The sequence below is a fragment of the Podarcis melisellensis genome (assembly GCF_964234715.1).
Source record: "Podarcis melisellensis genome assembly, chromosome: 7".
NCBI lineage: Eukaryota > Metazoa > Chordata > Lepidosauria > Squamata > Lacertidae > Podarcis > Podarcis melisellensis.
Window position 1 is genome coordinate 39,963,047 of NC_138539.1, and position 72,089 is coordinate 40,035,135.

The 72,089-nt window shown below is 42.1% G+C and overlaps 1 long non-coding RNA gene across 1 annotated transcript; it reads right to left on the bottom strand.

Annotated features, from left to right (window-relative positions):
• Positions 1-1,452: 1,452 nt before the first annotated feature.
• On the bottom strand, positions 1,453-58,879 carry LOC309373464. Its single transcript, XR_014170057.1, has 3 exons — positions 58,756-58,879; positions 10,780-10,933; positions 1,453-1,600 (listed from the first exon to the last, which is right to left on the bottom strand). It is a non-coding gene; the product is annotated as an uncharacterized lncRNA (long non-coding RNA).
• Positions 58,880-72,089: the final 13,210 nt, after the last annotated feature.

Here is a 72,089-nt window from a genome sequence, read left to right on the forward strand (position 1 = left end):
AATTCCTGGGTCCTTTAGAAGGACAGGCAAAACTGATAGCGTCTTGGAACCTCTTTCCAGCTTTTTTGTTCCTTCCTCCCTGAGGATTATTCTCAGAGGAAGGGACACTTTTCCTGTAAAGTGGCTTGGCATCTTAATGTTAAACATCAGAAAGAGTCTCTAGAAAAGCAATTGTTATGACCCAAGATGTTAGTTCACGGGGGAAAATAGGTATAAAAAGGAGAATTTCTGAATGCCAAGATTCAAGTTTGGGGCAAGTAGTCTTTGGTGAGAGAACTCCAGCAGAGACTTAAAATCACAAAATATGCAGCAAAGTGTGGAAACAAATTATTATTATTTATTTAATCTGTGCTCTTTCAAGTTCCTTCCAAAGTTCCTTTGGTATATTTAAAAAAATGATTTACTTACAAACTCTCCAAAGGTCAGATTCATGTGCTTCTGAAAACGTTGCACAGGCAACTTGGCCTAGTTATAAAGTTCTTTATAACTTTATAAAATTATTTAACTATTGGTATAGGAAATCAAGAGAGGCTTGTTAGATCCATGTGGGTGGGGGAATTATCTCAGGATTTAAAATTTCAAATCACTTTATAGGAAAAATTCCGCTATCTAATGCTATCCTTCTTAGCTGCTGCCTGCCCAGCATTCAAAAGCTCTTCCCTTGTTTCATCTCTTCTGGCAGGTTCCATTCTGCCTTGATAATAATATATGATTCCCACAAATTCAAGCAGTTTACTACAATGAGCCTAGAACTGCTTGAATGTCCAAGAACTCTCTGCTAACTTAGACTCATGTTACCCGATACATTGCACAATGTGATATAATGTAGGATTGCATTGCATAATTACAAACAAGAATGCATTCGTTACAATAAGCTGTCACAGGTGTTCCTTTTTGCAGGAAAAGTGTCCCTTCCTCTGAGAATAATCCTCAGGGAGGAAGGAACAAAAAAGCTGAAGGCAGCCCTGTTTAGGGAAGCTTTTAATATTTGATTAATTATTGTCTTTAAAAAATTTGTTGGAAGCTGCCCAGAGTGGCTGGGGAAAAATTAATAAAAAATTGATGTTGTTGTTGTTGTTATTATTAAATATTTTGCCAGAAGGAAGATATGTGCTATTGAACTTCTTCTAATTCTCAATAGGGGGGGGAATGTTTGCACAATTGCATCAAAAATTCCTTCTCAATCAAAGACCACCAATAGTTCAAAACATCCCTTGCAAGTATATTGCTTTGTAGCAGTTATTTTCTTGATCTGTTTCAGCATTTCTTGTTTTATGTTGCATTTCTGGTATGGGTGAATAGTTGAATCTGTTTCCAGACAAAATTCTGCATTTAAACAAACATTCCTAAACATATTTTCTCTTGAAATACACATTTTAAAATATTTTATGAGCTGAGAACTGTGCCAGAACATTATTGAAGTGTGAAATGCAGTGTACAATTTAATTCTGATCCACACACTTGTCTGGGAGTCCCTTCATGTTGGAAATCACAAATATCACGCCTACATAACTTCAAGTATTCTTTTGGAATCTCTGAAAGCCAGGCCAATATTTTTAATGCGCAGAAGTTTCAGTTTTCTTCTTATGTAGAATGGGCTCTGAAAGAATAATGCATGGAAGTTTAGAAGCTCCAAACATCACCATTTCATTAGTTTGCCTGGACATTTTCTAGATCCCCCCCCCCAAAAAAAATGCATTATTTCCTTGGCAAATCTCTAATTTCAGTGATGGATTTTAGTTGCCAGTTTTTAAAAGTGGAGACACAATTATCTATCAAAAAACGTGATGAAAGGAACAATAAGGGTCAATTCACATGACTCTTTTTGCACATGGACAACTTTGATTTCACTAATCAGTGTGCAAAGCGAATACAAAGAATTAAGCTGTGATCCCACACTGAGTTGTTAATGCATAACTTCAGCAGAAGGAAGTGAACATATTGCTGGAAGAGAGCATTTGGGGAACTTCTGGAGTAGTTTAACATTAGCATATATGCATGGCCAAAGGCAGCCATTGTACCGTCTCCCCAGTTTGGTTCAGTGGGTAGAAAATTAAACCTGGATCTGGGAAAACTGGATTCCAAAGTTCCATGTGTGCCTTGTGTAGCCTTTGGGCTAGTAAGCAAATTGGCTTTAATTTTTCTTTTTTTTATATCATAATTTTTAATGATTTTCAGAACATACAACATACAACAAACAAAACAAAACACATATATCTCAAAAAACAAATACATACAAATAAAATTTGACTTCCCCATACCTCCCTTTCACCGCATCCTTGTTTTACCATTTTTTAGCAACCCTTAAATCAATTTTTCTAATTAACTCTCTTTTAGATTTTCTTAAGATTAACATTTACAGCTGTAATTCTCTGTTTCTTACCCCTTAACATCTTATCAGTCCACAATTTTGCAGCAATTTTTAAGATATACTTTAAATTTTCCCCAGTCCTCCTCCACTGTCTCTTTCCTCTGGTCGCGGATTCTGCCGGTCATCTCTGCCAGTCCCATATATTCCGTCACCTTCGTCTGCCATTCTTCCAGAGTAGGTAGTTCTTGCATCTTCCAATACTTTGCCAACAGGATTCTTGCTGCTGTAGTTGCATACATAAAGAATGTCCTATCCTTCTTTGGTACCAGTTGGCCAACCATGCCCAGGAGAAAAGCCTCCGGTTTCTTTACAAATGTCCACTTAAGGACTTTCTTAATTTCATTATAGATCATTTCCCAGTAGGCCTTAATCTTTGGGCAGGTCCACCAAAGGTGGTAAAAAGTTCCTTCAGATTCCTTACATTTCCAGCAGTTATTATTGGGCAGATGATAGATCTTTGCAAGCTTGACTGGGGTCATGTACCACCTGTAGATCATTTTCATTATATTCTCTTTCAAGGCACTACATGCCGTAAACTTAATACCGGTGGTCCATAACTGTTCCCAGTCAGCAAACATAATATCATGACCAATGTCCTGTGCCCATTTAATCATGACTGATTTCACCGTTTCATCCTGTGTGTTCCATTTCAGCAGCAAATTATACATTCTAGATAGATTCTTAGTATTGGGTTCTAACAATTCTGTTTCTAACTTTGACCTCTCCTTCTGAAAACCAAGTTTCCTGTCTTGTTTAAATGTCTCATTTATCTGATGATAATGTAACCAATCTCGAACTTTATGCTTTAGCTTCTCATAACTTTGAAGCTTCAACTTTTCACCATCTTGTTCTAAGATTTCACAATATTTTGGCCAATTAGAGTCCATGTTAAGTTTTTTCACTGCCTTAGCTTCCATTGGTGACAACCACCTGGGGGTTTTACTTTCCAACAAATCTTTGTATCGGTTCCAAACATTGTACAATGCTTTCCTAACAATATGGTTTTTAAAACTTTTGTACACCTTTGCCTTGTCGTACCATAGATATGCATGCCAGCCAAAGTTATTGTCATACCCTTCCAGATCCAAAATGTCTGTATCCTCAAGAAGTAGCCATTGCTTCAACCAGCAGAATGCTGCTGATTCGTAATAAAGTCTTAAGTCTGGCAGGGCAAAGCCCCCTCTATCTTTTGCATCAGTTAAAATCTTGAATTTTATTCTGGGCTTTTTGCCCTGCCAGACAAATTTAGATATATCTTTCTGCCACTTCTTGAAACAGTCCATCTTGTCCAGGATCTGCAGCGTCTGGAACAAGAACAGCATTCTCGGCAATACATTCATCTTGATAACAGCAATTCGGCCTAACAAGGAAAGTCTCAACCTAGACCATATATCTAGATCCTTCTTTACTTCTGACCAACATTTTTCATAGTTGTCTTTAAATAAATTCACATTCTTAGATGTTAAATTCACCCCCAGGTATTTGACCTTTTTTGTTATTTCCAAACCAGTTTCACTCTGAAACCTATCTTTTCCTTCAATTGTTAAATTTTTTTCCAACACCTTTGTTTTCTGTTTGTTTAATTTAAATCCTGCTACCTGACCAAATATCTCAATTAGTTCTAAAACTCTTTTGGTACTAGCTTCTGGCTGTTGCAAAGTTAACACTAAGTCATCTGCAAATGCCCTTAATTTGTATTGTTTAGCTCCGACCTGTATTCCTTTAACCAGCTGGTCCTTTCTAATCATATTTAACAAAACCTCCAGGACAGATATAAATAGTAAGGGGGATATTGGGCATCCCTGTCGTGTACCTTTTTCTATTGGTATTTCATCCATCACCACACTGTTCACAATTAGTTTAGCTCTTTGTTCAGAATATACTGCACCTATACCGTTTTCAAAACCTTGGCCTACCCCCATTCCTTGGAGATTCTTCTTCATAAAATTCCAAGAAATGTTGTCAAAGGCTTTCTCCGCGTCCACAAAAATCAAAACTGCCTTTTTGTTAATATCCACCTCCAACAGCTTCAAAATATCTATAATGTTCCTCACATTGTCTGACATGTGTCTCCCTGGGAGAAAGCCTGTTTGGTCCTTGTGAATCTCCTCTACCAATACTCTCTTAAATCTCTTTGCTAAAATGTCTGCAAATATTTTGTAATCCACATTTAGTAGTGATATTGGGCGGTAGTTCTTCACTTGATTTTTCCCAACCTCTGTTTTCGGTATAAGTGAGATAAATGCTTCTTTCCACGATTCGGGAGCCTTTTTCCCCTCCAAAATTTGATTGCATACTTCCTTCAATGGTTGTATTAACCATTCCTTCAGTGCTTTGTAGTATCTCGCAGTCAAACCGTCTAGTCCTGGTGATTTCCCTAATTGCATATTCTGAATGGCACCCTCTATTTCTTGTTCTGTAATTTTCTCATTCAAAATCCTTTTATTTTGTTCTGAGATCTTTGATAGTCCATATTTTTTGACGAATTCCTCTATTTCTTGTTCATTTGTTGGCCCTTGTGCATACAGTTTCTTGAAAAAACTTTGAAAACAATTACTTATCTCATTTGGTTTATTAATAAGTTTCCCATCTATTTCCAAGGATGTCACAGTATTCAACTTTTGTCTCTTTTTCAGTTGCCATGACAGCAGTTTCCCACATTTATCTGCCGATTCAAATGTCTTTTGTCTCATTTGCTTTATCTTCCATTCTATTTCTTGGTTCATCAGTTCCATATATTGCGTCTGATAATACTTTATTTCTCTTAGAATCTCTTGAGACTTTGGTTTAGATCTCAATTTCTTCTCTCCCTCTTTCATCTGTTTCAAGATTTTTTCCTTCCTTTCATTTTGTTTTTTCCTCTTTATAGAATTCTGCTGGATTAGGAAACCGCGCATCACGGCCTTGCCTGCGTCCCATATTATTCTTTTCTCCACTTCTGTTCTCATATTTATCTCAAAATAATCTTTCTGTTTTTTGGGCCTTTTTGTAAATTTCTTCATCTCTAAATAGGGTGTCATTCATTCTCCATCTAAAGGTTCCAGCTGTTGTTAGTTTCATCTCCATCTTTACTGCATTATGGTCGGAGCAGGTTTTTGGGCAGATTTCTCTTTTTTTAACTTTTGGTGCCAGGTTGCTAGAAATCCAAATTTGATCAATTCTGGTCCATGTCATTTTTGCTTCAGAGAAGAAGGTTCCCTCTTTTTCCAGAGGGTTCCTCGTTCTCCAAATGTCAATCAAGTCCATGGTGTCAGTCATCTCAAAAAAAGTCTTTGGTAGTCTCCCTTCCTTAGAAATTACAAGCCTCTGTGCCTTATCCATATTTGTGGAGACGACTCCATTCATGTCTCCCATCATTACAATTTTATAGTCCATAAAGTCCATTAAAGTCTCATGCAACTTCTTGAAGAATTCAGCCTTCCCTTCATTGGGTGCATAAACTCCTACTATCAAATTTTTTTCTCCTTGAATTTGAATTTCCACTTCCAGGTATCTTCCTTGTTCATCTTTGAATATCATTTTTGGTGCCAGTTTTTCTTTTGCATAAATCACCACCCCTCTTTTCTTAACCTTATCTGATGAAATAAATTCCAGTCCCAATCTCTTGTTTATCAAAAGCTTCCTGTGTGTCCTGGCAATATGGGTTTCTTGCAAACATATTAGATCTAATTGTTCTTTCCTTAATATGTGAAAAACTTGGTTTCTTTTTCTGAGAAGGTTAAGGCCATTACAATTCCAACTCAGAAGTTTCAGAGACATTTTTGTTACTGGGTGTCTTTTCCGCCGACTGCTCCAAGTTCTTGTTCCTCGTCAGTCGGTGCTGGGTTTAATCCAAATGATAGGTTTGCAATTTCAGTTGGTTCTCTCCCGCTCACAGTTCCTTTTTGTAAATCCTCAAAATATCTCTCCAAAAAGTGTTCTTTATCCTGAATTGTTTTTATTTTAATCTTCTCCCCCTTAAAGTTAAAGGACAGTCCTTGTGGGAATTCCCACCTGAATGGGATGTTGTTTTCTTTCAGCAGGTCCACTAGATTTTTGAAGTAGGTTCTTACCTCCAAAATATATCTAGGAATATCTTTAAAGATCTGTATCTGAGAGTTTTTAATAACCAGTGCCTTCTGAAAATGTAGGTTCAATATTTTATCTCTCTCTTCCTTGGATCTCAAAGTGATTAAACAATCCCTTGGTTTTTTCCCTTGTCTCCTGCCGGTTTTTTCCCTTGTCTCCTTGGCTTTAATTTTTCAGCACGAACAAAATTAAACAACGCTATATATGTGATGAAGGGATGTGGGTGGCGCTCCACAGAGCCTAGGACTTGCCAATCAGAAGGTCGGCGGTTCGAATCCCTGAGATGGAGTGAGCTCCCGTTGCTCGGTCCCTGCTCCTGCCAACCTAGCAGTTCGAAAGCACGTCAAAGTGCAAGTAGATAAATAGGTACCACTCCAGCGGGAAGGTAAACGGCGTTTCCATGCACTGCTCTGGCTCGCCAGAAGCGGCTTAGTCATGCTGGCCACATGACCTGGAAGCTATATGCCAGCTCCCCTGGCCAATAAAGCGAGATGAGTGCCGCAACCGCAGAGTCGGTCACGACTGGACCTAATGGTGAGGGGCCCCTTTACCTTTACCTTTATATATGTGATAAAGAATCAAAGTTGGTGTATTTTACATTCCTGTAAGCAATTTTGCTGTAATTCTTGCTTTTCCTTCTTCAACTATTAATAAGCGGAAGCATACATTGTTCTCTGCAGTTGAATGTAGTGCAAAAGAGAAGGAAGAGCTTTCCAAGGCTTAGGGCAAAATTAGACATGGCATTGCTCATGCCCTTGGTGCTTTTTTTCTTTAAAAAAATGTTTAGGGGCACTGTCATTTTGACTCAAGAAAATCACAATTTTATAGTTCAAATCAGGAAAAATAAATACAGTAAATGAACAAAAATCCAAAGATTCACAAAATGTTTAGGGATATGCGTACCCCTGAGTACCCCCCAGAAAAAAAACACAGCCCTTAGTCCTTGCATGGCTGATTTTACTTTCACTAAGTAGCCAATGTTGGGAGGCACAACTTCAATCAGGACCATGGTGTACAGAGAGGAGGAATTTTAACCATTTGCACCCAACAGAGTTCTGATCCATATCAGTACACACTATTTGCAGTGGGAGGGAAATGTCATTTGGAAAGCCAATGGGCAATTCTTCCATGTCTTCCCCCTAAAATTGCTATACCAAGTCTGCCCCACTACAAGTTGCTCTGATGCAATAGAAGGCCAAAAATTAGCCTGGAGGATTCAGTAACAAATATCAGATAATCAGTTGTTTGTTGAAACATCATCAGTAATGAAGCGCATCATGCTTTCCGGGTGCGGTCATCTACTAGCCTGAATACCATTTGCTAAGAACAAACCTCTATTATTCAGTTTTGCATCCCGTGGTTCTCATAAATAGCCATTTTGGGCAGGGTTTCTAACTGCCAAACCTACACAGAGTCAGATTGTTTAATTAAAGTAGTTGGTCCAAAAAGCTTCCTTTTTGATAGAAAAGTGTCATTGCAACTCATAAAGCAATGATGTGATGGCCTTCTGTCTAAATACCAGAGATTATCTAGATTTCTTTATCTTCATTCTGTTTCTATGAGCTGGTTAACAGATCACCTGCCTGTCTCAGAGTGTAAACTTGAACAAGTAAATGCAACATGTGACTTGCAGCACTTTCTGTGGTCTTGGAGATTGGGGAAAGTATATTCAAGACTACAGAAGTTGCTACTAAAACTAACCAATAATTATGGCCTCCCAACTTACAATGCAGTTCTTGCCTTGACAGAATGAGTGACTTTGTTAGATTCTGCCCACAAGCAGTAATAGTGGTGCTGGCAATAATAGTAGTAAATATATAATAATTTCATTTGTGTATCACTTCCCATGAGGAAACTGTTTATGAGTACTCATTTGGGACATCCAGGGCTACTCACATTAGCAAGGTATTGCATAAACATCACTGGGTCCAGTTGCAGGTCAGCCCACAAGACGCAAAGTCAGTGCAGTGCTGTCAAGAAAACAGCATACAGTTCAACAACAATTCCTGGCAGGTCTTGCCTTTATAGAGCAGTTGCCAGGACTGAGTCTCCCTTCCTTCTACCTCCACTATGGTAGATGTCTCCCAAGCAGTCTCAAGCTGCATCTGGGCACCTGTGCTCAAGCAGCCTCAAACTGCATCTGGGCACCTGTTCTTCACATCAGCCTGCATGTCCTTGGAGACAAGTGGGGAGGAAAGCGTGTTGCAGTAGGAGAAGCAAACTCCTGAGATTCTTCTGCAGCCTCTTGCCCCTTCCTCCTCTTCTTCAGTATCTGAGTATAAACTGCTCCATTTCACAGGCTCTCCTTGCTCACTAAATTCTGTTGCCTCTTCAGCATCAAACAACTCCCCCTACTCTTCTTCCTCTGACCTCTCCTCACTGTCCCACCACCAATCTCCAGCCTCTGAGCCTTTCTCCTTTGGGGTTTGCTTGGCTGGTGGCTCCCACCACTCCTGGTCATCCAGCCAGTCCCTTACACTTGGGGCAAAGACTATGTTCAAGTGATGACCATTTAAGACAGCCTCGTGGTTTTCATAGAAGCCATGAAGTTGGCCCAATAGCAGCCACCACATGAACATTAAAGCGACACAGGACTACTGTTCTGGGGTTCCAACACCCAGGAAGGCACTGGGCACCAGGGTGGTCAGTGCACCAGCTCCATCCCCATTCTGGCCCAACACCAGATACAAATCCTCTAAGCCTGTCTCAAGATCAAGAAGCTTTCCAGTAGATGCAACTCCTATGGACAATGGTGACACTCCATCTGACCTCCTGGTGTGGGCTGGTGTTTCACCAAGTACCTGGGTGGGCCAAGTACCTAAGTTAGGTCAGGTCTCAGCAGCGCATGCCAGGCTTGTCCCTACATCAGTGTTCAAGTTGTTGATTAAAGGTCCATTAGGACCATTAGGTCCAGTTGTGGCACTCATCTCGCTTTGCTGGCCGAGGGAGCCGGCGTACAGCTTCCGGGTCATGTGGCCAGCATGACTAAGCCACTTCTGGCGAACCATAGCAGCGCACGGAAATGCCGTTTACCTTCCCGCTGGAGCGGTACCTATTTATCTACTTGCACTTTGACATGCTTTCGAACTGCTAGGTTGGCAGGAGCAGGGACTGAGCAACGGTAGCTCACCCAGTCGCAGGGATTCAAACTGCCGACCTTCTGATTGGCAAATCCTAGGCTCTGTGGTTTAACCCACAGCGCCACCCACTTCCCAGTTGTTGATTAGCATGGTGTTATTGCAGACCAATCTGGCATTAGCACTGCCAAACCAGAGGGCTCAGCTGATAAACAACCAGATACTTCTGGAGGAGTGGATTAAGATGGTGGCTGTTTCACTGGTGTCATGTCTATCTCTCACCCACCAAACAGAACTAGTGTGTAAGATCATTCAGTAAACCGTTTTAGCCACCGTTAACACAACACTCTAAAGAGAGCAGGAAACCTCCTCAATACTCTGTGGAACCTGGTCCTCCTTACAGTGACTGACTTAGCTGCCAAGGTTTTGCATGGGAAACTAATTACAGCCTCCTATCATAGGAGGAAGCAGCTGAGTATAATAAGTGAAGTTTTTTCCCCCTTCTATCTAAAGAAAAGTGATTGTCTAGTTTAACAGCCTTTTTCAGGCTGGGTCAAACATTTAAATTCTTCTTTCACTAGCAAATGTTTTGTGATACATTTAAGACTTCCTCCTCTACAGAAGCTTGCTCCTTGGCTGCCAATCAATTATGCAGATAAGGTGGTACATCCACTCTTGCAGTGAAAGCCTGAATGTTCAAGATGTGGGGTGGAGTCTGAAACAGGTGGAGGGTACCAGTTTGGGGCAAAATTGTATAAAATATGTGAGTCGCAATCCAACAGAGAGGTAAGCTTCCCAAGGCCACTGAAATCAAGGCTCTTGCACATGTGAGGACCAACTAAGGAGAAATGGCTTCAAAAGTTAATGGACTATGTGAAAATGGTGAAACTGAGAGCAAAAAAAAAAAGAGAGAGAAACTGTTTATGGAAGAGTGGAGACCCTTTTTTGAACTATTTGAAGAACTGTTATAGTCAAATGAGAACGCAGCAGGGATCAAATTATGAGCAGCAGAATGAAAACAATGATAAGTGAAACAGAATATAAGTGTATTAGATTAAAGTATGTCATATAAAGCCTGAGGTATAAGGTGGGAATATAAAGATCATGGAAGTAAGGGTGGGAAGTCAATTTTTTAAGAAAAACGTTTATTGAAATATAAGTAAAACTTGTGAAAATCCATAAATTATGTCTAAAAAAAGACTCTTACACATGTGAATGTATTGTGTTAGATTTTGCCCATGCAGGAGCAATCCATGCACTTACCCCAGCTGCAGTCAACATGCATATTAGAAGCCAGTGCAACACAGCCCCCAAATTAAGTGGAGATTTTCTTTCTAAATGGGTGGCTCTTTGGAGAGGCTGATTCCAGGAAGTCATCTCTGTTGATCCTACTCTTCTAAGGTGGCTTTTCCTCTATCTGGGTTATAAAAAGAAAAAGGTAGATGAGATAGAGCCTTTCCATATGGGCCAATAAATGCCAGCTAAGGTGAGCTAGCAGCAGGCTAAGACTCCCGTTTGGATTTTGCAACTCAGCAGAGCATTTTTATATCTCCCTTGGCGTTTTGATTCATTTCTAATTTACTCATTCATGCCCTTCTGTTGAAAATTATATGAATTAAAACTACTACGGAGGATATTAAAAAAACAGCTTGGCAAGGCTTCCACTCTGCAAACCCCATGGCAGCAGTGCATCATCATTACAAATGTTCCTGCAAAACTTGCCACAAGATACATGCCTAGCAGTTGAATTCAGGCTCTTTCATGTTGTGACTTAACAGTTTAATTACACTGAAGAGTTCCATACATGAAAGAAAATGCCACGTGAAGTGTACCAGGTAGGGAATATTCACTGGCTTTGCAATGTATCTGACAGACTGAGAGAACTGAGGAGTGGAAGTAACTCTCAAGGATTGTTCCACATTCAAGTAACAACAACAAAAAGAAAATCTTGCTGTAATTTATCTCTCCAGAATTAGAGGTTGAATTCGCATATAGCTTCTTCTTCCTCCTCTTTTATTTTATATCTGTAAGATTTATGAAATCCACAGTGATTTCACCTCCGTACAGAATTCAGCACAGGGCCTGAATAATTTATGATGGATCACGGAGGAAGAATTGTGGCCCTGACCTATGATGAGCCACCAACCAGAACCAAAACAAGTGACAAGACGCCAGTGCTTGCTCTTCAGACGATAATGCATATTATTGTGTATCAAAATCTGCCAAATCAGTCATGCTGCATTTGGGAGCCCTCCTGCTCATTCTGTTGAGTGGGGTCTTAGACTTCAGCCCTCAGAGTCATCCTCACCCAATGGCTCAGAAGAAAGAGAAATCTGCACTGTTTCTATGCAATTGCTGGAACTGAACACTATTCTCAACAATGGTGCAAGAGTCAACAATTAAAACAGTGTTTCCCCAATCACATTGCAGGAGCTAATTCTGCTTAGTGTAAGACACAGGGTGCATGGTTTAAAAAAGGCAGGACCATCACTGACATTTTGTGCAGAGATGAGCAACATTCCTATACCTATACACACACAGAGAGAGAGAGAGCTCAATTCATGTTATAAATTTGCTCAGTTATTTCTGATCCTAATGGTGAACATGTTTAGATTCCACTGTGGTCCGGTGATGATGCCAACAAGTATGTAATGGGGTCTGCATCCTTTGCTCAAACACACCTGCATCCCTCCTTCAATCTACCTGCAAGTACCCATCTCTTTCCCCAATCCCCTCAAATATAGACTATTGTTATAGAGTGACCCATGTGCAACCCTGGTATGTGCAACTTTCTCAAGCTGCCTAATGTGCACATCAAAGGAGGGAGCAGCCAGGTAAATGGAAAGTGGGAGTAAAGTGGCTGGCTGGCTGAGTGAGTCAGGGCAGAAGAGAGTTAAGAATCCTTGCCTGAGTTAGCTCACTGTAATAGCCACCTTCATACTGAAGGTGAGCATTATGGGATACATACTCCTAACTATGAACTTTGGTGACATTGATAATTGTGTGGGAACCTTATGTCAATCCAAGTGGTTCAGCATCTCCAGTGTGGTTGTTAAAGATGTACCCAGGATTATTAGCCACAGTTCACCTCTAACTGTAACTAGTCGCTTACCACTAGTCACTATGGCTAGTAATGTGTAAATCCATAAAGATCAAAGAATTGTAGAGTTAGAAGGGACCTCCAAGTGTCATCTAGTGCAGGAGCCATGGCTAAAGAATCCCTGACAGGTGGCTACCTAACCTCTCCAACGAAGGAGAGTCTGCCACCTTCTGAGATCATCCATTCTGCTGTCAAAAGGCTCTTTCCCCTTCGAAAATGTTTCTTCCTAATGTTCAGTTCAAATCTCTTTTCAAGAAAGCTTCCAATATATTGAGTCAGTCCATTTTTTGCAGCCTAGATGAGCTCCTGTTTGCACAGGAGTTGACTTCTGGGCACAAATCTGCTTCACTGAATTGGGGCAACAGCCACTAAACAAAAGTCAACACTCTTAAACAGAAACTGGAGCAGGAATAGACTGCTGGTTGGGGACCAACCAATTCTTCTACTACAAAAGGACACATTATATAAACACTAGAAAAGTCTTCAGTGCTACCCATGTGCACATATAAAACAAATTTACCTCTCTCTTTAACACATCACAATCACGCCTAGAACCTCTACCCATTGCTTTGGACTGGACAGTTCAAGAAGAATGGGCTTAGGTTGTTTTGCTGTTTTTAAATCATTCATTGTACATTGCTTCTCAAAATACAATGCAGCGCAGTATTTTAGAAGTTATGATCCATGTGCAGCCCTTGATCTGGAAGAAGAACTGCTCTTGATCTCAGTGAGAAATATGAGCACCAGCAGGAAACTGACTAGAGGGCTGAACAGGCCTTTTCCATCTCTAATTTCCATGATTAAAGTGTAGGATCAAAGGCACTATAAGGCTCTAAGTATAACCACATTCATAGAATGAACCAGGTTCAAGGACTAACACATTTTAGGAAGTGAGAGGGAAATGCCATTATAAATTTATTCAGATACTAGATTTTTTCAGTCTTTTTGTTCTTCTGACCAGGTCGCCTATGAGCTGCTGAGCTGGCAAAACAGTTTATAGGATCTGGTGAAAATACTTCTGTGATTGTGATTCATAATTCTGTAGCACAGGGAATGTGAGCTGACCAAGGCCAAAGTACCAGAACAGAAATGTGTGTTGATTCTGCATTACACCATTTCCAGATAAAGTGTAGGAGACCAATTTCAGGTTTGAAAGTGAGAGAAAGGTTCATATACACACATGCTTTTAGAGGTGTTAAAAATTAGACACGGCTTTCTGAAATATTTCTTTAAAAAAATGATTTAACTACTTCATGCTGTTGAAGATAGAAGTAACAAAATGCAGGTTTGAAAAGTATCTTGTGGTCATGATCACAAAGAATGGCCTTCTGGAAACACATTGTAAATGCTATCAAAGATATACCAGAAGAAACAATATATTTCAAAACTGAAGCTTTGTTGCTGGGACTGTTTGAACAACCTATTAAAAACGGAAAACCAACTTTGGTTATTACAGCAGGGATAATTGCAAAAATAAAATAAAGATGGAAGAAACAGAACTTACTAAAAACAGGCTTTGAAATGCTTGACAGACTTTGGTAATGATAAAAAAAATCCTCACTTCAAGAGCATTGGTCCACACTAATGGGGCAGTTGGAAGCTTCTTTTGCCATATTGGAATAGAACTCTAATTTATGAAGGACAACATCAGGAAATATTGAATGTTGGCATGTCAAGACAGAAGTATATTGTGGGATTGGTGCTCCGACTCATGCACACTTTTCACAGCATCCACATAACATCATGAACAATAGAAATGCCAACCCATCTCCCCCCCCCCAATTTAATCCAGATTTACCCGTTCTATAGAAAATCTGATTAAAAAACTGCTCCGAATGACCCGTTTGTGATAGCTGAGTGACATGTTTGTGGTATTAAGACCCCATCTGGAAGCACCCCAACTATTTTTATTCATATAAAATGTAACATATTTTCTGGCAAAAGTAACCACAGATGTCCTTCCTTTTTGTTTATTATTTGTTCTGTTATTTGTTGTATTTTACCAAACTAAAAATTGTTAAGGGAAAATAACTGAAATAAGTAGAGTGTTTCTAGCACACTTGTTGAATAATTTTGAGGAATAATCATGTGTGGCTCCCCTGAAGAACATTGTGAGGTTCAAGCCTATTATGTAGCACTGAAGTGGGGGGAAGGGAGCATAGGCCTTACACCAAATCAGATCATTAGTTCATGTAGTTCACTGCACTACTGGCAGCCCTACCTGGAGACGGCAGAAATTGAACCTGGGACCTTCTGCAAGCAAAGCCGTTGCCCTTCCCCAAGATGGCAACAGACAGCAGAAAAGGGAAGCTATACTTAGCTCCTTTTGTGCGTGCCACTGCTATCCTACATACCTCTTCCCATTTCTGACCCCTGACACATCAAGCAGTTGCTTTCTCCTATTTTATCCTCACAATAATCATGTGAGGTAGGTTAGGTGGGAGGCGGGGGGAGAGAGATTTATGGCTGCATTGAAATTTGAAGCCAGATTTCTCCCGTCAGTCAATCACTGAAGGCACACTGGTTCTGATAACTGCAATTTCCCCTCTGCTTTCTATACTCCCTTAGGCTATGTACACACCACACATTTAAAGCACAAGGCATCCCCTAAATAAACCTGGGAACTGTAGTTCGTTAAGGCTTCTGGGAACTGCACCTCTGAGCAGGGTAAACTATAGTTCCCCTGATTCTTTGGGGAAGATATGTGCTTTACTTGTGCTTCAAACATATGGTGTGTATTCAGCCTTAGTATAAATGCAAGAGAATATGAAGTGGCATCCAGTCACATTAGCTGAAAAGGTTTCTGCTCTCTCATATAGCTGTTGTGCAGAAGGAAGAATTGCAGCAGGTGCAGCCTTCCTTGTCTCTTTCACAAGCTGCTCTTGCCCTGCAAATCTGTGCCACCTTTGCATCCGGGTTCCTCTGCTGTCCAACTCCATGTTAAATAGTGGACCTGTGTACAGTGCAACAATCATAGTACTTCATTGCTGGAGATAACGCAGTTGCAAACTACTGCTGCAGGCAATAAGAATGCACATCTACATATAGGCGTAATTATCTACAGCCTTCTGGATATGAAATGCTATAATTAGTCTCCCTATTAGTCTGAGCTGCTGTAATGCTGTGATTAAATCTATGAGCTAGAAATCTACAGCTCAAACCTCGCCCTTTCTTCAGTTCACTTGTAGCTTTAGAAAGCCCCTATGATTCAACCTCATAAGAATGTTAGATGAGCCCTGCAGGATCAGGCCAATGACCCACCTTGTCCTGCATCCTGTTGTGACAGTGGCCAGCCAGAAGCCTATGGGAAGCCTATATAGCAAGACATGATTGCAACAGGACCCTCCTCACTTGGGTTTTCCAATGTTTGGTATTCTGAGGCATCCCACCTCTGGTACTGCATGCAGTATATACAGGCATCATTGTCAGTAGCCATTTGTACTCTTATGGGCACAATAATATTGGTCTGTGTTGTACAGGTGTTGAAAGAATTGCTAAAATAATATTGGAGAGACACTGTGGGATAGTGTATAAGACTTCTGCTCTACATCTGGAATGAAGACCCAAGACAGGGATCATGGTAAGAGGTTATAGTCATTAAATGCTTACACCAAACCAAACCACACCAAATAGAAATGTGGGCAGGCATAGCCTGTGCTAGCAGAAAGTCTCAACCCTACCACTAAGGGCCAAACCACCCTAGAACAACTTCCTCACCCCAGCTGTCATGAAGGGAGGCAAAAACAATATTCCCTTAAAGATAAGCCATAGGTGTGTGGCCCGGCAGGTCCCAGGTGTCTCTCACTGCTCAGCATTCAGCAGGTGGCACATGCCAGGCCCTGAGAGCCCCAAGCTGGTTGTCAATAGGAGGTGGTTCATGGCATGCCCTCCACCCAGCTATCAAAGGCAAACTCCCCCCACTCTATCCTGTTGTTCCAAATAGACCACATGCAGAAGAGTGGTTTCAAACCCTTGTTTATCACTGAAGCTCATTGGGTGATCCAAGAGAAGCCATATTTTCTCAGCTTGACCAACCTCATTGAGTTGCTGTGAAGATAAAATGGGCAAACTGTGGTTACCTTGGATGAATGGCAGGGTATTCATTTGATACATAAACCAGATAGTGAGAAGTGTTGAGAACTTTTTAGATGGACTATACCAATGCTAACTTTTTTATGACACTCTCGGTGCCAAAATACAAGCAAATATATGCATAAACCTTATGTATTTAGATGCTCATTAACTTCCCACAAAACTTGTCCACAAGCTGTACTGCATACACTCTTGGAGTTTTAGATACAAGGTGCTGATTCATATTATATTTGCATTGGATCAAAGTGCTAATTTAAGGTTTCTGTGAAATACTGTCTTGTTTTAGTGATACATTCCCTGGACTTTTGGGGTAAACCCTAGGCACACTGGCATAAACAAAATGTAAAAAGATAAATTAAATTATGAAAAAGGCAACTAAACTTCAGCTGCAACCACACCATAAAGCATATAAACAGAGAACCTGAACTCTTTTTTTCTCTTTTTTTGCTTTCTTCAGCAATGCATATTAATTTGACTTGCAATCTTCCATAATTTTTCATTACTTTCAATTAAAGTATTGCTTGAGAGACAAGACATTATTGAGACTTTCTGCCACTTGACGAATTGCAGATGAATACAGATGCTAAAAAGTCAGATAACTAATTTTAAAACATAGAATCTTGAAACCAAATAGATCAGCCTGACAGAATATATGGGGGAGCTTTGACACTAAATATCAGCAGAATCAGGAAAAAAAATATGGGAGCTTTAGTAGGCTTTTGAATAAAGCCTACTAAAAATTATACATGAGAGTTTGCGCAGCTTTTAAAAACCATTAGAAAACAATTCTTGGGGCTAATGGAGAAAACACTGGGTGTTCATTGCTATTTACAATCTCTGAGGTTTTCTACAATCAAATGGTATTAAACTTTTAGGAAATAAAAATAAATTAGACCTGCCAGCTTTTTCACTATATTCATTATGTAGATATTCACTCATCCCTTCTTCTCTGGCAGGGAGGGTGGGGGGATTGCCATTTTGCGGTTTGCCTCAGGTGTCAAAATGTATTGGGCTGGCCCTGCTCATTGTCCTAGTATTTTTCCAATCTCTTCCCCCCACCCCTCACCCCCAGCCTCCACAAGTATTTTATTTCCCTTGCACTACTATGTAAATTGCCTGGACCCTCTGCTTAAGGCAATGGAAATACACTGCTCTAAAAATGTAAAGGGGAAGAGAAGAATCAACCCCTTAGTCTGTTTAACTAGGTCAATGAAACCATTTGTAAATACCGAGATCTGCAGTCCATGCCAGGACTTGTGCAGCCAAAAAAACACAACCAGTCAGTGATACCACAAAGCAGCATGGAACCACTCCGGAAAAGAAACAATAAGGAATCAACTAGACCCACATGGAGGAAATAAACATTTAGATCTCAGGACATGACTCACAACAATTTTTTGGCCATTAGGATACTATACTATACTATACTATACTATACTATACTATACTATACTATACTATACTCCTCACTCTCTTAAATTTCCATTACCCTATGTTCCCTGCAAGTTGCAAAAGAAAACAGAAACCCAACATCTTGGCACATCAGGTGAAGAAACAGAGAGTATTCAGCCCAGAGGGGCTGAAATTTTGGATTTTGGTTTCCTTCTGTAGCACTAGTGTACAAGAAAAATAAAATAATGGTAATCTAACTCCATTGAGTGAATAAATGAGTTTGGAAAGCATAATCTAATTTGCTTTTGGAGTGCCTAAAGTTATGAATGGTTATTAACTAGTTTTTGAAAAGGAATGAGATGAGAATCCCTAGGGCAGCCTGACTCAAACAGATTTATCAGTGAAAAAACAAACTAAGTATAAATAGTAGCAAACTTTAAGTGCTGTTGTTAATTCAAGAAAGACAGGACTTATTCTGCAAATCCTCAGTCCTATAAATAATGGCTACTCTAGATTCTTTCACAAAGAAGAGAAAGGCAGGTAGTCAGACTCCAGCAGACTCAGAACAAGAATCAGTTAAGCTTGATGAATCATGGATAGTTGAAAAGAGGACAGCAAAGGATTGCAGCAGATCACTGCCTAAGAACTACACAGGCATGCACAGAGAGCACTTTGGAGAAATGGGCTTGTGTAGGGTCTGAGCACAGTTTGCAATGCATGCAACAATTACTATGGTATAAAATATAGCAAATCCATTGGCCAACTTTGCCACCTAAGATTTTAGTACAGGTCAGACCAGGGTCTGGATTCACCATACAAGTTCAGAACCTGAAACATAAATGTTTGAAATATGAAAAATGAGCAACAAAAGAATTAGGTAATACAGTATTGATGTGTTGATATAAGAAATAGAAATTATTGTGGAGGGAGGAAATTAAAACACCATGGAAAATGGGGCAGGAAGGCAGGAAAAGACAAATTTATCATGTGTTGAAGTATATATGTAAAACTTTTGAAAATTCAATAAAATTTTATTCTAAAACAAACAAACAATGCACTGAAATGAAAACATGGAGGGGGAGGACAGGAATGCGGAGACCTCACACAGACCAAAGATCTCCAGAAATTCACAAGGGCCCTGAAAAAGAGGGAGAGAAAAAATGGAAGCCTGTTTTGCAGAAGAAGAAAATGCTCATTGTACTAGGGGACAGATTTTGGCACAGTACTGGAATAAATGGCCAATGAGAGGACCTTTATTGTCATGAAAGAAGCGACCAGTGACCTTTCACAGGCTAAATATGATTGATGGGTCTGCCTGAATAATATTGTAAGAGCCACTGATTTAAATCATAGAAGTGGCCATATAATTTCCATAAGACTTTTCCAACCTCTACTCACTTTTTACTGGATAGCAGCCCATGAAGAGAAGAGAATCAAAAGATTTCCAGTGACTCTTGATGTCTTCAGGACTATCCGACCTGGCAGGTTAAGACACTCACATTTTCCTAAAGGGTGGATTCATGATCTGTTCTATTGTTTTAAGATTATATCATGGAAAATGCTTTGCCTTCACATTTGCAATAAAACTCTGCAATAAAACAAATTTAAGAATAAAGGCTTTTTGACACACAGATGGACAAATAAAAATATATTTCTTTCTGGGCTGACATCATAATGTATATAATAATAGAATATGGTAGGGCAAAATTTGGAAGGAAATAAACTAGCTGCAGAGATAGGAGTCGTGTGTGTGTGTGTGTGTGTGTGTGTGTAATTTGAATATAATAATATACTGATGGTTGGATGGTCATCTGTCATGGTTGCATTAACTGAGATTTCTGCATTGCAGGGGGTTGGACTAGATCAGGGGTCTGCAACCCGTGGCTCCAGAGCCGCATGTGGCTCTTTTACACCTTTGCCGTGGCTCCGGGGCGGATACTAGCGAGGGGGGGAGGCGCATTGTGTGCCCCGACACTCCCCACTGTGGCGGGCGCTGTACTGGCTGTGACGTCGCATGGGGGCAATGCGTGCGTTAGTCACGCACCGTCCCGACGTCACCTTCCCACCCACCTGCCCGCCCACTACATTGTAAGGGGCATGAACGCTGGTCACTGTTTTGAAGGGGAGTAAAGAACACACACCAAAAAAAAGGTAACTTGTTAATTTAACGTTTATTTCTATGAGGAGGAGTAATTCTGAGGGGTCAAACAAAGAAATAATAAAAAAGTGACAAAAAAGTTATTTTTATAATGACGAGTTTTGCGGCTCCCAGTTGTTTTTTCTTCGGAAACGGGTCCAAGTGGCTCTTTTTGTCTTAAAGGTTGCAGACCCCTGGACTAGATGATCCTTGGGATCCCTTCCAACTCGACAGTTCTATGATTCTGTGAAACCTTCATGACTATATGAAGGTATATGTATAACCTAGCTTTTCCTAGCCTGTTGTTCTCTCAGATGTTTTGGACTACAATGTCTATCATCCCTGACCACTGACCTGGCAGGCTGAGGGCACCTCATTGGGGAGGCAGACTAAACCTCGGTCATACATGTCTTACATTGCAATCCTATATAGGTCTACTCAGAAAAGAGCCCCACTGAGTTCAAAGAAACTTACTGCCATATAGATAGATGATATAGATATAGATATAGATATAGATATAGATATAGATATAGATACCTGGGGTGATGGAACTGAAGCCCTCCAGATGTTACTGGACTACAACTCCCATCATCCTCCACCATTGTCCATGCTAGCTGGGGGGTTAGAGTCCAATAATGTCTGAGGGTACACAGGTTCACCATTCCTGATGTATGAGTTTGCAGCCTGCATCACTTCCACATTAGATTACAGAAATTTGCTCTGTGTGTGGTTGCCTTGGAAGATATTGTGAAAGCTTCAGTTGGTTCAAAAGCCAGCTGCCAATATTTTACCTGCAATTAGCAAATTATATCACATCAGTACATTTCCGAGCACAATTCAAAGTGTTGGTGCTGACCTTTAAAGCTCTAAACAGCCTTGGCCCAGTATACCTGAAGCGCTCCACCCCCATTGTTCAGCCTGGACACTGAGATCCAGCACCGAGGGCCTTCTGGTGGTTCCCTCTCTGCGAGAAGTGAGATTACAGGGAACCAGGCAGAGGGCCTTCTTGGTAGTGGCGCCCACCCTGTGGAATGCCCTCCCATCAGATGTCAAGGAAATAAACAATTACCTGACTTCTGACATCTGAAGGCAGCCCTGTTTAGGGAAATTTTTAATGTTTGATGTATTTATTGAGTTTTTAATATTCTACTGGGAGCCTCCCAGAGTGGTTGGGGAATCCCAGCCAGATGGGCAGGGTATAAATAATAAACTATTATATTATTATAATATTATTATTATTATTCCATTCTCTATGCTGGCTGCCAATTCATTCCTGGGTTCAATTCAAAGTGCTGATTTTTACCTTTTCAGCACAATCCTATACATGTCTAAGCAAGTCTTCACAGTGGTGTTTACTGTACAGGAAGTGAGTAAAACCTTACTGGCCAGAGTGTCTCAAGAATTCCCTCCTGATTCCACCTCTAAGGAGCTTTAGCCCCCTGCCATCAAACACTTAGTAGTTAGTTCCAACAGAGAGGTTTCAGGTGGAGTAACCAGAGCTATACGCAGCATTCCAAGTCTGGTTGCATCATATATGGCGTTATCATATTGGGAGTTTTATGTTCAATTTCCTAATGATCTCAAGCATGGACTTTGCATTTTTCACAGTTGATGCACACTGACCCCATACGTTCATGTCTCCATTTAATAGTAGCCCTAACACACATCTTTCCAGTTTGGCAAAAGCCACCCTCCTTGCCTTATGAAATAAGAGCTTGTCCTCTGTCTCTTTTTTAGGTTCTTCCCTTTTAGTCACTTCATATGGTCCACCCAATCATCCCCCAATAGCACAAACCTGAATTGATATCCATTTTGATAAATATGGTCTTACTGTCAAGCAATACCTATCTAGGGACATTATGGAGATACAGTTGCATATATCTTCAGATGCCAACATTGAATTATATCTGATATATTATACAACTTCATTTCTTGAATAAAGTCACAAGCATATACTCTCTGCATTCTAAAAAGCAAATGTCTGGCAGCCAAAGCTTATTCTTTATATTTCTGGATGCAACAGAGCAAACATAAATTTCATGTCCCATGACTCTTGTTTTGCTCCAGAAACATGATGAGTCCTCTTAGCTAAAGATGAAGCATAATCTGGCAAAATCCCAGTTTCAGAGCTAGCAGACAGCAAGGATGTATCCTCCTCCCGTTGCTATTAAATTCTGGCTCCTAGGGAGTAGTAAGTGATGTGGACTTTCCTAGGGAGTACAAAATCAGAATGCTTTTCCTTTTTTAAAAAAAGTCTTACTTAAGGATACTAAAAAAAAACATGTTTGGTCCACATTTGAATTGTCCTGATCTGCACTTCCTGAACTAATATGCAGATCAGAATACATTTATCCTTTGGTTCTTGTACTTCTTTAAATTGAGTGAAACAATTCTCAACTAAGCATATAAAATAGGCATTTTAGGTTACAAAGTGTTCAAAAATTGCATATTTTAAAGGAAAATGTTAACCAGAACTGTGAATGTTCATGTTTCTTTTTTAAATCACAGAATGATGCAGAAATGGAATGGAGGGGGTTCTATGAATAAACCAAGGTTAAGCAAACATTGACCACCCCTACACCCAATAGGAATGTCTATGCCAACCTGGACTGATAACACGCAAGTGAACAGAATTCTATGAAGACTGAGCTAACCAGGGCTTACATTTAGACAATTATGGCTAGGAATGGGCTGCAAAACTGCTAATGATTTCAATTAAAACAGATTTATAGCCACAGTATCCAAGAAAGTCTGTAGTTCCTGGCACTGGAAAGAACAAAAGACAACCCTCCATTTTGACAATTAACAAAATATGCTAGCATTCCTATCCTCTGTCTTCTGCTGGAAAAGGAAAAACAATGTGAAGGATTTATTCCTTAGTTATCACTTTCCATGAGAAGGATAATTCAAACAAGCAGAGCTACTCAACCAAGTGACCTCAGCATTGCCATAAGTTATTAAAAACCCCTGGCTTCAGGTTTGGATCACTTGGTTAAATGTAACTGTTGCGAGCGAATTTGGTTGTGTGGAACAGTTACTGTTTCCTTTCACGCAAATATAGTATGTCTTAATAGGAAGCACATTTTTCATCTGATGACTCTATCACTATAAAACTATGATCCCAGCTGGTCAAGGATGTGCTAGAATCAAATTTTCTGCTCATTAAGGTTTTTTTTCATTAAAACGAACTGGCTGTGCAATCAACACAATCAGGTCTCCTGCAGAAATCTATTCCTTTCCATAGAGAACCCTATTTTAATAAGTGTAGGCAAAACACAAAGACTGCTTGGTGCGTTTGTGCCTAGTATAAATAAATAAAAAGTTAAGAGGTCAAACCTTAGCAAATTTACTCTGATCAAGTTTCTCCAAAGTAAATGTGCATGGAATTTTAGAGTTGGAAGGGACCCCAGGGGTCATCAAGTTCTACCCCCTACAATACAGGGATATTTTTTGCAACATGGGGCTTGAACCCATGGCCCTGACATTAAGAGCTGCATGCTCAACTGACTGAGCTATTCTAAGACTGCAGCCATACAGCACAGCTGTATGCATCTTAACTCAGAGTTAAGCCCATTCCCAGGCAAATGAGTTTAGGATTGCAGCCTTAGGTACTGTCACTTTTTAAAAACAGTGGGTATGAAGAACATGCCCAATGATCATCTAATACCAGTGGACCCTAAAGCATCATTATGGCTAGGTTAAAACTGTGATACCTTAAAGAAAGCAATTTAAAAATGTCAAGATGCTCTCACTGAGGGTGGGGGAGGATCAAAAGTCAAACTAAAGTAACAAAGCTAAAATGCTGAAATTGCTAAGATCTGTCGTCTATCTGGGATTTAACCTAGAGATGTAATGGGTTTGCATTAACACCTTCCATGTGAGCATTGGAAGATTCAAGATTTAAAAGCCTGCAATCCTCTCTAGATAAGAATGGACTGCAGTTCACAATGTATAATGTTTCAAGAGCACTAAAACCAGAAGAATTTGAAATAAAGAAGAGTTTTTTCTGTGATTTAATGATAATGTGTGGCTGTGACACCTTTTTAAAAATATATAGATAGATTTATAGAAAGCTTCTGAGAACTTTCCCAGGACTCTGACCTTTATTTTCTTGTGTCACTTCTCTTGATGCTTTTCCTGGCAAGCTGTGACATGACATCATGGGACCTGATCATCTGAGACCTTGCTGTGATGGGTTCAGTCCTTTTGTCTGAGAAATGCCTGTGTGAACCTATACAGTTCTCACAGCAAAAGACATCTGAACTGGGCCACTGAACAAGCCAAATTACAATGAATCTGAGTTCTGTGGATTTTTCAGTCTATCTCTACAATAATGGAGAAATGTCATTGTGTAGGCATGTATGTGTGGTGCCCACAAGCTTAAAAAGGTTGGTGACCCCTGGTGCAGTGGCTAGAGTAATGGATTTAGGGCAGAATTCCTGGCTTAAAATTTCCAATCGGCTACAAGGCTCACCCCACCTTGGCAGTTAAAGGTGCAAAAGGGGTTCCATTCACATACAATGTTATGCATGTAAGCTCTTTCCCACCATTCCATTTGGGGTCCCTGGTTGTGTGCGCCAGGCCTATGTACATAACATACATTTAATGCACAGAGCCCCTTTTGCATCTTCCTCTGCAACCGTTGAGGTCCAGGTCTGGGGATGTGGTCCTACTTCCCAAGTGTACATGGAGAGAAGCTGAAAACAAGACTTGGATGACCATGGGCCAATCATTACCTTCCCCCCCCCTCCGCCTTCCTCCATCTCTTTGCAAAGATAATGTTGTGGGTCGAGGGAGAATCCTCCTGAGCACCTTAGAGGGAGGCTGGGATAAATGAAAAAATAAAATAAAGTCCACAAGATCCATATTAAGGCTTCAATCTAAGAAGCTCAGGGGCACCCAAGGGCTTTGGACATTTGGTACGTGGGGGTGTGGGGAGGCAAGCATTCAAGAAAAAAATAACCTCAAAGGGCTCCATGGGTGCAGAGTGCTACCCGCATAGTTCTTTCAATCAGTCCCATCCAAGAATAATCAACGCCAGTTTTGCCACTGCCCATCAGATGCAGACAGCAGGGTTGCGACACCTTCCACAGGCACTTAGGCAGACAGAGCACTGCTTTTCGTAAAAGGCATCCTGCATCTATATCCACATTGAATCAGCATCTGCTGCTATCATACGATACAGGCACAGACCCCCTCAGAAAAAGACTGATCTCCATCACATCATCTGGCCTCACATTTGTCTGCCATGCTGTGGCAGGGAATGTGATACTGAGCTGACGAAAAGCAGCCCACATTATGCCTGCAGAGACCTTTTGTTCTTCTGCATCTCCCCCGCTGGTTTTCAAATTCCAAATGGATTCCTCCTTTTCTCTGAGTCTCTCTCTCTGTCACTCATTCATACAGACATATTCTCTCTCTCTCTCTCTCTCTCTCTCTCTCTCTCTCTCTCTCTCTCTCTCTCTCTCTCTCTCTCTGCCTTTCAAGCCAAATGGCCTGGTCAGATCACAAGCCAGCAGGTGCTCTTCTGCTCCACATTTGCATCTCCCAATCCAAACACACACACCTCTCTCTCTCAGCCTTAAAAATAAATCAAGGGAGACTTATCAGTTTGTTTAAGGCTTTGAAGTTTGGCTGGGCTCTGTTTATATATTAGCCTGTTTCTGGAAGGATATACTTGACATGTTCAGGTTGGTAGTAATTAGAGGCAAGAAGAAATTGCTTGAATAAGGTGCAAAAAAGGAGAAGTGGAAAGTGGATGGCATGTGCCTGGGAAAGCCAAGTTTTTTGCTCATTGCAGTATTGTTGCTTGGGTGGAAAAGATAACCGCAAAGAGGAATTGCAATAGCTTTAAAGCCAAAAGTACATATTGTGGGGGGTGCAATTTACTCCTAGACTTTTGGATGCACCTTTTTGCAATTATGTGAACTTATTTTTCCACAGAGAATTCAGCTCTGCAACGTTTCAGCAATCCCTGCAAGGTGGCCAGTTTCCTCATCAGTCAAATGCTCGATAGCATATAAAAACACATCTATAACCTGGAGACACATTAGGCCTGGCCCAGCAGTAAGGGCAAATATCCAATATGGTGATTTCAATAGGACTGGGGATGCGTTAGAGAATCACACATAGGACTGAGTCCAAAGAGCATAATAACAAGATGAAGTAATGCTTTGCCGAATTGACTGCGAAAGCTTCATTGTCCATTCATTCCTCTCTTGACTATCATTGACCTTGCATCTCCAAAATACCTACTAAAGATCTTCCACCTACCTGAGAGTTTGACACATTTAAAAACATCATATTTGAGGAAACTCTGTTTCTGACAAATGTTGTATCCCTGACTCCCGTCTAATGTATTCAGTCTACACTTCCTTTTTCTGTAGGGCAGGAGAGCAGAACCCCCATTAGCACCAGGCAGCACACCCAGATGGTCAGGGGTGATGGGAGCTGAAGTCCAACAACATCTGGAGGGCTGCACAGATTCCCCATCGCTGATGTAGGATGCCAAGTCGTTAAGCTAGGCCTGCCTACTTTTTCAGGCCTTGCTTCTGTGCCTGTAACAGCAGCATGAAATGCAGAAATGAACTTTCCTCACTTTATTTCCCTGCTGGGAAAAACTTCTTCTGCAAAATGTCAGTGCATTGCTATTGTTAAAAACACAGGAGCAAGGGCAGAGAAAAATGATAGTTAATTCTAAACAATTAATATATCTCTATTTCTCATATGTAAACCTATATACTTCTATTTAGAAGATAGCTGAAGGAGACATTGACCAGTGAACTAAGGCAGTTCTTTAGCTATCGAGACCAGCGCTATTTAGAGCTTTAAAGAGATTACAAAAACAGCACACTAGTTAGTCAGTGAAGCTCCTTGAGTACTGGTGCGATGTGCTCTTTGTTCAACCCCTGTTAATAATTTGGCCACCACGTTCTGAACCAGTTGAAGTTCTGAATATAATGCAATAAAGTAATCTAGCCTTTGCCCTAAGGAAAAATAGAATTACCACCACCACGCTAACATTTTCATGTGCTTCCATACATTACAGCTGCATGAGAAAGAGGTACAGATGATACAAGAACCCTCCACCTTCCAGAAGCATCTTCTGAGTTCATCTTCACATTCCTTAAAGCACAGAGAAAGTTTGCCAAAAAGGATTTGTATCCTGTTGTTCTAAACTTCCTTACACGTTAAACACCAAGTCACTTAAGAAGTAACTGAGCTCCAAGACTATATAATGAGCTCTGTGCCTACATACTACCTCTCCCACAACCTACACATACAGTTGGAATCCTCCCCTTCCTTCCTCTTTAGTAACAACCCAGTTTGACCGCAAATCTGGATTACAACCTGCTTCAACACTGGGTTGCAATCTTGGTCTGTGGACAAGCTAACCCCCAAAATTATTCATATAGCAGCTAGCATTGACATTACATTGGAACCAACGTACTGCACACTTCACACTTTCACACTTTGGCTATAAAGATCTCTGGATTCTAGCTCAGGAGTAGCCAAGGTGCCCTCCAGAGGTTGTTGAACTCCAACTTCTGTCAGACCCACCCAGCAAGGTCAATGATGAGGAATGATGGAACATCTAGAGGGCATCCCATTGGTTGCCATTGTTCTACCTGATAGCAATAGGTCTCTGGATTATTGTAATTCTTCAAAACATGCCATCATTTTTCATGTCCCTTTTTTAAGGATGGCAAGTTGCTGTGCTGGTTCAACTTAAAGAGAAACACAGGATATGTTTTTAAAAATATCACTTCATTAGAATACAGTAAGCCCACAACCAATGCACATTTAACTTCTGCGCGTTCAGCTGTAGACACTTGACAAAATTGTTTAATTTGTTATTTTTAAGGGGGTGGGAAGGGGCCGGACATCTGGGGGAAAAGACCTTTGCAATGCCACCTGCCATTGAACCCTGTGTATTTTGACTATACAAAATTTTGGTTTTAGGCACAATCTCTGGAACATAATCCCCACATAAGTTGCAGCCTATTTTCAGCAACTATTGTTGGCCCATTAAGCCTGCAATCCTGTGCGAAGTTCCTAGGAAGGAAGATGCATTGAACTCAGTAGGACCTACTTCCATGTAAACATACACAGGGTGGAGCCAAGTAGGATATCTTCCTTACCTTTTTTCTTCTTCTAACTTTAATTATTCAATACCTATGTAGCAAAAGGATTAAAGCTCTGAAACAGGATGTTGTGAGTCACCCAGTTGGGGAAATGAATCAAGGTGGAAATTGCCTGATTTCTGATGACATTGTTTAGTAGTACCTGTTGTGACCATGTCTGCTTGTCATACCATACTCTGCCTTTTCTTGGAAATTAGACAAGTAAACATGCCAGGCACACTTCAGCTATAAACCACTACAAAGGGACTTAGCACTGTTTGTTCTTTTGCTCTGCCTTTCACTGCTGACAGCTCCCAAACTAGACGTGTGGTGCCAACTATGCCAAGATACTTGAAATAAATTGATTGAGAAGAATTCTGCAGGAGAAAAAATATGAAGACAGGAAAAAAAAACACAATTGCCTGGAATGATTGATCTCTTCTCCAGATATTTATTCCTTTACGCATTCATGAGTCATCTACTACAAATGAAGTTTGCTTTCTTTGACAGAAGGATGTGCCTATTGGGGCACCCAGACCTGTTGTAACTCTAACCTCAATCAGGAAAAGGAGTGGGCCTGTAGGAATTCATGCAACCCTGATTCTCATTCCAGATGTGCCGCTTCCTTCCTGTGTGTCCTTGTGCCAGTTTCCTTCGTTCTCTGCCTCAATATCCTCTCATGGGGATTCTGCTAATAGCATCACTGAGACTTTGTAGAATAAACGAGCTTCACTAAAACTACTTAAACCTTTTACACCAACAGCAGTGGTGCTAAAAAAAAACCTCCTCCCCTTTTCAACAATTTTTGGCAATCATGGGGGGATGGACTGTCTATTTCTTCATCTACATTGCCTCCATACTACTTTACCAGCAATTGCATCAGTGATGTCACAAGTGTCGGAATCTGATTGGCTGTGTAGCACTGTGGCATCATCCCATTCACTCCTTGATTCGGAGGAATCGGGTATATGACTATTTTGGGAAAGAAAAAGCAATATGGGGGAGGGGGATAATGGTGCCAAAACAGCAACAACTAAGGAATGTCTCGTTGCCAATCAGGCAGTAGTGGATGGTGTGGTGGGGAAGAGGTGTTTACCTGACCTCCCAGCAAGTAAGTCCCTGCTGCTTACCAGGAGGGGAGATGAAGGGGTGAGGCCTGCATAGTGCAAATGTACCAGCAGAGCCAATCCAGTGCTCTTGCAGGTGTGTTTTCTACTGTGACATCTCCTGCCACTTCACCCCTCCACCTCTCCTTCCTGTTAAGCAGGATGGGGGCTCAGCTAAGTGCCTCCCCACTGCCTGCTATTGCAAACAGGACTGAGGAAAACCAATAGTTGTACCATCTATGTGTTTTTTGATAGGGGATTTCTATCATCTTCAAATGCCACATTTCTACCCTGCCCCCAAATCAAAATGGTAGAATATTTGGGGAAGCTCTAGAGCATGTGTGTTTAAAGATGTTTAACGTAACTTTAATGCCCATTTGCTTCAATAACCAGCTTGTTCATTTGATGTAGCTAATGCTGAAAAGTTGACTTGCATGGCAAGGTCCAGAACCCTCCTCCATTGTAGAATAATGATACCTGACACCAGAATTAAGGTTAATGGGCTGAAAAAAGGCCACAACTTTATTGATTACAGAATGTGAGTGGTACAGTGGTACCTCGGGTTACATATGCTTCAGGTTACATACGCTTCAGGTTACAGACTCTGCTAACCCAGAAATAGTGCTTCAGGCTAAGAATTTTGCTTCAGGATGAGAAGAGAAATCGTGCTCCGGCGGCGCGGCGGCAGCAGGAGGCCCCATTAGCTAAAGTGGTGCTTCAGGTTAAGAACAGTTTCAGGTTAAGAACGGACCTCTGGAATGAATTAAGTACTTAACCCAAGGTACCACTGTATCGGCTTAGACATTAGAACCAATGACTATATCTGATTCCTGCCAGCCTGCTGGGAGTCTAATAAGGGTTAACCACCGATAGGGGGAGCCCTGTTGATGCACATCAACTAGGAATTCCCCCAGGATCACCGATAGGGGTAGTGCTATGGCCCTGGCCCCCGTCTGGGCTTTGGACAGAAGACACGCCCCCCCTCCCCCGGATTCCTTTAACAGAATACTCTTGAAATAGGAGGGGTGGGTGCTGGCTGCCACCTCCCCTCCCCTCCAACTGATTACTCCAGTGCCTAACTGCCACCTGAGCCAAACAAGTGGGGCTGCAACTTGTATTTCTTATTCTTTTATAGGGGGGGAATCAAAGCTTGCCCACTACCACAAACAGTGATGGAGCTGCTATTGGTGACTCGGTAAACCACCACACACACACACACACACACACACACACACACCATGGTTGGCATGGAGTGAGACAACATCTCAGCATAGTATCATTTCAGAAGAAAAGACGGTGGGAAAACAGAGGTGGAAGTCGATCCAACTGGCCCCCAACAGCGGGCAGGGACCTTACGGTAAGCACTAGATGCTAAGCTCAGTCCACAGCAATGGGGTAACATCAAGCTCTAAGTGACAATAGTTTAGTGAAGGATGCAGTCTTCAGCATACTAGGGCTGCATGCCCAATTTGAATTTAGTAGTGCTTTTGAGTAAACATACATTGATTTGTGCTGTGGAAGTTTCACTGAGCTCTGTGGGAGTTTCTAGCAAGTGCCTGGGCACAGGATCCAGATTCAAATGCTGAAAACAGGAAAATGTCTTCATGATGTTTGATATAGAGGTGGTGCTTTGTTACATTTTTGGACATGTAGTCCCAGTTAGAACTGGAACAAACTGTTTAAAAACTGGCTGTCCACTCAAAAGAAAGCATCAGAAACCAACAGAAACCAGAAATGTGACCCGTTGCTAACACATTTCTTGCCTAGAGAGAGTCTGCCACTCCAAGGGCCCGTGTGATGCTATGCATGCCTTACGAGACGTTTACAAAATCTTTGAAGAAATATGCCTTGTCAACAGAAGAGAAGATCATCATGAGCATGAAAATCTTGCCAATCCCATGATTTGGAGTTCTTTACACAGTGTTTGCTGCATTCCAACATTTAAAGGGCTGATGTAACGTGACATTTGGCCTCCTCATGGGATTTCAGTTCTCAAATGGTAAAAATACCACAAGAGGACCAGATGAGATTTTATTTGACGTTATAAAGTGTTCCTTGGGGCTTTAAAGGAACCAGTAACAAAAGTCATAATGCAAAGTACTAAAATTCTGCACATCATTCTACTCTCCCTCTCTTTCCCTCTCTCATAACTTTGATCTAATTCTATTGGACTTCTTCTCATGACCTTTATTAATTCCTGTTTCATTTCAATGATGCTGGATTTCCCCTTCTGCCATACACAACCAAATGGGTACCATCCATTAGTTCTATTAATGGTCCAGTTTTTGCTAAATGTAAACAAACACCTTTACATCTGGTAATTCTCAGATGATCCCATCAGCTCTCTTTGGGTTTATGAGTGTGCTGTGTCTGCCAGCAAGTCAACGGGCACAATCAAATATCACTTATACTGTTATATTACTCTGGGTCCTTAGGGAATACATTTATCATCATCATGAAGTTAACCAACTATATTAATCCTAGAATGCAGTTATGTCAGGACTTCATTCTGCACGCATATTCCCATAGTGCAGCCTCAAATCCATGAACACAACCTCTTGGGGGGTAAAATCAGATTACCAGTTGCTGTGTGGTTACTAAGGATGAGGGAGGAAATTTATTTGCATTTAAAGGCAAACCTATCTAATTCACACTTTCTGAAACAATATGCAAACTGAATCACCGTTATTCTGTGAAATTTGCACTTCTCCAACTCTTACAATGCCGTTCTCCAACCAGTGATGTGTACAATAGGGCATATACTATTGTGCATGAAAAACACAAAAATTACATACAGAAATGTGTTATGTTATGGGAAATCACTTTGCAAAAATCTGTGTATTAATATGATGCATATGAAAAGTGCAAAATGCACTTACTAGGAGAAACTAACATGCAGGTGAATTCTCATGGAGTTAAGCATAGCGAAATGGTTATGGTACAATGTATCCCAAACAAAAGTTAGTTAGTAGAAGTTTGTTTCACATAGTTACAATCTAGGGGCCTTAGATAATAACCTCCCCCTGCAGTTACAGATGCCATGTGGCAAGACTGTAACGTAGCTGCTGATCATCTGCTGCTGCTGTGAGTGTGGAGGAAAGACCATGCCCTGCCGCAAGGCCTTTCTCCATCTGACCTAGGAAGCAGGGTCCACACGTTCCTAAACAGCCAAAAGGCTCCAGGAGGCCATCGGGACACTGCTGCTGCTGCTGCTGTGGGTGTGGAGGGAGGACCGCTCCCTGCTCCAAGGCCCAGCCCCTGAGAGGCAGCATCAATCTAAAATGTTTTAAAATGTTTTAACATAGTCTTAAATGTTAATTGTTGTTTTTTGTTGTTGTTTTTTGTTTGGCTTGCTTTTGTTTTTTGCTATGTTGAGGGTGGGCTAAATGTTTAGTTGGGGCTAGAAATTAGTCTCATTTTAGGGGGTTTTGGTTATTTGTTTAGTTTCTACTGTTTTATTGGTGTAGTACATAATTTATATTTTGTTCTTAAGGGGAGAGGGTCAGGGCTGCCTGGGAGTGGGACCGAAACTGCCTTGGTCGCACTGGTTGATGATCTCCGGCGAGCTAGGGACAAAGGTGAGAGTTGTTTCCTAGTTCTGCTGGATCTCTCAGCGGCCTTTGATACAATCGACCATAACATCCTTCTGGACCGTCTAGAGGGGCTGGGAGCTGGGGGCACTGTTATACAGTGGTTTCGCTCCTTCCTCCTGGGCCGTGTTCAGAAAGTGGTGGTGGGGGATGAGTGTTCAGACCCTTGGGCCCTCACTTGTGGGGTACCTCAGGGTTCCGTCCTCTCCCCCATGCTTTTTAACATCTATATGAAGCCGCTGGGAGAGATCATCAGGGGGTTTGGACTGGGTGTCCATCAATATGCAGATGATACCCAGCTCTACCTCTCTTTCAAATCAGAACCAGTGAAGGCGGTGAAGGTCCTGTGTGAGTGCCTGGAGGCGGTTGGAGGATGGATGGCGGCTAATGGATTGAGGCTGAATCCTGACAAGACAGAAGTACTGTTTTTGGGGGACAGGGGGCGGGCTGGTGTGGAGGACTCCCTGGTCCTGAATAGGGTAACTGTGCCCCTGAAGGACCAGGTGCGTAGCCTGGGAGTCATTTTGGACTCACAGCTGTCCATGGAGGCACAGGTCAATTCTGTATCCAGGGCAGCTGTCTACCAACTCCACCTGGTACGCAGGCTGAGACCCTACCTGCCCGCAGACTGTCTCGCCAGAGTAGTGCAGGCTCTAGTTATCTCCCGCTTGGACTACTGCAATGCGCTCTACGTGGGGCTACCTTTGAAGGTGACTCGGAAACTACAGCTAATCCAGAATGCGGCAGCTAGACTGGTGACTGGGGGCGGCCGCCGAGACCACATAACACCGGTCTTGAAAGACCTACATTGGCTCCCAGTACGTTTCCGAGCACAATTCAAAGTGTTGGTGTTGACCTTTAAAGCCCTAAACGGCCTCGGCCCAGTATACCTGAAGGAGCGTCTCCACCCCCATCGTTCTGCCCGGACGCTGAGGTCCAGTGCCGAGGGCCTTCTGGCGGTTCCCTCATTGCGAGAAGCAAAGCTACAGGGAACCAGGCAGAGGGCCTTTTCGGTAGTGGCGCCCGCCCTGTGGAACGCCCTCCCAGCAGATGTCAAAACGATAAACAACTACTTGACATTCAGAAAACATCTTAAGGCAGCCCTGTTCAGGGAAGTTTTTAATGTATGATATTTTAGTGTTTCCTGGTTTCTATGGAAGCCGCCCAGAGTGGCTGGGGGGGCCCAGCCAGATGGGCGGGGTATAAATAATAAATTATTATTATTATTATTATTATTATTATTATTAACAACAGAATGGCTGGGGCAGGTTCCACGGGGGGCGGGGTGCAATGAGATGCCCGATCTCAGTGATCACGGGTAGGAGGAGGAGTTAGGCTAAGGTCAGACCATGTCATTACTGAGGAGGCAGGTTTAGTCATTGTTTGAAGACCATCTCTGCCTCCAGGTCTGGTCTTGACCGGAGGGATACCAGAATCAGCAAGGGAGACCCATAGGGCCTTAAGGTGCTGCTGTGCAATGCCAGGTCAATGATTAATAAGACCACTGCCATCCATGACTTGATCGTAGATGGAGGACTCGACCTGGCATGTGTGACAGAGACTTGGTTGGATGAAGCAGATGGGCCTGTTCTTGCTGCTGCTTGTCCACCAGGTTTCTCTTACACACAGCAACCCAGGTCATACGGGTGGGGAAGGGGGCTTGCAGTGATTTTTAGGAAGTCATTAGTTTACACCAGGTGTACTATTGGGAAGACCCAGTTCTCTGAATGCATGTTCTGGAAGTTGGGCAATAGGGTAGTACAGGATTCCTTTTGGTGTACCGACCTCCCTGCTGCACCAAGGATTTCCTGGCTGAGCTGCTTCAGGTCTTGGCGGATGTGCTCCTGGAGACACCTACTTTGGTTGTCCTAGGGGATATTAACATCCATGCTGACACAACCTTACAAGGAGGCGCTCGGGACTTCATGGAAAGCATGGCCCTCATGGGGCTGTCCCTGAATAAGTTTGGTCCAACTCAGTCGTGGACATGCCTTAGACCTGGTGTTTACCTCTATGGATGTGGGTGATCTGACACTAAGTAAAAGCGAAACAAACCCCTGGGCTCTCAATTGTGGGGTGCCGCAGAGTTCCATCCTCTTCCCCCATGCTTTTTAACTTCTATATGAAGCCGCTGGGAGAGATCATCAGGGGATTTGGGCTGGGTGTTCATCAGTATGCGGACACCCAGCTCTATCTCTGTTTCAAATCAGCACCAGTGAAAGCAGTGAAGGTACTGTGTGGGTGCCTGAAAGTGGTTGGAGGATAGATGGTGGCTAACAGATTGACGCTGAATCCTGACAAGACAGAAGTACTGTTTCTGGGGGACAAGGGCAAACAGGTGGGTGGAACTCCCTGGTCTTGAATGGGGTAACTGTGCCCCTGAAAGTCCAGGTGTGCAGCCCGGGAGTCATTTTGGACTCACAGCTGTCCATGGAGGTGCAGGTCAATTCTGTGTCCAGGGCAGCTGTCTACCAGCTCCTTCTGGTACGCAGGCTGAGACCCTACCTGTCCACAGACTGTCTCGCCAGAGTGGTGCATGCTCTAGTTATCCCCCGCTTGGATTCCTGCAATGAGCTCTACGTGGGGCTACCTTTGAAGGTGACCCGGAAACTACAACTAATCCAGAATGTGACAGCCAGAATGTGGCACAATGTGGTGACTGGGAGTAGCCACTGAGACCATATAACACTGGTCTTGAAAGATCTACATTGGCTACCAGTACATTTCCGAGCACAATTCAAAGTGTTGGTCTGACCTTTAAAGCCCTAAATGGCCTCGGCCCAGTATACCTGAAGGAGCATCTCCACCTCCATTGTTCAGCCCAGACACTGAGGTCCAGCACCAAGAGCCTTCTGGCAGTTCCCTCCCTGTGAGAAGTGAGGTTACAGGAAACCAGGCAGAGGGCCTTCTCAATAGTGGCACCCTCCCTGTGGAATGCCCTACCATCAGGAAATAAACAAGGAAAAAACAATTACCTGACTTTTAGAAGACATCTGAAAGCAGCCCTGTTTTAGCTAAGGCTTAATTTTGGCCATTTCTTTTGCTGATGACTCATTGTGCTGCTTAACCATGAAAATGTCAGCCAGGTCCAGGCTGCAGTTTTATGTGTTGGCCTGTGTTTTGGGCAAATCAAGAACAGTGCCTTAATAATAAATCTTTGAGATTCTGAATATTTTCCCCCCTCTGAAGCAACACAAACCTGGAAGGGGGCCTTTTGCTTCCTAAGCAGATTTTCTCTGGCCCTCAAGCAAAATCCCAGGACAAGAAGTGTTTTGTGGATACATTGTTTTCTGCATACATATCCAAGGGCTAAGCAAAAACTGGTTTTCAGCAACTGCCCTTTGTCCATCCCACCCCCCACCAGGCTACACACACCTCCAAAGTGAGGATATTATGCACTCACCTGTTTTGGATATATGGCTGTAATCATACAAAATATGAAGCAAGGATTGGTTGGAGATCAGACCAAATTCTAAGCCAAGTGTTATTCCATACCAGCATGCAGGCAAAATATTCCTGAAACTGTACACTGTAATTGTGATGCAATCTTCTTCATGCCATGCCACAGTAAATTAATAGCAAGGAAGAAATGTACTTAACACAGCATAATGCGTTCTAGAAAGGAGTTCTTGGTTTAACCTCAGGGTTTCCTAGGACTGAGTGAAACAGTCTTGTAGCCTTGTTTATGGAAATGAGAAAGTGAATGCTGAAAAGCCTGAGGAGACCATAGGATATGCTGATTACATTATGGAGGAACAAGGTTTCTTTGTCTGTTAATGTGTCACATGTTGAATACAGAGTCCTTTAAGCAAAACATCTTCTTGTGTATGCTTGATTTATACTCCTCCATCCTAATCTTGAGCATAGTAGGGGGGATTTCAATGCTTTCATTGGAACCAATTTCCAAATAATTTTCCAAATAATTGTCCTTAGGAGTTTAAACTTAAATGTTCACTTTGCAACCTTCATATGGGTTTACACTCTGTGTGTGTGAGAGAGAGAGAGGGAGAGAGAGAGAATGAGAGAGAGAGAGATTTTATGTCAACAAACAATTAATTTGGCATCTCTGGACAAATGATGATAAAACAGGCACAAAACTGCATTCATAATAAAATCTGCACACCCACACTCATAAAGCAACAGGAAACTAAAATATTAAGTAGAGCAATCCAATAGTCCCACTTCACTGGCAAGCAACATACACTGGTGTAATTTCAGCTTCGCTTTCTTGGGATGCTAAGACTTTCCAGTAAATGTAAAAAGAGTGTAGGATTGAGCTCTTGTACTAACTAATTGCATAATATCACAGAAGATATATTATTGTATTTTGTTCCAGCACTTGGTTCTGTCTTCAGTCAAGTACCCAGCTCACAACCATTCTTGATATTCCACCTACTTTTAACATATAGCTTCCTGTAAGCTGCTCATTTTATCAGTTCAGTTGTTTCCCTTACTTTTAACAGTTCTTTCGGATTCTGTTTGATCTTTCTAGTATCTGGCATATGTTATTCTAGCCACTATTAATAGATTTAATACCAACCAAAGCTCATGGCTTGGTGATCCAGGTTTCCTTTTTTAGAGGATGGGGAATTTAAAAGATACACCAGCCTATCACAACGTAAGTGTTCATTTGTCATTTCTTTAATTACTTCCAGAAATCTTTCCCAGTATTTTTGGGCCTCAGCAGTGGCTGTTGCCAATTAGAGCTCGTAGGACAGAAAACAAGGAGGTCATCAGTAGGCAATGCCAGAGCCAGTGACAAGAATAGCCACAGCCAATGACAGGAAGAGCCAACTAATTATTGTTTGTCCCCATCCTCCTCTCTGCTGAGCAGGGGTGCCAACTTGAATAAAATATTGTGGGTGCCCAGATACACTCCACCCCACATGACATAGTGCACACACACACACCATTTGAATGGGAATGCCAACAAATATTTTATTGCGGGGCTGAAGCCCCCACAGCCCCCAGGAGTTGGCTCCTACAAGGGCAATGCTGAAACGAAGCAGAGAGGTACTGCCACCCCCTGGACTGGTCCTAAGGAAAAGGGCAGGTGAGCTTGGAGGAATTAAGACTGGGGTGGGTGGGCAGTGCCCCATTTCCCATTGGTTTAATTTGTTGACCAATATTTTCAAGAATACTTTCAAGATCTAACTTCTGTCATCCTCCTAAAAGCTTTGGCTGCACTTTGTTCCCAAAGAATGCCTTCAGACTATTTGGAGGAAAGCATAAAGGGGTTCCCTGTGCCCAGCAGACATGTGTTTGTGGTACTGCCGAGGTGAAAGATAATAGTGCATTACTTTTTGCTTTGTCCCTTTGCCAACATATCACAGGCAATATCAGTCCTGGTCCGGCCACCTCTTGCTGTCAGAAGGTCTCTCAAAACACAAGCTCTGAAATCTCTGTACAAGGGACAATGCACTTTATCTTCCACCTCCCCATCGCTTCTATGATCGACTTAGCTTGCTTAACAAAAAGTTTGGTATGGTTCACAGACTTGAGACAGGGGGTATATTGTATATTCACAAAGTGAAGAGAAATCCTTCTGGACAGAATATAAAACCTGCTAAAAGATAAACCTAGAAGTTCCAACAGAAATTCACATCAGACAGAAATAAAAAAATGAATTCCCTGCCAACCGTAGAGCAGCTGTGTGCTGCATTTGTTATTACCCTTGATAATGTAAGTATCCAATAATACTTGCTTAGTCTGAAGGAATAAAAATCACTTGAACCTGATGTCATTACCAAAGGATCCTGAAGGAGTTAGCTAGGCCACCTGTTAGCATATCAGAGAAATAGTGGGAAACCTGTGTGGGCCCAGGCAAGTGGAAAATACCTAATATAGACTCATTAGTTTGACTTATGGACATGGAAATAAACTAGAGCAAGATGAGTAAATTTCAAGCTTTTAGAAGAAAGCAGAGTGATTGCTAGCTGTCAACATAATTCCATAATGAGATTATGTCAGACCCACCAAGTCCCACTCTGATAAAGATACATTTATAGCGGCCAATTTTTTATGATGACAACTGCTGTTTAGCTTACTTTTTTAAATGTATGTCCTGCCTTTCTTCCAAAAGGAAATTAAGAGTTAGCAAATAAAACCACCAAATAGGACCTGGAATTTGTTTTGTTTTGTTTTGTTTTACAATGTGAGTACTCCGAAGTTCTAGCTAGTCCACCATGCTCTCTCCCAGGATACTCTGTTCCTGTCAAAAATGGGATATATTGGCTGTTACTCAGCTAAAGTGTAGTCAGAGTAGAGCCAATGAAATGGAGGAGCATGAATTTCAGTAGGTCTACCTTGAGTAAAGCTTAGTTGAACACCACCCTATGTATTCATGACTATTTTATTTTATTTTTTACATCATGAAAGTGTTGCTGTGCAGGTGAAAACTACTCATTGCCGATGACAAAAATGGCTGATAATTTTACCAGGCTCAAAGGCTTTATTTTTTAAAAAAGGCCATCATGTTTATTTCCATCCAGAAGGAAGTGACAACCACTTCTGGCCCACAGACTTTTATCTACTGATTGTCAACTGGTTCTAACTGTTCAAATATTTGCAGGGATGTTTTCAATTAATTTAGCTATCATTTCCCCCCACATATTTTCACATTTGCATCCAATGAATTTGTCACTGAAAAATTAATTATATGGCAGCTAGTTTATTCAACTATACATTGCAGAACTAGTTCACTATGTCCTATTTAAAATTTGTAGTCAGAATCTAATTTTTGACACTATAGCAATGTCTCTGAGTACCACACTGATCCCTGAGGAGATAACTATGAAACTCCAAAAGTGTTTTCAAGATAGCCACACAAACTCCCTCTCACAGCCATAAGTATCATCAAGAATTCAAGACACTTTCCATTAAGGCAAGTATGTTTGTGAAACAAACATTTTCTCGTCCCAGTATTTGGCAAAAGGGAATAAAAGGGTCTGTGGGTACCAGGTAAGCAAATTGTGGTGTTTATTTGAGCAAATGTTTATGAACATATTTTTCTCCCCGTGTTTGCTCAGCTCTAGATGAAAACGAGCAGTGGAGATAGTGGGTCATATAAGACATTTGGCCAGAGAATTTAGGATGACTTCCAGAAGGCAGACGAGGGATAGAAAAGGTGGGTACAGCCAACTCTAATCACCCTAGCCAAAACATCACCCAATACTCTCAATTGTACCCCAAGATAGTCAGCCTCTCATTATTATATGCATTTTAACAGGAAAACCCAGTCAGATGGGTGGGGTATAAATATAGTATTATTATTATTATTATTATTATTATTATTATTATTATTATTATTAACTGTAGTTATTGTTGTTGTTGTTTAGTCATTTAGTTGTGTCTAACTCTTCTTGACCCCATGGACTATAGCATGCCAGGCACTTCTGTCTTCCACTGCCTCCCGCAGTTTGGTCAAATTCATGTTGGAAGCTTCGAGAACACTGCCCAACCATCTCATCCTCTGTCGTCCCCTTCTCCTTGCACCCTCCATCTTTCGCAACATCAGGGTCTTTTCTAGGGAGTCTTCCCATGAGGTGGCCAAAGTATTGGTGCCTCAGCTTCAGGATCTGTCCTTCCAGTGAGCACTCAGGGCTGATTTCCTTTAAAATGGATAGGTTTGATCTTCTTGCAGTCCATGGGACTCTCAAGAGTCTATAACTGTAGTTATAGGAGAAAGCAACTTTGGAAGATGGTAAATTTGGGCAGGTGCTGAGTACCTCAAACAGCAAAAGGCCCACTGCCCTGACTTCATCACAATGTCCACATTGTACTGAATTTTCAGGGCTTGGGTGACGAGGCCCATTGAGAGTACCTTGCCAGTCTGCACATACACACACACACACACACACATACATGCAAAAAGAAATCCAGATATCCAGATTGTGAGCAACACAGACTAATCTTGAATTCTGTTAAGCCTGGGGGAAAGACATTGAAAATACAGAAGGGATTATTTTTATTTAACTGGAAGGGGGAGTATTCTGTCTGAATACTTGTGTTGAATATTTGTGTCTACAGTTTTCTAGTCAACCCACAAAGAGTTCATTTAGCTATGTACCTTCCAGCCAGAATATTAGTTATTCTGTACAAAATGTATAAAGATAATTAATTAACCAAAATAGTAAAAGGCCTGTACATATCTCTCAGTTTGGGATGGAGGGGGAAGAGAAGAGTGAGCTGAACTGGAAGTGGGGTGGGGGTTGGGACACAAAAACTCTAACCTGTCACCTTAGGTCTTTCAGTGAGAGCCTACCCCATCCATCAAAGCTTCAATAATAATGCTAGTCAAGGAGCCTACAAATAATATACATATCATGGAGATTACACCATTTATTTGGAAATGTTTTCTTATGGTAAAGTAAACTTCAGAAAACTACACTGGAGCCTTCTTATAAATTAGCTCTAATGCTGAAAATCCCATGAGCTATGAAATGTTATATAAAAAAAAGTTAAACACATCAGTTGCTGAGCAACATGACTTCAACTCAAACAACATCTCCTTATATAAAGGCTTTTCAGAAAAAGGCTACTGTGGAGCTAGTGTGAGTCCTCAGCTTATGGGTAGTGCTATTTCATTACAATCCTTTGAGAAATAATTTACATATATAAAGTTGCCAGCATTTGATCTTTGGGAGCTTACAGAATCATGACACTGCTGATTTCTTTTCATAGGGTAACGTCAACTCCACTCCCAGAACCATTCCGCATATGCTTAACGTCTAAATCTCTCTTTTGACCTTGTGTTCCCCACATTTGTTGTTGTTTAGTTGTTTAGTCATGTCCGACTCTTTGTGACCCCATGGACCAGAGCACGCCAAGCACTCCTGTCTTCCACTGCCTCCCACAGTTTGGTCCAACTCATGCTGGTAGCTTCGAGAACACTATCCAACCATCTCGTCCTCTGTCGTCCCCTTCTCCTTGTGCCCTCCATCTTTCCCAACATCAGGGTCTTTTCCAGGGAGTCTTCTCTTCTCATGAGGTGGCCAAAGTATTGGAGCCTCAGCTTCAAAATCTGTCCTTCCAGTGAGCACTCACTGTTCCCCACATAGGGCTTACCATATGGAGCAGGTTGGTGCTTATTGACCTGTCCCTTAACATCACACACAACATCCACCCCCACCATGTGGGCATTGGTGCATTGAAGTGTATACTTGGAGAAGCCTACATATGCATAGACTTCCACACAACTGGATGCCTGAAAGGTTATAGGCATGCACATGCTTAAGCTTTCCCTCTGCAGACATCATGCTCAATGTGTCATGTTCTAAGGAGTGCAGCCAAGGGGATTTTCAGCATTGGGCATAGCCAGCTCCTTCGGCCAATAAAGCGAGATGAGCGCCGCAACCCCAGAGTCGGCCACAACTGGACCTAATGGTCAGGGGTCCCTTTACCTTTTAAGGAGGCACAGCTTCCTTCCACACGATTAGCCAACATGTGGTAGGCAGCTTCTGAGGAAGGCTTAACTTTCTTGTTATCTGGAAAATGCTCACATACAACACAGTTGTAATATAAAATTATTATAAATGTGTACATAAAAGGGCCATAGCTCAGTGACAGAGTATCTGCTTTGCATGCGGAAGGTCTCAGGTGTGGACCCTTAGGTGCTGAAAATGCATTTAGATTTGTAGCATACCCAATCCCACAATTGAAAGTAGACACCAAAAGTAACAAAATATTTTGAAACAATATGCAAAAGGAATTCAAAATAAACTTAATAAAACCTAACAAATATTAAACATAAAGATGTTCCTTATTCGGTTTTCCAAGCCCCAGGCAACAGATTCCCACAGTGTCAAAACCAAACTGTAGCTGATTCTCACACAACGATTTCAATCAAGAATGCACTGCATCATGGGGATTGTGGTCTTAAAGATGCACAAAGTTCCAGAATCTTCTTCCTCTACAAATATGCCACCAAATATGCATGCAATCAGCTGATAATGCATGCAAATATGCATGCAATCAGCTGATAATGCCTCCAACTTGCTGCAGTGGCAAGTTATACATTAGAATCATAGAACTGTAGAGTTGGGAGGGACCCTGAGGGTTCATTTGTATCCTTACTCTTGACTACAACAAGGAAAGCTGGTGAATCACAAACACAACAATAAGGTTCTGACTTATGCAAAATCACCATTGCGTGGACAGGCGGAGTCCCCAGATCCCGCATGGTCCCCCCTTCATGTGGAATAACGACTCAAGGCAACGTGCTATGGGATTAAATTGGCCACAACTTTATTAAATTTCAAATGTGGGTAGACCTTGGCTCAGGCATTGGGCGTTCTTCCTCCCCAGTCCCCAGCCGGGGAACTAGGGAGCTTCAGGGTTATCCAGTGTGGGGGGGGGATGGGCCGGCTCTGGAGAACATATGTTCAAGCAGAGATAGCCGCCCCCGTAACGCCACCGCCGCAAGGGAGAGCAATGATGACCTTTCGGCGTACGGTCAAAGCCTCCCTTCAGAAAACCCCTTTAACGGGGAACACTGGTATCGCCGCCGCAAAGAGGAAGATGGACAAAAGAATTCCGCCCAAGGTCTGATACCGCCAAAGTTGTGACGTTTTGCTACGGGAAAGGCGAAACCTGCCAATGCAGGGAAATTCCTTTCCGGCCCTTTAACAGCAACCTTAACGTAGCAGCGCCCGCATACCTGTGAAGAAAAGTTAACCTGCAAAACCTGTGAGGAAAAGTTAACCTGCAAAATAAGACATTAACTGAGGGTGGGTAGGGTGGGAGAAGCTCTGGAGCCAAGTGAGGATTCCCAGGTAAGATCCTCCCTCTATTGTGTGGGCAGGTAATCCCTCCCCTACCTGGCCTGGTCTCCTTGGCAACGCTTCCCCCAGGTGGGATTGGACAACTGACTGAGGTAGGCGGAGACCTCCAGGTATCCCACCTGAGGGAAGGCAAAGCCAAGCCTATGCTGTTGGAGCCGCTCCAGATCTAGGGGCTGCACGCATCCACGCAAAGGGCGCCCCCCGTTTTAAGCGGGGAGCGGTCATTGTTACCACCACCATGTGAAGAGGTCTTATGTATGAAGGGGACCAATATAGACACCTAGGGCTCTTCACTATGTGAGTGAATCCTGGAAAGAATTCAACACACACCCCTTTGAACATGTAACTGAAGGTCATGTGAACCACCTCACAGTTGACACCTTTTCTACAGCGACAGGCTCTGTGGTTAAGACAACCCCTCCAGATTAAGGCTGGATGGTTACTGTGCCCTGACTTATTCATTCCTGCACTCGGTAGATAATGCTGTGTGAAGAAGGGAGAGGCATGGTAATTTCCTATTATAAAATTACAACCCTTTCTGGAACAATGAAAAGATAGGTGAGGAAATGTGACTCTCTAGAGGTGTGCCTCTGACTCACCGTGACTCCTGACTCAACTCATACTAGTGGGCTGCATTCATTTGTAGACATCACTGAGCATCACTGATCCCTTGAAACCACATTTCAGATCTTAAGTCCCTATGTTTAGGTTCAACAATGATAGTTTCTAAAGAAAAGAAAAAAGCTTGGTGAAGCAGAATACCTGTTCTGGGCAATGTGTCTGGTGCACTTCGTGGAATGGTTATGAACATCAATAGGATGACTAAGCTTAGGATATAAGCTACTTTTTGAGGATCAAGGCCAAACAGAGAAGTCTTGGCAAAATGAAATACTGACAAAGCAACAGGCATTAGAGGTTGTCTTGACCTCAAAGTCAGGTGATGCAGGGGTCAACTCCTCCAAAATATTCTGGAGCATTCAGAAGACTCAATGCTTGCAGAAGGCAATGCACATAATCTAGAAAACTGGTTAAGATCCAAGTTCTTCTAAGGAGATGGATGAGTCAAGAATGCAAATGGGACCAGCAAGCAGCTTAGACATAGCACAGAGAATAGTAACAGGATGTGAGGACTTAGGTGCAGTTCCAGATTGTAGCAGAAGCTTTATAGATGCAATTTATTGCAGTGTCTACACTAGCAATCCCAAACACGATATTCTGAATTTTCATGAAGAAATATTTTTATTAGATGTTAGAGAGACTGAGGAACCACCATAATTACAATTAGAAGGAGCAATGATTAAAACTGTCTAATACAATATGGCACTTTACTATGCTAAAGAGTGGGAAAGAGATGAAGAGAATGTCTGGCAGCTACGCTAGCATAGTTCTGGTTTAGCCCTGCAGGCAGGGCCAGCCCTACCATTAGGCCAGAGCAAGATGATTGTCTCAGGGAGCAGACGCTAGGGGTAGGTAAGACAGCTCCCTGGCCGTTCCTCCTGAACCTCCAGCCATTCCCTTATAGTGAAGGACAGATTTGTGTATGCCACATACTCTGGCACCCCAAACAAGCATTGGAGGACACTATCCTCTTGCCCGTCAAATTGAACTGCCAGTCCAGTTGGCTTCTACAGTGGTACCTCCGGTTAAGAACTTAATTCGTTCTGGAGGTCCGTTCTTAACCTGAAACTTCTTAACCTGAGGTACCACTTTAGCTAATGGGGCCTCCCGCTGTCTCTGCCTCTGCACGATTTCTGTTCTCCTCCTGAAGCAAAGTTCTTAACCCGAGGTACCACTGTATATATGGAATGGTAAGAGGTGCCATCTTGTCCTTCACTTCTGACAGCAAGCTATATTGGGACAGCCCTGCTGATCCATGCATGGAAGCATGGACCCCAGCAGAAGTTACCTGTCATATAACCAGTTAAAAGGATCTTAGGGAGATGATTTTGGAAGAATCTAAGACTCCTCCCAGGAGCTACAATAAGGCAGAGTAGATTGATCAATGGTCCAACTCAGTGGAAGGCAGCTTCATACTGTATGTCATCTGATATCACTCATAGAAGTAGAGGGGCTATCTCATAGAATCATAGAGTTGGAAGGGACCCCAAGGATCATCTAGTCCAACCTCCTGCAGTGCAGGAATATGCAGCTGTCCTTTAAGGGAATTGAGCCTGCAACATTGGCGTTGTCAGCAGCATGCTCCTGTTTAGCACATGCCTTGCCAATTAAGAGTTCTCTGCCTTCAGTTGGACATACAGCCAGTCATTAATGCTTTAGGTCTGGGTCTTTGCAGTATTGTTCTGAGTGGGCCAAACAACTTTCTGAGCTTCTGCAACAGACCAATCAAATTAAATCCTTCTCTGGTTGCTCATATTGCACCAAATATGCAGCTCTTCTTCCAGTGAGATCAATAGCAAAGCCCCCTTTGATTTTAACAGGGGCAGATTGCAATCCACAACCCCTTCCCCACCAAAACACCCCCCCCTAATTTCTTCACTCTAATTCCTCACTCACTACTCCTACTTGCAGCTTTTGCAGATTGTGTTATCAGGAAGAAGCATATAGCATGAGTACTTGGGTGCACACAGATACATTACTACGTGCAGGGTGCTAAAGAGCCAAGTACAGGAAATTACCACCCTGAATATGCATTCACACAGAATGACGCATGTGTGCACACACACAAACATGCAGAGCCAAGGCCTTCGGCAACCCATCTGATTACAATCAGCATTTTGTGGAGTGATAGCTCATCAGACAGCCGGCTTCATGTTCTGTTATAGCATAAGATATTCCTAACTAGCAACATTAGCAAAACAAACACAAAAGGACAGAGCAATTCCTCCTGCTGCAAAAGGGCTAGAATGTTTCTGGCACCTTAAGCTGATGATGAGGAGCGAGAATCAAAAGGGCCTGATTTATAAATATGAAATAATTCAGTTCCGCCACTACTCTTCCAGGTTAGCAAATCTTGGAAGCACAGTTGCAGTACTGGACCTGTCTGCTGTTTGGATGTTCCAGCTCAGAAACAGAGGAGATTGCTCAGAACAAGAACGTTATGGGAGAAAAGTAAAAACACTTTCAACCTGCTGCAGTGGAATAGGGCAGAGGTTCACATCAAATCTTCAAGAGCAGTAAGACCTGGCCCTACAATTAGACAAAGTGAAGAGACTGCCTCAGACAGCAGATACTGGGAGGCAGGGGCAAAAGCGGCAGCCTTTGGTCATTCTGCTCTGGTGGAAAGATATGTGTGCCATTATCTTACTTTACATGTAAAGTAAGTCACCACCAATGAGATTAAATACAATAAGCCAATTTCACACTTTGTGTGTGTCTTTCGGCATTCTTTATAAAGCAAAAGGTTCAAAAAATGTTGAAGGCTTATTTGACTTTCTACCAGCCAAGCTTGAACATAGTGTGTCATTGAAATGCAGGGACTAACAACAACTGTACACAACTCTCAAATTATTTACAGCCTTATGGTCAGGCAGAAAGGTTTAGATGGGGACATGTGAGACCGAGGTTCATGTCCTTGGTCAGCCATGCTGCTCGCTGGGTGGCCTTGGACAAGTTAAAATCCCTCAAAGGAGAACTGCACATTACACAAGGCAAATGTGGACAGAGAACAGAAACAGCAGTTGGGAAGGCAAACTTATTTCTGCCTTACCCACTGATTCCCCCCAGGGGAAATGCCCCCATTTTAAAATCCTTTCCAATCTCTGAAACCAGAAGTATGACTGGCAAGAGAGAAAATGGTCATAGGAGTCATTTCTGGGAAGAATTGATGGGCATGGAATGAACGAAGCAACCCTGACCACCAGCTCTTCACTTCTTTCTGATTGCAATGGTATTAATTGTGGGTTGGGAACACACATTTGCTCAGCAGGAATGGAAGAAAATTTTATTTGGTCTGTATTTTTAAGTGACGTGATCTAATTCAAACCTTCTGCACTAATATATGAATCGGAACATAATTATCCTTCAGATTTTGCACATTTTGAAATTTTGTGAAACACTTCTTGGTTCAAAAAATGTACCAAAGTGGATTTTAAAATGTGGATTTTGGGATCAAATGTATGTAGAATTATTATTGATTGATTGTGATTAAATTTGTATACCCTTCATCCATAGATCCCAGGGCGGTTCACAATATACAAATACAACATAAAAACACAAAGCACATTGAGATAAGGTACTTATTTTATAAGGTACTTATTTTAATCAATTTTATAAGGTACTTATTTTAATCAATTTTATAATGAATGATTTTAGAGTGTTGTTTGTGCTATACTTTTGTACTGTTTATTGTTGTTAGCCGCCCTGAGCCCGGCTTCGGCTGGGGAGGGCGGGATATAAATAAAAAATTTTATTATTATTATTATTATTATTATTATTATTATTATTATTATTATTATATTATTATTATTATATTATTATATTATTATTATTATTATTATTTAAATACTTATTTTGTGATAAAATGCATACCTAAGTATGTTTGTAAATATATATTTCAATATAATCATGGTGGAGAGGGGAGAGTAGGGTGTCCTGTTATGCAAATGAAAGTCATATTAGTGCAGTTATTTAGCTGAAAACTAACCATGATTTTTAATTATTTTTCAGCACTTGTGAATAGTAACAATGAGCTGAAGAGGGACTCAAAAGAAATGGTTATCATGCTTCATGTACTGGATTCTCTGATACTATTCCATTAATTGTGAACATAAATCACTGGCTTTAGATTTGGGCATCCAGTGCAAGAAAAATGTGATTGTGGCTCTCCCTAAAGCTACGCCAAAACTCTAAAAACCTGCGGATATTTCCTGAACTACTGACTAACGGGTGCATTTAAGGATACAATTGATTTTTATGAAAGCACCTGCATTCCTCTGACAACATAAAGCCAATAACTCTAAAATACAGTGCTTGAGTGTTTTGACTGAAGTATACATAAGCCACGCTCTCTGCCAGCATCGTCTTCTTTCAGTAAGGAATTATAAAACAAAGTACAGAGAAAGGTCTGAAATCAGTTTTGGAATCCAACTGCTTCTATCAGAAGCAGTAAAATGATGCAAGGTGATTTGGCTCAGTAGAAATGTAGCTATCACCATTTGGCATGCATTTTTATTGAATAAAGAGAGTTTGCTTTAAAAAGCGACTTCACCTTCCATTCAAGGAGGCAATGGCTCTGTTTGTATGTGTGTGCATTTTTGCACGTGCGTGCACACACTTGTTATGTGTATGTTTCATTACCATATGTCTCAGGAGCACAGATCGGCTATCAGCAGCAGGAGAAGAGTGTAAGTGTGAGATGCCTGACCTCGTCCTTCAGTGCCGAGGGCCTGTGGGTTTGGTCGAGGAACAGGAATTCCCTGTACAGACACTGAGTCTGCTGAAGGAGACAGGAGAGGAGCCGCCAAAGAAGAGGACTTTGTTCATTGCCACCAAGGAAAATGTACACAACAGACACACACACCCACACACACACCATGGAGAAATGAAAATTTTCTAAAGTACCCTCCCCTGGCATAAAACATAAGGACTCTATTTCTTTAAAAGGGAGAAGCGGATGTGTGTGCAATACAAATTAGCTGAGACTAAGGGTATTTTGTGAAACAAAATGTATCTGAGAGCCAGATCGGATATTAATCTCTACAAGCTTGATATCCATAGCCAGGTCACTGAAACAAGATCAGAGTGGATTGACAATGTATAATGAACCCTTTAAAAAAAAATCAGAACATGTATTAGCCATCACATCTGGGAATGGGAATTTGGATTTTTCTTTCATCTCATCAAGAAAGGTAGCTGCTATCTCACAGCTATGCAGAGCATAAAGTTAGTTGCAAAAGAATGTTCATCTGATCTGAGGTTGTATTTACCTAGTTTTAAGACCTGCTAAGGAACAGTTGATTGTTATTATGTGCTCAAATGTATAACTACAGAATTCAAAGAGGGTGTACTCCCCCCCCCCACGACTGTATATCCATGAACTAGTCTTGTCACAGAAGATTATAAAAGCAAAGAATTACTGTTAGCAAGTTAATTTTCAAAACTACAGCATCTCTCAATGAGTATTAAGGATGGGGATAAATTTATTTCAGTTCTTATTTAAAGGAGAACCTATGAAATTTGCATTTCCTAAAACAAACAAAAAATGCAGCCAATCTTCAAAATTCACAGTACTCTGAATTTTGCAATGCAGTTCCACAGCCAAGTAATGTGTACAAAAATGCACACATTGGGGGTAAAGTGTGCATAAAAATGCATTTATGTTTACAAAAATAGCATAAAAATGCATTGTTTTAGTGAAAAGTGCTTGCAATAATGTATATATTAAGGAAAATCTGCTGGTGAATTTTCATGAGAACTGAAAAAAAAAGAATAAATCACAAGCTGATGTGGAAATGTGCACAACTTGTTTTTAAGATTGGGAAAATGAGAAATTGAGTGAAACCGCAAATGACAGATCTCAGTTATTCAGCATTTCTTAAGGTACAGAAAGCACAACCTAGGAAATACTAATTGGTTGCAAGTCCCATTGAAACCAATGGGGTTTAGGTTACATGTTATTTACAGCCTGATCCTATGAATATTTACTTTAAAGTAAATCCCACTTAATCAGGCACAAGCATACAACCCCATGAATTCTCTCAAGGGGGCTTACTCTTGAGTGAGGTTAGAACAGCAGCAACAGTGAGTTTTTCATGCACAGGAAAATTTATTGGAAGAATCAGGCAGAGCATAGTCTGTACGATAATAAGATTATGCTCATACCAAAATAAAACAATTCTTCTTCTGCAAAAAAAGAAATGGAAGCAGCAACTAGCACTGACAATTGCTGGCTTTCTGACATGCAAACACTGCAATGATATTTGCAGCCTTTTTGTAATGGCAGTACCCACAGAAAATCCAACTGGCCTGGAACGGATATATCCTTTATGGAAAAAACTGTGGCTTATATTTCCTTTTGGAGACTTTCCTTATTAAATAACAATTTTCAAGAGATGTTAAGAGAGTATGGTCAAGTGACAAATCCTTTACTATGTATTTCCATTTAGCGTGAAGTGTGTTCCTATTCAGGATCACCAGAGCAGACGTCTTTTTTTGATCTAGTGCCTATGGTAACCCCTGAAAGAATTGGTGCTGTTATAATGGCTGGGAGTTGATTTTTTTTTTTTTTTAGGCAGCTAAGCCTTAAAAAAAGAAAATAAAACTTGCTTCCCTTCCATGCTGAGCTTGTCAGTTCTCCAGAGCAATGCTGTGAAGTGTATTATTCCACCTCCTCCAAAAGCAAAACACATGAACTAGTTCCATTGCATGAAGGGTAGTTTTGATTCAAACAAGTGAATCTTTATCTGGTTACAATTACACATAAATAAGGAAGGTTATAAATCTAAGACGGCGATCCAGTGCCATTAAAATAATGTAAAGTTTGATCTGACTTGTGTCCTATGTTCCTAAACTATTCATAACAATGGTGTAGAAAAGGCTGCCTTAGGCAGTAATCCCATACACACCTATCTAGAAGTAAGCCCCATTGATCTCAGTGAGACTCATTTCTGAGCATAACTTTGCTATGGGACTGTGCCCTGGCTGCATGGAACATCACCCAAGCAAATTATTTTGGGTTGCCTATCATCACATGAAAATATAGACCCAGTAATCCGTTGTTGCATAAAGCTAAGAAACATATTGTTGTACAAATAAGACATTCTTCATCTCACTCTGTATTTGCCTTGTCCAAAGGGCAGCTATGATTTTTTTCAGCAACCAAATATACCCTCAAGTATTCTTCAGGGCAAACTAACCATGATAGGCTCTATGACAATTACCATAGATTTTGTGTAACTCACATATAACTGATTGCCCAATAACTAACCAGTGTAAGCTTTTATGTAATACTGATGTCATAATTCTGGGGTTCCACAGAGAGCTCCCCCTCTGACCAATAAGAGTAAATGTCTATACAAGTCAACTGTACTAGTCTTTAGGGATGCTTCAGACATGATCCACTTCCTACATACACAAGAAGTAACAAGCGTGCCATGTGTAGATTATCATGTGATGATCACACACAGTCCTATTTCACTGAAAACCTGGGCTGGAAACTGCTACTGGAGGTGGCTACCACATTTACAACAACTAATTACATAGCAAAATTGACCCTCCTGATGTTGTGGAATGTAACTGTCTGTATGCCTGTGTGCTTTTTCCAACACAGAAGTGTAGGCAATCCAGCATGTTTGATGCATTCATTCATTTATTTATTTATAGCATTTACACCCTGCTTTTCATCTGGAAAAGCTGTGCATTTTTATGAATGGTCATAACTGATTCGCAGTTGAATCACAGAATCCTTTAACAAGAACAATGATAAAGAGTTATGAAATGTGTAAAAGAAAATTGTCCACAGATTCAGACAAATGTCAGACTTGTCTGATGACAAAGGCTGACAAAATTTTATAGATTCATCTTATGACAGTTCTTTTGCATAAGGCATGGTATCTAAGAACAGCACTCGAGGTGATGAAATTTAAGAAGGGGCAAGAGAGGATACAGTAAAATGTTGAGTGTGTCTGATGGAGGTTCGATAGGTAGCTCTGAACAAGAATGTATCTGATTTCTACTGCCATTTAAGCTCCATTGAGCCCTCGCTGCCTGTCTCTTAACAACAAATATTAGGCATTACTATTTACAGACATCTCTCAAGGAGCCTCAGATAACACATTGATGGTGCGAGGACAGTGTGTACTTTCAGCAGCTGAGAATTATTCATTTTAATGAAAGACTAGGTTATACATCTGCAGTATTTTATGGCTGATGCTTTAATGGCTACGCAAAATATTTCCTCAGGAAACTACGTTAGGAAATGGCATAGCCTGGCAGAGTTGCAGTAGATGCCTTGGTTTTGAAACGTAGCAAAGCAGAACAAGGGAAACAAGGGGAAAAGACCATGTCCACTTCTAGACAACCTGTTTATTGAGCACTGATCTTGATTGGCTTACATAGCGGTTATGGGTAGATTAGACAACACCAGTTATTTATTGAGCCTTCATTCTGATTTATGGGGCAGTTATAGGAAGCGGCACCAAGCACTATTCAACACTTTCCACTATATTATTGCCCCATTGCTTTCCGTATCGCAAAGAGTCCATTTTGAATGGAGGGTGGGGGTGGAAGAAGTGAGCTTGTTGCACAAGAGCTCTTTAATCGTGCAAGCTGAATTTGCTGATATGTGATTGGATCCTACCCAAAAATAGTGACAATCTAGAAGCACGCAATATATCTACAGGTAAAACTCGCCCGCCTGCCCTCTATGCTGTAGTTATTTGTATGCTGACCTTTTTTCTTCCTTGCACCACTCATTGACCTTGCTGTGGTTCATTAATGTTTGCCGTATTCAGAGCTGGAAAAGAATTTCCCTGCAAACAGATTGGCCCCATTTGGATGTTTTGCCTTCCTCATAGCAAATATTCACAACTTTTGGTGGATAAGGCATTGGGTGCAATCATTAGTCTAATATCTGGTTGGGGTGAAGTGGTGCATCACCCCTATGCAACCAGGTGCAATCACAGGGTACCCCGTTAAAGGGGTCTAGTGGGAAGACTCTGTCCAAAAGCCAAGCATGAGGGGCAGAAGGCCATAGAGCTTCTGGCAGTGGCCTCGGGGGGCCAACTAGGTAGACCTGGGTTTTGAGGAGGTCCCCTAATCACAAGCACAAGCAGGCTCATGCATCAGCCTTTCACCTAGAGGCTGACAATGGATATATACCCAATGCCTGAGCCAAAGCCTACCTACAACTGTAATAAACAAAACTTGTGGCCACTTTTAAATCCCAGAATGTTGTATTGTGCAGCTTGCTACACCTATCATTGTCTAGGCCTTTGTTCCCTTGAGTGGGGGTCATTGCAAGTTGGTCCGCAACAGAATAATTATCTACTGTGCTTGCTTCTGTTCTTGCATGAGCGTTGTAGAGGTTTATACATGAATGTCCATGGTCCAAGATGCCTCTTGTACAAAGCTAAAGTCCATCTCAACTTTCCTCCTTTTCCATTTTATTTTGCTGAACTAATTGGACCCACCTGCTAACGTGATTCAGGAATAATTACACTGTCTCTTAATTGAGGGGGTTTAGTACCTGAATCAAGGGTGACTCAACAGAAAACCTCTGTCATTACTGCCATGTAATTCTACACCAAAGCCAAACAACTTTCCTTTGCCCTGTAGAGCAATGTTTTAAAATATTTAAATAGTGTGATCACATAGGCTGCTAATTGCCTTTCTGTAAATTCATCCCAAACAATTCCATATCAAGAGAGTAAAAATAATCCAATGTAACTCTCATAGGTACACAGAATAAAGAGAAAGGGGAACTCTGGATTTCTAAACAAAATTAATTCTCTTCATATGGAAAAAAATGGCAGCTTGATTTCTCTTGCTATTGAGCTACTGTTACCTGATGAAAACATTTTGATTGTTCTTTTTCTTCTTTGGGTACCTTAATAAAAATTGGCTTATACTGAGTCAGACCATTAGTCCATTTAGCTCAGTAGTGTCTACACCAGAGTTAGCCAATGTGGTGCTCTCCAGATGTTTTAAACTCCAACTCCCATCATCCCTGATCATTGGCCATGCTGGCTGGAGCTGATGGGAGTTGGAGCCCCAATCTGGCACATATATGCTCAGAGTCTGCACAACTTTTCCATTCATTTACCTGGAAATTGCTGGAGGTTGATGATGTTCAGAGGATGCACAATTGTGGATTGAGGCCTGGAGAAAATGCATACATACATGTGGATTGAGGCCTGGAGAAAATGCGATACATAGATAAATTAATTTTAACAAAAATAACAGGAGCTAGAAAATTGAAAGAGTTAAAATGTGTGTTTTCATGCAATAGAATATTGAAGTGTTAATTAGCAAAGCTTATCCAGAATTCCAGTAACTTGATTAAAACTCTTTTTTATTATTTATTGCATTTAGAATCCCACCTTTTTCTCCAAGTGGCTCAAGGTAGTATCCATGCATCTTCCCCTCCTAAATTAATCCCAACAACAATCCTGCAAGGTAGGTTAGACTGAGAAGCAATGACTGGCCCAAGGTCACCCAGTGAGTTTCATGGCTGAGTCACAATTCAAACTCTGGTCTCCCAGGTCCAACACTCTAACAACTACAGCACAATCCCTCTTTTTTCAATTAAGAGTAATAAACATTAATTTGGAAGAAGGAAAACAAAGCTATGAGTTCACTGGTAGAATAATATAGCCATGAACACTGCTATAATGAAGGAAAGTAAATGGTTGTAAAATGCTATTCTTGCCCTATAACTGCAGCAAAAAGTAGTGAAGAACATGATTCCCTCCCACATTCATTTTCTGAAGAAATATTATTCTGAGCTTGCTCTACCTCTGTTATCTCAGATGAGTGAATTTATCCAGATCTGTGTGTAGCTGTCTAGTATATCCTTTCTGTATCATAGTTTCTATTTCTTGGAGGTGCATCTGATTGGCCCTCCATTTTCAGCTTGTAAAATGAGAACACATTACATCATATGATGCATATGTGCCTAAGCAAACTTACAGAAAGATGCCTATGGACCATCCTTGCTCAGAGCTGTTGACTCTTCTTATAAACTTGCTGCTAACTGCTAGTGCAGGCTTGCATGCTCCTTCTCCTAATACTAGGGCTTGACAGTAATATATACTCAGCATGCTGGAAAAGGTGGTACTTAAATAAATTGGCACGAGCAAAGCATGTAAAGCCTGGAAGGGGTTTCCATCTGCACCAACAGCTGCCCATATTTTTACATACAGTCGTTACAAGATTTCCCACTCCCCACCCTGGTGAAATGATTTAAGTTGCATTCAAGATTCCAGTGAGTTTGTGTTTTTGTTCTCATCCCATTCGCCTCCTCCTTTAAAAAAAGAACTGGTCATTTGCAGTTCAGAGGCTAATCTATTTCTATTGTTGTATGCATATTCAAATGCCCCATTCAACCAAAATAAACTATCAATTTGAATTGGAGTGTTATGTGAAAAACTAACATGAACCATCCAGGTTTATTTATGACATTCTCTGCCAGAATGTGGGACATCACACCTAGTAACTTCTGTGACTTGTTTGTTCATTTCAACAGAACTAGCACAGGAGTAGATTATTTATCTATTATTTTTATTTGTTCTCCTTCCTTTCAGCCAAAAAAGACTCTCAAAGAAGCTTGTAAGGTTACATATCCATTAAAAAAATAGTAGTTCCTACCCAGAGACATATAATCTAAAAAGGGAAGGAGGAGGAAATAAGCAAGCTTAGGTTTAAATTCTGAGTTACAAGTTGTTTTCTTGACCAGCTGAGATGGGAAAGTTCAAGGAGATGAAAGTTTCTGGTCTGTTGGCTGCATCAGCAGAGTAGTCCCACATCCCTTTTCCTGTGCTGCAGCTTTGTGTAATGGATGCTTCCAAGTGACACTTGGAGGCGCATCCTAGCTTCTTAGTGGAGAGGAAAGTGGTCCTGCATCACTTCTCTCCCCTCCTCTATTACAGTCTGATACAGTGGCAGTGGCTTTCCAGGGGGTACTGGATGCACAGAGGAGCCTGGTTTATGTCATGGATGATTCTGGCACTGGGGCTGTATTTCTGGCATTGGTGCTGAGTTTACTTATGCAACTGCCTTATAACTGAATCAGACCAATGGAACCATGGAGCCACTGAACTGTGAAGTCTCTGCTACACATTAACAGGAATCTGTCCCATTCATCCTTTTCATGTTAATCAGGAGCACTTTTCTAACCACGCTTTGAGGATATTTTTTTTGTAGCTAACATGTATTTGGCCACCGCAAGCATGGCTTCTGATACCGAAATAATACTACTGCTTTGGGGGACTTTTCTTGCAAAGAAAACAATTTAAGTGATCTAATAACCCGTCTGCTGATCCTGTTTGCACATTAAAGGAAAGAGCTCACACTGTACTCAGAGAGCAATGGTTCTATTTTAAAAAAGAAAAACTTCAGAAACCCAACAGGGCAGGACCATACATAAATTGTGTGAAAGTAGTAATACACGCCACCTCAATCTCCATGAGCAGTGCAATATTCCAAGGTTTGCAGGTGTGCTTACCAAGGTCTGTTTTCCCTTTGGGGACAATGTGGCACAGAAGAGACTGTGGTGTCTTAATGATATATGGTTTTATTTACACATATATACAGCCTGCACCTAGATGGAGGGATTGCAGAGCATTCACATCCTACAAGGGTCTGGCTTCGCTCTTAAGGGCAGCATTGGATTCAGAGGACAGCAAAAAGCCATCCTCTGTGTCTCTCAGTTCCAGCCTGCCACCCTCAGCTCACATGGAGTTCTGCCCCTCGTTCTCAATCTCGCTGCTGACTCCAAGGACCTTCCCCTAGCCTACGCCTAAACCTGCCTTTGGCTCTGCCTGCTAGTACTCAGCAAAGAAGGGGCCTTGCTCCCCCTTGCCCTCTGATGGTTTCCTTGATGGTCCATCACTGGCCTTTGTCCCGTGCTAATGGCCCATCCAGCTAGCTCTGCTGAGCTGCTTTTAGTATAACTAAATCCAGGGGGTTTAATCAAACCTTGGTTAATTTTAACTTTTACTAAATCCAGGAATTATGGGGAATCTGCCCTGCCTTCATAAAAGCAGATTGTTGCCCTGATTATGACATATCAAATTGCTCTGCTAAATTGCCCATTTCTGCTGCTGTTTGTCTCTCCTTCATCATGCCTCAATTTTTTAATCAGGGTCCCCTTTCTTTTGGGGGTAAAATTACTGCTCCTCTGTGCTCTGACAACCATTTGAATCTTTCTTTCTACCTTTTTTCCTTCTTCCGTTCTTATATATTTATATTTATTTACATTTTACTTCTGAATTAGCTGCATCTACATTATCAGGAGATAGAAAGAGCATGCTCTGCTAAATTGTAATGCTAGGTAGTTGGGTACCATGAAGATATACTTCCGTTGTACAAATTGTGTGTGTGTGTGTGTGTGTGTATGTGCTCATGAAGATATTGAGAATGTAGGGATATGAATGTTGTACAGTTTCTTATTTTATAGAACCTAAAGTTTGTCAACAGTTGTGAAGGACAATACAATGAAGGATTCACAAGGAGGATGTCTAGACAAGGAGATACGATCAACCTTAAAACAGAATCACCTGGAGCCAAATTGTACCAGACACAGATGGAGCACAATAATATGGGATGTTCTCCCAAGCAAGCTGCATCAAAATAAATGGGAACTATGCAACCATTTCAAAAAGCCCAGTCACAAGTTCCCAAGGGTATGGTGTAGTGGTTAGAGTGTTGAACTAGGACATGGGAAATAAGGGTTTGAATTCCCACTAAGCCATGAAGCTAACTGGGTGACCTTGTGTCAGCCACCTTCTCTTAGCCTAACCCAGTGTTTCCCAACCTTGGGTCTCCAGCTGCTGTTGGATTACAATTCCCATCATCCCTGACCATTGGTCTTGCTAGCAAGGGATGATGGGAGTTGTAGTCCAAAAACAGCTGGAGACCCAAGGTTGGGAAACACTGGCCTAACCTACAGTACCACACAGGGTAGTTGGGAGAATAAAATGGGGAGGGAGAGAATTATGTATGCCTCCCTCAGAGGAAAGGGCAGGGTATAAATGTCATAATGAAATAAATAATAAAGGTAGCCCAAGTAATTTTCCAGTGCATTATCTTTTGGCAGCCACAAAATCTCTGACACACCCCAAATTCTTTTTTCCCCACCCCCAAGTCTTCTCCTGCTTTTATCCTGCATGCACCTCTTCCCTTCCTCCGTGTTTTTGTACAAGAGAGCAGTGCAGCAGCAGACCAATCCCATCTAATGCCACAAAACGTTCCCTTCTGCCCTAAATCACTGCAGCAGTTGGAAATGGTTATCATGAGCTTACCTGGCTCCATGAGTCACAGGCCCCTCCCTGTCTCCAGAGACGCAGCCTTGGAGCAGGCTGCCACGCGCCTGCTGCACCTGATTGTCTCATCGGCACATTCCAGCTAACAAAGGCGGACGAGCTGAGGCAGAGCCCGGGACACTGATACACTTGTTCTATCCCCACAGGTGTAGCAGCCTCCTGTTTTGAAAGCTCCTGGGTGTAGGCGTTGGGAGCCACATTCTTTCTTTCATTTGTACTGGAACAGCCGCCAACAGCAACACTTAGAGCAGAAACACAGACTTTATGTATGAAAGGAGACAGTGGCATAAAATCACTGCCTCCCCCCCCAATTCCATTTGATTTTGTTGTTCATCTGTTACCCCCCACCTGATATCTTCCTGGCATCAGGAAGTCTAGCTAGAATACCTTAAACATTAACTGAAATCAGCAACATGGATCTTCTTACAAAAGGAGGGTGCCGTGGTGTGTATCCCCTCATGTGCACACTGTTGGTCTATGAATTCCTTCATCCAGCAATTTTTGGGGGAACTTAAGGTCACCAAAGCACTAAAGAAAGAGGCAGTAGCAGCCATCTGTATCTTATTCCATGGGCTAAAGTAAAAAATTATAAGAAATCCACTAATGTTTCTGTCTGGTGCTTGATGCCTAAGCTTTTGCAGAATCAGGCTTCGGAGATGGTGGTGAGCTTCTGGGGCAGAAGAGACAGGCTGCTGCAAAATATGTAGGATAGACAGTGGGGACTGGTTGGGCCCACTGGGACTGGTAGGGCAGAAGGCAGGGATAGCAACAGAACGTGGATCCAGAGCCAATGACTGACTGTAGGTAAGAAGGTAGCAGAGGTGGATTAAGTGGTGCACACATATGGGGTGCTGAGCCAAGGGGGTGCCATCTCAAAGCCTAGTAAGCAAGACACTGGGCTTTGGGAAAGAGGCATAACGCTCTGTCAGGGTCCTAGAGCCCTCGTGCCTCCTTCCCAAGGCTGAGCACCTCCTTATCCACCTTCTACAGATGGAGGTAGCAGCCAGTGTGTTGGAGGATACAGCATAGCAGTGGAGAGTCCAGTAAGTAACTTGTCATGGAGAAGCCATAGTACCTTCTTCAGCATCACCTACTTCAGTTGAGTATGAATGGTTCCTCACAGGCACCCAATTTCTGGGCCCAAGAGGGTTCTGACTGGTGTTGAAATTCATAACTACTTGATTTGATGGCTGAAGTTGCCAAGCTCACAAGGTCTGGCTGTATTACAAACCCAGGGATCATATTATTTTCTTCTCTGACTCTGAAGTTTGAACACTGAGCCATGTTCAAATCAAGCTGAGCTTGCCCATAATTATAGCTGGGTCTTTTGGAAGAATCAATAAAAACAGAATTCAGCAGATTAGTATGCTCTTTAAAAATACTACAGTAACCCATGTGATGCCCTCCAGATACCTGGGACTGCAGCTCCATCATCCCTGACCATTGAGCATGCTTGCGGGGGCTGATAGAAGTACAACCTCTGTACAGAGCTACATGCAGTCTACAGCATGCTTTTTAAATGTCAGGTAGGTTTAAGCACAGGCTGAGAGACATATGTCAGAATACTTCATCTTGTATTGGTTTTGAAGATCTTTGTAACAGAGCAACAGTTACACCTGCCTTTAAGGTAGATCTTTGCCAATTTGGGAAAGTAGATCGTAAATATCTGCTAATTTTACACAGGCATGCTTCTGTTATCTTGAACTCCCTTTGATAGGTAACCTTCAGCTCTTTTTTTGCCTGCTCTTGCAAAGAAACAAATCCAGCCCCGTTTCCAATACAAGTTTAGACAACATCGTTAAATTAACAGCTTGAACATTAGAAGAAGGAGAAGGAAAAGATTAGGATAATTAATGCCAAGATTATAGAACTGGGAGTGTTTTATACTGTTGGTAGGGCCACTCTTTGGGAGGCCAAATGAAAACTTTTACCACCAACTTAAAACAGGTTCTGACAGTGAACTGTGAAAAAGAATTGCTCCATGCCCTTGAAAGCCTTGGGCCAAGTTTTTAAAAGGGAAGCCTAAAGGCAGCGACTTAAAGCTGCAATCATATGCACGCTTTCCTGGGAATGAGTTCCACGGAACACAGAGGGTCTAATGTGAGGGTAGATATCCATAAGACTGCACTGCAAGGGTGTAATCCTATAAACCTGTACTTAATAGTAAGCCCAAATTAATGCATTGAGATTTATTCAATGAACTGGAGTCTAGATCATTTTCACCACCAGCCCTGACTTCTGATCTTGGGAAAATTTGATGTGAGTAGGTTCTTTTCTCAGTATAGCACAAGCTTTTCTTTGGTGACAGAACCCTTCTTATCCAACTATATCTTCCAACCCTGAAATTGCAATGATTTTGTTCTCCATAACCCAATTCCAAACGTATTGATAGCTCTCTGTATGGTGGTTGGCTTCAAAGCACATGTATACAAGTCTTAATCTTGTGGCTGTATTCATTAAACAGCTTCCTCCATGCCCGATAAACAACATGGACAGTGCCGTCATCTGGGTCAGGTTAGTTAGGCTGCGATTCGAATAACCTTAATAAGGAAAGGATTTTGAATATCATGTCCTGGAGAGAAACAAGTGGAATCATGCCAACTGGCATTCAGGAATGGGGGGCTGAGTGCTTTCTTTTCTGTTTGTCCTAATAGGATTGCCAGATATCGAATGGCAGATATCCGAGTGACAGCTTTTCTTTTCAAAGGCTATTGAGAAGTAAAGAAGATATAATCATTTGCGTAAAGCAGGATACGGAGCAGGCCAGGGCCTGCACTGAAATGCATTCACCCAGTTATTTCACTGAAAGACACAGACACTTGCCTATGGCAGGTGCAAAATTCAGGCAGTGCTCTGATTGCCTCAAGAAGGGGGGGGGGGAATCTGCAGAAACTGTTGGGACATGTTTTAAATCTTCTCAACAATTATTCATTGCCTTCCCTCCCCAGCACCAGCGCCACCATCTTGCCTGCTCACTCCCTTCCACCCAAATGCTTAAGGTTCCGCCTTTTCTTTGCCTGTAAGCAAGGCTGTGGTTTGCAAGGATTTGAGTGGCGGTGATAAAGAACAAAGAGACTGTATAAAACTAGAAGCTTTATAAAAGCTCCAAAATCAGTGATATTATGGCAGAGGAGCTTTTAAAAAAAAATGTCTGGGAAATGTATTCATCTACCTAACTTGGCACACTGAGTTAACAAGGGAAGACAGTTGGCCACAACTCTGAATTTTAAATAGGTTGCCTGCACAGTTTTAAGAAGCATCTGTATTCCCCTCTAAAGGGTGGTCTCATATCATCACAGCATAACTTAAAGGCAGGAAGAAGAAAAGATTCTGCTTGATCTTCACACAGATGCAAGCTCCAAGTGTTATCTACTTACTTATTTATTTATTTTACAAAAATGTTACTGCTTTTCTTAACATGTAACTATCACACAGATGAAAGGGGACGCAGGTGGCACTGTGGGTTAAACCACAGAGCCTAGGGCTTGCCGATCAGAAGGTCGGCAGTTCGAATCCCCGCAACGGGATGGGCTCCCATTGCTCGGTCCCTGTTACTGCCAACCTAGCAGTTCAAAAGCACGCCAAAGTGCAAGTAGATAAATGGGTACCACTCCGGCGGGAAGGTAAACAGTGTTTCCGTGTGCTGCTCTGGTTCTCCAGAAGCGGGTTAGTCATGCTAGCCACATGACCCGGAAGCTGTACGCCGGCTCCCTTGGCCAATAAAGCAAGATGAGCGCCGCAACCCCAGAGTCGCCCACGACTGGACCTAATGGACAGGGGTCCCTTTACCTTTCTTTACCTTTACCACACAGATAATCCCATACAATGGGCTGCTTCCAATGCTGTGTGCATATAGACCCACTCAGCCAATGGGACTTCCCTTTCCTCTCTTCTGACTATGTACCACCCAAGTGTGCTCTGGGGGTCCTATTCCATACCCTCCAACATTTCACTAATGAAAATAGGGACGTCCTAAGGAAAAGCAGGACATTCCGGAATCAAATCAGAAACTGGGACAGCTTCTGTAAATCCAGGACTGTCCCTGGAAAATAGGGACACTTGGAGGGTTTGAGTGTAGTCAGTGTAGAACTGATTTATGAATGTGCACATGTGAAATTGTCACAGACCAGACCAGGACTGATCCATCCATCCATAGCTGAACTGACATTACAGATTTGGTATGAAAATAAGATGTGACCGGTAGGTTTGCCCCACAACAGGTGGAGGAAGAAAGGGGAAGCAGACAGTTAAAAAATGCACCTGCTGTAGCCCCCCATATTGGTGCCTCAGAGCGTGTTAGAAGCTTAGTTATCCCCACCCCACCCCAGCTTTAGCACGAAGGAAGTTCTGCTGAAATTTTATAAATGACAGAAAACTGCCAAAGGGCATAAAAATATGCAGAATGCATTGCTGTGTCAGAGCTATGGACAACTAGAGGCTTTTCACTCACTGAAAATGTATTTAAAAAAATAAATAAAATACAAGCAGCATCAGCTGGGAGTGGCTGATTATCAGGTTTGCAGCAGGCATGAACATGAGATTTATCTTGTCCTTTCCTCCCCCACTACAGTCCTTAGGAAAATTCCTCCTTGGAAGATGCAGCATACATTTGAGAGCAAATTCCATATTACCTACAAGAGGAGATTTTCCACCCCACAGAACAAAGAGTGGCTTCAGGGCAGGGATTTTCCTCAAATGCAGCAGGGGAGGAAAGGGGTTAAACAAATCCCTCCCCTTGCCTCCAAACTTTGTGGAACCCTGATCATTTATCAGTTCTCTCAGTTGGTGGTTTTTTGTGTTTTAAAAACTGCGTGGTTAAATGGGGCAGGGATGGGAAGTCATATCCAGTTTTGGCCTGCAGAGACTAACAAGTGCAGTTTTATTAATGACACCTATCAGCAAAGTAATAAACTGTTCCCTGTTAGCTACCTGACTCAGAGTGGTGACAGATCTTGCAACGTTGTCCAGTGGGGTTCAAAAGCGGCAGCTATATAAATTACTGTAGCAGACACACACATATGCACACAAATATACATACAGTGGTACCTCAGGTTAAGTACTTAATTCGTTCCAGATGTCCGTTCTTAACCTGAAACTGTTCTTAACCTGAAGCACCACTTTAGCTAATGGGGCCTCCTGCTGCCACCGCACCGCCAGAGCACGATTTCTGTTCTCATCCTGAAGCAAAGTTCTTAACCTGAAGCACTATTTCTGGGTTAGCGGAGTCTGTAACCTGAAGCATATGTAACCTGAAGCGTATGTAACCCAAGGTACCACTGTACACAAACGTAGAAGACAGAGTGGATCAGGAGGAGAAATCCAGCTTGCAAGAGGCACGTTAGTTTCTTTCTTTCTTTTATTTTTTTGCTCAGCACTGAGTGTACCCAGGAACAAGTTTGCCACCACCTACCTGAAAAAAAGACAGAAGTAGCCAAATTCGTCTTGCATATTATTGCTCAACCTCAGCAGCACCTTGAGACAGGCACTGACCTGCACACATTTTTTCAGTACCTGCCCTTGCTGGTATGAGTAACAGTCAGGCTTTATATTTTATATTTTATTTCAATAAAAGGGTCAGATGATTTGAAATGCGGCTGAGTCGTTACTATCTGAAAGCTGCTGAATGTTTAGAATGCTATGTCCTGATAAAACGTCTTAGCAAGCTGGGAGGAGATTGAGGTCATGCATGTCACCCAACGCAACTTCTTCATGTGCTTTCCTGGAGTAAAAATCCCCTCGTGATGTTACAGTTTGTTCAGCCTCTTCCCCCATCCCTTCTTTTTGCACTTCCTATGAAGACACTTGTTTTTCTCTCTCACACACACAAACACACCAGTATTTGCAGCAGCAGGTTCCAAGACTGTGTGTGTGTGTGTGTGTGTGTGTGTGTGTGTGTGTGTGTGTGAGAGAGAGAGAGAGAGAGAGAGAGAGAGAGAGAGAGAGAGAGAGAGAGAAACCGTTCTGTCACTGAAGCTATGTGGAGTAAGACACTTACACATTTTAAGCCATATTTACTTTTCCTCTCCTTGGCCACAAGACAGCCTCTCAGTAGCATAGTTGTTAGGATACTGCACTAAGGGACCCCCTAAACAGTGGTGGAGGAAGGGGGCGGTTCGCCCTGGGTACCATCTCTGAGGGGGGTGACAAGTAGGCATCCCGCGGGGGGCTTGCCCTGCCGACCCCAGGCATGTCGGCATGAGCCACCACCATCGCGCCACTGCAGCTGCGTGCAGAGGATCATAGCTGTCAACTTTTCCCTTTTCCTGCGAGGAATCCTATTTGTAATAAGTGAATTTACCTTTAAAAAGGGAAAATGTTGACAGCTATGCAAAGGATCCCTCCACCGCCGCTGCAGCCGTGAGCAGAAGATCCCAGTGCCATCAGCAAACCACCCAGCGGCACATGCATGCCACCGCTACATGCGGCGCACACACATGCGGCGCCAAACGGTTTGACCTGCCCCAGACACCCCACACCAGGGGACAGTTAGTCTTCCTTCACCCCTGCCCCTAGACATCTGTTGTATTGTGCATGCATGATCATTTGTGTGCATGATGGTATCAGGGCAGTTAGACATTGTTGTGTTTTTAATACTGTTTACTCCTGCAAAAGTTTTGAGGCTGCTTTGTTTTCAGTTGGTGTGTGTCCTGTAGCCTCCTGCTGAAATCCTGCAGCTTTTTATCCCACCAATGTCCTGAGTCTTGTTGTTTTGTCACGCTTTTGTTGCGCTATTGCACAAAAGTGTCCCTCCAGATGGCAGTGATGGGGTAACGTTGGGAAAGCTTTGCAGAACTAATGAAGTGGAATGATGTGTGGACGGTGCAGTACAAAGCCGCTACTAACACACAATTATTGGATCAATCACTCGATAGCCCCTCCACCGCCGCCACCAAACCTGAGCCACCCATGTCAGACCCAGGTCACCTGTGCCAGACCCAGAGCCTGAACCAGAACCGTCCGCGAACAAACACACAAAAATAAAAATAAAACCAATATCCAGGACATTTGCTTTAAAATGTAAAATTCCCCCTGGATATGTAGGACCCCCAAAAGAGGAAATGTCCAGGAATTACCAGACATATAGCAACCATAGCATCAATAACGTGTTGCGGAATACACTCACAGAAATCCGCCAGTCTAGAGACGCCCTTAGATGCCATTCCCACCTTCAAAACCCTCTTTGACACTGAGGCTCACAGGTGAACCCTGAGTTCACTAGGGCAAAGAGTGGGTATAATAATAATAATAATAATAATAATAATAATAATAATAATAATAATTTATTTGTACCCCGCCCAACTGGCTGGGTTTCCCCAGCCACTCTGGGCGGCTTCCAACAAAGATGAAAGATACACTAAAATGTCACATATTAAAAACTTCCCTGAACAGGGCTGCCTTCAGATGTCTTCTGAATGTCAGGTAGATGTTTATCGCTTTGACATCTGATGGGAGGGCGTTCCACAGGGCGGGGGCCACTACCGAGAAGGCCCTCTGCCTGGTTCCCTGTAACTTGGCCTCTCGCAGCGAGGGAACCGCCAGAAGGCCCTCAGAGCTGGACCTCAGTGTCCGGGCAGAACGATGGGGGAGGAGACGCTCCTTCAGATATACTGGACCGAGGCCATTTAGGGCTTTAAAGGTCAGCACCAACACTTTGAATTGTGCTCGGAAATGTACTGGGAGCCAATGTAGGTCTTTCAAGACCGGTGTTATATGGTCTCAGCGGCCGCTCTCAGTCACCAGTCTAGCTGCCGCATTCTGGATTAGTTGTAGTTTCTGGGTCACCTTCAAAGGTAGCCCCACGTAGAGCGCATTGCAGTAGTCCAAGCGGGAGATAACCAGAGCATGTACCACTCTGGTGAGATAGTCTGCAGGCAGATAGGGTCTCAGCCTACGTACCAGATGGAGCTGGTAAACAGCTGCCCTGGACACAGATTTGACCTGTGCCTCCATGGACAGCTGTGAGTCCAAAATGACTCCCAGGCTGTGCACCTGGTCCTTCAGGGGCACAGTTACCCCATTCAGGACTAGGGAATCCTCCACACCTGCCCGCCTCCTGTCCCCCAGAAACAGTACTTCTGTCTTGTCAGGATTCAACCTCAATCTGTTAACCGCCATCCATCCTCCAACCGCTTCCAGACACTCACACAGGACCTTCACCGCCTTCACTGGCTCTGATTTAAAAGAGAGGTAGAGCTGGGTATGGGAAGGGGACTGGGGGCACACATACCACTTCTAATGTTGTAATAGCACAGGGTTCCCTACTTCTTGAAGGCTTCAGCCCAATGTGTTTAGAAGCCTGTTTCAGATATTTGTGCAAAACATAATAGGTTTTGGAGGGGGTGGTGTCAGCAGACATAGCCCTGGCACCCTACACACACACACACCCCACTTGCCAGTTCAGGCTAATAGCAATTCAGACTGCTTTCTATAGCTCAGCTGAACCTATCTTTTGTGAGAATCAATTGCTGTAAGAATAAAATGCTATTTGATACTTAAACATGCTATAGTTATACCAATAAAAAGCACATTTTGTTCCCTACCAAATCAAAACACTTGTACTCTTATTCTAATCTCCTTATTATATAACCAGTTCACCTCCTCCATCCCATCTGCTTGCACCTGTTTCATATAAAGCTGCCAGCTGAAAAAATGTTTTGATTCTTACTTAGAAGCTGCACATACTGCAATTTTCACAATGGGTCTATGTCACAAGTGTTACTGGATTCTTCAATCACGTCTGAATTTGAACAATACCTTCCAGGGCCACTTCTGATGTTAACAAGGCTGGGCTGAAATGCCCCTGAATGGGCCAAACCAAAACAAACGTGTTTTGCAATTGCCTTGGCAGCACATTTGCTGCAATTATGAGGAAATTGCACTTAACCACATGTTTTATGAATTTTATTTTTCTCTCTCTCTCCTCAATTAACACAACTGTTTCGCATTTGCTTTTTTTCAACAAAAAGTATTCATTTGGAAGAGACAAAAGGCACAAAGTAAGCAGGTTATTACATTGAGCATAATGAGATGCAAGAGTTTGAATGCTAAGAAATTCCCTATTAAACTGTCTGTTTAGCTGATCATAATTGGATCCTGCATCACTGCATGGCACCTGTACATTCTGATATGTTGTCATAGCCCTCCGAGCTATGTAAACAAGCAAGTCCTGTCGTGTTGCTGGCTGACTCCAGGAATCAGGGAGACAGACAAAGCGAGTCAAGAAGAAGTACTTGCGCTCACACACATAGACAAGTGAAATGACTAAGCAAACAAGATGACTTAAAGGAAAAGTAGACAAAATAGGAAACCACATTAGGATTCTACTGACGTTTTCTTGAAAACGTCTTGTCTTCAGATGCACCATGATTCAGAGCTAATAGGAACAAGGGAAAACTACCTGATATGTCCATCCATTTCAGTATTGCAGTCACTGACTGGCAGCTACTCTCTAAGGAGATGCCAGGGATTGAAGCTAGGAGCTTCTGCATAGAAAGCGAATACTCTGCCCCCTGAGCTGCAGCAATTACCCACCACAGTAAAGTGGACCATGTTTTTCAAGACCATGCAAAGATCACATGATGTTGCCTGCTCATTTGAAGTCTTGACGGCACACTGGCATACTCTGAGATCACTCCTGCAAGTGCAAGTAATGTGCTGCAAAGCTCTATCTTCATATATGTCAGCTAAAGATGTGATCCCAAGCTCTTTATAGTAGAGCGTTCTACACTTTTCATTTTTTCATATTCCCCACTTCAGAAATCCTGTGCAATTCCTAATTTCTTAGAAATTTATGGACAGGAAGCCCAGTTTCTGATACCCAGCAATGAACTCTACCCATCTTAAGCAAGAGCGGCCACTGTATACTTTCAGCAAGGTTTGTACTCACCAAGGATCTGAAAGCAACTGCATTATCCCAATCTATTCCATTTCTCAAACACACCCATAGGATCTTCATACCTCCCTAGATGAACCAGGCAGAGATATCTCTTGTATCAAAGCTCTGTGTAATATTGCGGGGGAGGGGGGATCCATTGTAACTTTTATCTCCTAAAATCAGTAATGAGTTTTAACTTGATCATAACATCTTTGTAGTGCAAGAGTGGAGATCTTTATATCTTCCACCCCAATGGGCCAATTTTGACAGGTAGTTGAGACATAACATATCTGCCAATCTTCTGATGACAACATGTGATTGACACCTGTCAGAGTCCCTTGTGCAGCACTTTCCAAACACCCAACAACCAGACTTTAGCAGCCATAGAGCTGGAAGGAATCTCAAGGGTAATCTAGTCCAACCCCCTGAAATGCAATGTAAGAGAAGGATCTGCCTGGACTTTAGGCTCTTACTAGGAGATATGATAGCCATCATCATCATTATCATCATCATATTAATACCCCGCCCATCTGATAGGGTTTCCCCAGCCACTCTGGGCAGCTTCCAACAGAATATTAAAATACATTCAAATATCTAAAGGGTGTCACGTGGAAGATGGAGCAAGCTTGTTTTCTCCTGCTCCAGAATGTAGGGCCTGAACCAATGAATTCAAGTAACAAGAAAGGAGATGCCAACTAAACATCAGGAAGGCTTTGAATCAGAGGTTAGATGGTCTCCCGTCATGCATTGCAGAGTATTGGACAAAATGACCCTCAGCATTCCTTCCAACGCTAGAATTCTATTATTCTACTTGGAGACAGTGCTCATTTTACGTGAACAACAGGGACTCCTCAGTGGTGGTTCTACCACTCTGGAGCAGCCTCCTGAATTAAATCTAGTTGACTCCATCAATGCTCTCTTTTAAACTGAAGTTACAACATTTCTGAGTCCACCTGTTTCCACCTGCCTTGCTCCACTCTGAAGCCTTTGTAAGGGAGCTAGTTCCAGACGAGCTCTGAAGGAGCATTCTTGCCTTTGGGGTTGAAGATAAATGATGAAGGTGTCTGCATGTGTGCTAGATACTAATGACATTAGCTTTGGGGATACTTTTGAATGTGAATATATCTATATATTACTTGATTTATTGGCAATCTTTATGCTCACTTAAATATAGATGTATGTTAAATGAACTGTTAATTGTTGCAGGGTTAATAGCAATGATATTGTATTTTCTATTACATATTGTTGCTGCAGTACTGTATTTAGACAGTTTTAATTTTTTTGTGAACCACTTTGAACACAGATATATTTGTACAAAATATGGTATATAAATACATTTACGGTGACCTTTGTTGCATTGCCATTTTTACTAACATAAGCCAATCAGAGTGCTCTGAAAATAGAAAACAGGTATATAAATGTATTACATTAAAAAAAATAGTGGGAACTTAGCTGGTCACTACTAATTTAATTTCAGCACCAAATATCTGCAACCGCATTATAACGTGGTGTTGAATAAAGGATTGGTTATTTTCAAATGATACTCATCTTTGCAACTGTGATTTTGTGTGTGGATCATACAAGATGGATCCCTGAGAAATCTGCACTGGCAATCACAGACAGACATCGTTTGCTGCTTGTATATATGGCCAATAGCTGTTCATTATATAGTGCCAGACCTGCTTGAACAATTTGAACCAATAGTTCAAGAAGCCCACAGCCTGAGGACAATACATAGGAAACTGCTTTGAGCCATGGCAGACTACTTGTCCATTTAGCCCAGTGTTGTCTACTCTGACTCACAGAGTACCTGCTAACCTTTTTATGTGAAGACGTCAAGGATTGAACCTGGGTCCCTCTACATACAAAGCATGTCACTAGGCTATGCCCCCTCCCAAAATACATAACTGTTGTTGTTTTTAAGTAGTTCATGTGATTAAGCAATGAAATGATGCCTCAGCACTTAGCTGCCTAGCCCCACTGTGACATCAGGGCAGGGCAGTCAGTGGACTATGAACATGATCATTCCTAATCATAAGGGAAGGGATTAAACTTTCTATCAGAGTGGTTCAAGCAAGTCAACCAACCTAGCTCTGCCCATTTTTCAGAAACAGAACTACATTTCAACAGCATTGGCACACACCTCTATTTTTCACCATTGCAGTTTAAGTAGGTCCATAAGTTCCTGTTAGACAAATGCTCTTTTCAAATCTGCACAATGCAAACACATAAAATCCATCTAATTAGAACCTGGCTGCAGATCCCAGTTCCTACTCTATTTCTTTCCTCCTTGATATATTACCTACCACATTTAATAATGCAAAGTTTGTTAAGGGGGTGGAAGGAAAAACTTCCAGCTAAAGCTTAGATTAGTAGTTTGGGGGGTGAGGGGAGAATTCCAAAACTCTGCCAAAAAACCATTTCCTGCAATTAGCCCTCAAGACTCAAGGATTATTTGGAATCACATGACAGATAAACTTTTGCAAAGCACTGACTGTTCAGCCTTGATGAGTTCTATCAAACCTCTGGGGCAGCCTCAGACTCAGGGGACAGCTCAGACATTGCCCTTTGGGATGAACAGCCGAAAGAGCTTTGCCTTTCCAATGACGCATTTTCTGCAGCTCTACCAGAGAGTCAAACCCTAATCTTTTTAATTTTCCTTTAAAAAAAAAAAGCCTATCCAAAATCCAATCACCGAATTAAGGCATATAGTACAGACAGTACATCCCTTTTGCTACCTAAATGCATTGAAGTGCTATGTGATTGGTTCGCAGGTAAGGAGCACACCTGAAAGATGACCTACATCTGTTCATAAGAGTGCCCCCCTGTGGCACTCTTCAATCTTCTTTCAGGGAGGAAAGGAGACACTTGCTGCACTCACGCAAATAACCTGTTTCTGCAAGAAGCACCAGGTTTTGTAGCAAGTAGCTTCACTGTGCCATACTGGCAAAGCAATTACTGTAAGCTGTCAGGATCACTCTTGGTAAAGTAAAGCTGGAAATCCCCCTAGAAACATGGGAACGAAGCAACAAAGCTCTTCACAGTGTCTGAGACTGGAGCTTTAACAATGCTGTTAAAAGCCGGGTTTAGACACACGGCAATGAATTCATTATGGTTTGTTTACTGTTAGTATTGTCTCGCGATGGCTTTGAGGTGTGTGAGCTTCGTATATAAAATGACAATACCCGAATTAATCTGGCTTCTCCCTGCTTAGTTCAAGTTCAGCTGAGGTTGCATCTCATCGCTAGTTCCACTTTCAAGGAATGCATTGATTCCAGTACAATATTCCCGCCTGTATAGAGTTGCCAACACCTGGCCTTTGAGAGCAACTGCCTGTTTTAAATAATTGCAGTGCCAGGAGAAGTTCAGCCAGATCCAAGGACTCTCTCTCTTTGTGTGTGTGTAGCCCTGTTCCTTAAAATCCATGGACCACTTTCCC